Genomic DNA, 72,089 nt, shown 5'->3' with positions numbered 1-72,089 from the left:
TGCTGCTTTATGTGGCAAACATCACCTCAAAAATTTTAGACAGAAGAGCTATCAAAAGTTTGAAACCCATAAAGTAAATTGAATTTATTTGCTAGACAGTATCAAACAGTTTAGTTCTCAAAAGCCATTTGAACGATTCCACTCAAGCTTTGATTTTTATTAACACAATTAAAATGTCAAAATATACATATATCAATTCAGAATTAAAATACCAGTATTGAGTGATTATCAATAAATTATGAAACTTATAAAACATTTTAGCAGAATTTACTGCGGCGACACGATCTAGTCTCCAAATACATAAAAAACACAGTATAAAGTACATGTGTCAGATTTAAAAACTAAAATCTGAAAAGAGCCCTATTTGGTTTCGGGCTCCTCGAACCACTAAAATAACGTTTAAATTCGTGATAATTTACTCAACAGATAAAACAATCTTAAGTTTGGGTTTTTATTTTGCGCACCCTATTAAACGAGTTTCGAAACCCACAAAATTTGATACCTTGCACTTAATTTAAAATCATGAACTTAAAATTGACGCCAACAAAGAAATTCTCTACCACATCACTATACTTAAATTATAAAATTGTATATCTCATCACGAATTTCAAAATTGTTTCTTGTTCTAAGAAATTTGATTTTAATATATAAAAACACACTGAATTACATTTTTCTAATAAATCCTATTCACTACAGCTCATCAACCCCGATGATTAATCGGTCCCCGATTCCGGCAATCTGAGTGCACGATAAATAAATACAGTAAAATTTTATACCGTAGTTTACAGTTCTATTTATTTATTTTACAGTCCCAGAAAAGCATGTAAACCTTACGGAACCTTGTTTCGGAATTTTCTGTTTAGTGTCACGAAAATGTTTGCACTAAAAATCTTTAATAAAGCAAAAACATTGCAGTTTGAAAGCTTTCATTCCAAAAACCATTAAAAAGGTTTTGAAATCTTTTTTTTTTTTTTAAAAGTATTGTCTCTTAGAATAAAATAGTCCATAACGAAGCTTTAGCTGACTTCACACTATCGATAGGATGCATTAAAATTTCATGACAAGGTAGATTTTAAGCTGAGCATAACAAGACTTTGTGACCTTATAATGAGGTCATTATAAGGTTTCGTAAAATCTTAAATCTGTAGCGTATCTACCACTACAAAAAAAATTACAACTACAATTCACTAGTATATAAGACATGTTAACTCGACTCTATGTCGGGGTACCTTTTCATTGCTACTCAGTCTCATCTCGATCACACACAACGTTGGCTTGCATACACTCGACTGCTAACGGCAACACAGGAGCGACTACAACCGTGAAGTTAATACTCCTCTCACATTCAGCACTCAAAAAAATACGGTGATCTTAATACAGCTCTCCCGGCTTCGCACAAAACAGCAATGAATCAACTAGTGGCATCCATTCATCGAATTCTATCATAGCTATAATTCTAGTGAGGGAGTACTGTAGCGTATCTACCACTACAAAATTACAATTCACTAGTATATAAGACATGTTAACTCGACTCTATGTCGGGGTACCTTTTCATAGATGACGGTTGACATGGTCTGTAACTACTCTCCCCACAAATCTATAGATTTGAGATTATTTTCACCCTGATACTAGCTTTATTATAGGATTTTTTTTCACGCTTGAAAACCCTAAGTCTATCTGGATTTAAGGTTATCATATAATGGTTATATTAAGGTTTCAGAAGGTTTTGTTTTCCAAGGTTTTGGGTAATGTGCGTAGAATAGAGCAGATTGTCATAGATTTCGTTTTAAGGTTAGAAAGCTTACACGTAAACCGCATAAACCTTTTTAGGTTTACATTAAAAGGTTTTTGCTGAGTTAAAAAAAACTCACCTTATTTTGCTATATTGGAGTCAATTTTCCGTAAAAATTAAGTTAATTTCGTTAAATTTTACATTAAAAGCGCAGCTATATGCTGCCGAAAGATTTTACTATAGTTTGTATACCTAGAATAATTTAATCATGTTGGTATTAGTTTTTCTGCATAAGTTTAAATTATTCACTTATTTCACTTATAAGTATTAAAAATTTAATTTTTGTTTGTTATACACGCCCAAAGGTTTACTTTAGGTTTCCTTTTAGTTTTAGTTAAAGGTTTACATTAAGATCTATAAATCAACAGTCTGATGTATTATATATAATGTGTATGTACCAATTTGTGCATAAAACTGATTGTTAAGTACATAACCATTTAACGAATAGTTTGCCTGATTGCTAGTACTACAGTGATTTGAAAAGTGTTTTAGAAAGAATTAAGCCTAGTTTTAATCCCTTAATTTAGAAGAGAATTAAAACTCGATTGCCGAGTAGAATGAGAGGAAAATTCTTTTAACAAAATATTTTTCAGTAGGGTAATACCTAAATTTTATGCTGGTGACGACCAAAAACTATCTAGATCCTCGGGAGAATATTGGATCCTACAAAATTATTTTCCAGTCAATGAAAAATATACCGACAACGGAAATCGGACTACACTTTTCTCTTTGACGTTGAACAGCCAACCGAATTCCAAGTTTTACGACTATCGATATTAAATTCCGAAGCCTTATAATTGTGAACCGAATTCAGAAGAAAACGAAAATCCCAGATCAAGTATTGGGACAAACTAGCGGTGGAGAACTAACGGAACTAACTCGCACTTGTGTTACATATTGTGGTTGTTCATTTACGTCGAAATTAGAGCTGCACAATGGGCTATTGGCGACTGTCTGGGAAAAATCCCTGAGGATGATCCGAAGCCATGCCATCACAATTTTGATCCTCTGCAGAGGGGATAGCACCCCCGCTTCGGTAGTCCGACGACCTGCGATCAAAAGCCAGGATATACGTGTGGAGAATCTGCATCATTTCTTGAAATTTACTGCAGCTAGCTGAAAGTACACATTTTATTAAATTCCACCTCAGAGTATTATTTATCGAAGTAACGAAGCAATTTATGGCTTAAAGTTAAAAGTATTAAATTTAGGTAACTATTTAGGGTATTTATTGGTTTTTGGCGACTGATTCTTCAGAGTAGTCGCCAGTAAGAACACAGTTCCCTATAACCTAGGTTTAGGAATTTTTTTTTTAGGGGGGTCGCTATGTACTCTTAAAAATATCTTTTCAACATTTAACATAATATTCTTCAATTTAAATTTTTGCATTGGACATTTCCAAAATTAAGTTTAACACTCACAATATTTTATTCAATAATTATCGTTTTGCTCACAATTCGTGATGTTCTTTAGATGTTATCGATAATGGTCACGATATTATCGTATTCGATATGTATTGTTACCGTGAATCAGCACAATATTGCGTTTGATAGATATACTCTCTGAAGCCTGTGACCTGTGCATACCATAAACTGGCGTTTTTTCGTGTTGACGATCAACTTCATGGTATCTAAGTACCATATTTAGTCTATTTCTCTAATTTTTTCTTGTTTTATACACGCTCTTTTGCTTTACTTGTGCTTGGCACAATGAACCCAATCCTCAGACAAAACCGATGTAAAGTTGCCAACGCATGTGATTGTTTGGCAAGATTTTGCTAAGTGGTGAGAATTTTTGTAATTTGATAGACAGGCTAGACAAGAGATTGAATTTTGTATTAATTGGATATAGAATTTTGTAATTATCAAATGCCATTTTCCCCGTGTCTATTAAAGCTAAGCATTTCTTTCCCACTCTTTTTCATAGAGTGCTAACGAGTGTGCTGAACATCTGTCATTGAAAACATCCAAAATCCACGATGGTGAGAAAAGAGGTCTCATAAGATAATGTGGTGCGTCTACCACTACAGAAATACAATTTCAATTCCCTAGTATATAAGATATGCTAACTCGATTCCATTTTGGGGTACCTTTCCATAGATGAAGGTTGACATTGTCGATAACAACTCATCCTACATTGGTGACCCGGACGTGAAGTGAACATTCGTACCTTGACAGAAACTCCCACTTCGATCTGAACACGCCTACTTCGATGGAAGACACATATTGAACAGTTTATTTACTACTTGTGATTGAGTCATTATTTATCTCCTAACACCGTTGCTACTCAGACTCGATCACACACAATGAATAACTTACACACTTGATTGTTAAAGGCAGCACAGGAGCGACCACGACCGTGAACTTAATACAGCTCTTCCGGCTTCTCGTAAAACAGAAATGAATTCACTAGTGGTGTCCGTTTATCGAATTTTATCACAGATATAATTCTGATGGGGGGGGGGGAGTACTGTAGTGTGTTTACCACCTGAAAAATACAATTCCAATTCCCTAGTATATAAGACATGCTAACTCTATTCTATTTTGGTTTACTTTTCCATAGATGAAGGTTGACATTGTCGATAACTACTATCCCCACAATACCACTATATCGTGGTCGAAGCTTCATGGCAAATGCTGACTCAAGATTTAAAGTTTAGAACAAAGTAACCGGATCGCTAAACGATGATTTGAAAACAAATTAGCGAAGCATATTAAGGATCGAAGACACGCATATATTTTTAAAAATATCAGATTAAGAAACTAGCTTCATATCATTACTAAGCAGTTCTGATGAATAAGTTATTCCTTATTTTCTACGACTTTAAAAATATTATGATTATTAGTTTCTTTTTCCGCTGAAATTTTCGTACGATTATGAAGTTCGAGTCGATTAATTTTAGCATGCTACTCTTAGTATTCACCGAAAGGCAAAATTATCTTGTTCAGTAAATCATGGTAATTTGATTCTTGATATTATAAGAAAAACAACGAGATGTTTTTATACAATTTGAAAGCATTAAGATTCTAGGACCTTCTGTTCTTAAATAGCTGAAAATTTTTGAGCGCAACTACTAAAATTAGACACTTTTTCTCAAAACTACAAAGACACCTGGTCACCTAACTAAGAAAAAAGAGAATTCAGGTAGACCCAGAATAAACCATTAAGTTTCAAATAATGAAAATATTCTTCAAAACTAAAAGTACAAACAAAATACGGTAAGTTAACTTTCTGAATCTTAGGTTATCTATTACAGAATCTTTAGTATCCCTACCATAATTTAAGTTCATATATTTTTTAATTTTATTTTATAACCGTCGTTGAACAGCCGACTCAATTTTATGGGCTTACGACTACTAATGTTAGACTCCATAGTTTTGAACCCAATCAAGACGACAGAGTATTGGAAGAAATTTGCCTTCGTGGAGGACTTTTTGATAGAGCTAACCCGCATCTGCGTTACACGGAGAAGATCACGAGAACCTTCCATGATTAGCCTGACGGCAAGGGGGCTAACCCATGAGCCGTCAACCACAGAAGATGCTTCACGTCAGCACTGTGGTCGGTGCAAGCCGGATGCGGAATTCGTATAAACTAGGATTCGATCCCGGTTCGCCCGATTGGACGGCGAGCCCTCTATCCCCTGAGCCATCGCGGCTCGTTTTCATATACTGAAGTTCACCTCGATTTACTTTCTATTTTTTAAAAATATTTTACTAGTTAAGGAGGTAAAGATAATCCGTGGTATAGCTTTCTTTCAAAAGGAAACTTTCTTTCAAAAATTCATTAAAATAAGAATTAGAAATAAAATGCAACGTTCGCCATGCTTTGAAAATTGCAAGGTAGCATTTCGAATTCAAAATTTGCAAAACCTAACAATCTAGCAGGCTGATGCTAACGAATTTAACTATAGCTTAAGCATTTTTGGATAAAATTTGATTCATTTTTATCTTAAAGTTAGTAAGTTTTAAGAACTGCACATTACTTTGATTGCAGAAAATGCTATAAACCAAGCTTATAGTTTAAAAGGAAAATAACTTGAGCCCCGAAAATATTTTGTACAAACTACAACAAGGAATGATTACTTAATTTCTGAGAAATATTAATATCAAAATTTATATTTTCGGAAAATAAAACTGAAATTTTACAATTTTTGATCTTTGATACGGATAGCATTTACGGATAGCAATAACAGATCGAAATTCTCGTATATCGTGAATAATTTTCTCGTTCTAAAGAGATTTTAAAGTTTGTATGGCAAAGGCTTTATTTTTACATAAAGGGGTTAGAGTTAATTTGGCTCTAGTATAAAACTAAAAAATCTCTCAATCATAATTTAATTAATAGTTTATAACAGTATCTTAAAAATAAGGCTTGCAGTATTCAAGTTTCAAACATGAGAAAATACTCTAAGTAGTTTTTAGCAATATATTTTGCCACAATTTAAAAATTAGCGAAGTTTCTCTGTTATGTTAAAAAATAAATAATTCAATATTAATTTTTTAATTAATTTTTTAAAGTGACAGCAGAATTTTATTCCCTTAACATCTTAACTTTGAAATTTTTATATAATTATGCAGCTGTCAATAAAAATATCAACTACATGGTTTTGTAAGTCCAAAAGCTACAAAGTACAAAATAATTACTTGCACGATACGAACAGTTTTTGCAACTTAGATTATAAAATCTAAATTATAATGCACTCAAGTTTTCAAATACAATTTTCAAAATTAAAAATCTTCAAAGCTTAAATCAAAAGCGCGTGCTTTTAAAGCTGTAATAAATACAGCTGTTATAAATACAGCTGTACAATAAAGCTAAAAAATCAGCATCTGAACTAATAAAATTTTAACATTTTTATATTTATCTTTAATACTTAAAAAAAATTCTTCATGAAAGCATTTATCCAAGAAAAGTTTCAGATTTTAATAAAATTATATTCTCAAGTAATAAATATAAAATAAAGCATATGATGACACTAGCCAAAAGTAATCAACACTAGCCAAAAATAATAATCAAACTACGATTTTAACACCCATAGTTGGAAGACTAGTATATTTTTAGTTACAAAAGAAAATGAAATATATGAAATGAATCATACTTCTACAGGATTGAATTAATTAGTAGAGTATTGGACATCACATATAGAGCAAACTAAATTAAAATTCCCTGTTTTTCAGAATTTTAAAGAACAATATTTAAATTTTCTTATTAAAAAAAGACATCACATTCGAAGTTAAATTGTAAAATTTGAAGTTTTACTTACCTTTCGTCAACATCGAGAAAAGGAATAAAAATTGAAGAAAGTGGTAACTTTGAATCCAAGAGTGTTGAAAAAAAAAGTCAGCTTTGAAGCAAAGATGCTATAAAACACTAGCCGCCTTTACAGGTGGAGCAAACTCGTTATCCATGTCAACTTCGGTATTTATATACTTTTAAAAGATACCGATAACGATTATTTTAAGGAACGATTCTATATTTTATGTGTAAAAGGGGCCTCCCTGGCCGAGTCGAATCGTCCACCAAACGCTGTGCAAAGCTTGGAGGTAGTGGGTTCGAACTCAGCTGTTACTCTGGATGTATCTTCGTGCTGTCTTCTCGATATTGCGCAATCTGTTCCTCTATTTGACAAAGGTTTATCAGCCTAAAAAGCACACAAGCCTGCAAAATGCATGTAATGCCAATAAGCAATATTTTATGTATTTGGTCCTCAGTGGTCGAGAGGTATTCTGCCTTGCTCTCAAAAATGTGAAAGCTTAGGGAGGTAACAGTTTCGAATCTCGGTGCTTGCAATTTTCATTCTATAATATCTGTTAAATAGATTTACAAATTATTCTTTGTATTGAGCACATAACAGTAACCAAACATGCATAGCCGTTCATCTTCTAAACATTCTAAAGTACGGAGGACGAAACACCCTAAAATAGAGGCATTCTGTATCTATGATCGAAAAGACACGTTTTTCCAGTACACATCACTGGTTGCGGTCAGTGGGCTGGTGGGTGACCACTTTGATCAGCCTGCGTAGGGACGGATGGTGCGCGGTCCTCCTTGAATTTCTTTTATCGTAAAGAGCTTGAGTTCACGCTCATGTTGACGGGCTACCAAAGCAGGGGAGCCATCCCCTTCTGCAGAGGATCAAAGTTGCGATGGCATGTCTTCGGATCATTCTCAGGTATGTTACCCACACCGTCGCCAACAGCCCATTCTGCAGCTCTAGTGCGACGTAATAATGCTAAGCAAGTAAAAAGTTGTAGAATAAAACAGAAAAACTTCCTCTGAATAAACATAGCTTTTTTGTGATTAGGTTTTGAATTCTTAAATTATAGTGATAGTTGCCATCTTTAAAATATGGCCTCACTAGTTAAATAAGTTAAATATGACCAAAATTGTCTACACTTTAATGCTATTTTGCAATTTTTTCTACTTCAGTTTATCTCTGCTAATAGTTAAGCAAATCAAACGATTTTTGCTCCTTATTATGAAACACATTTAGTCAAAAATAATTCAATGCAAAAATTAAATTTTCAGTACCATTTAATTTAATGATTGTCTATAAATTTTAAATGTCACCCAGAATGAAAGCGGGATTAGAAAATAAGAATGAAAGCGCAGTTTTTGAGTAAAGAAGTTTTAAAAAAAATTGAATTTTTAAGTTTTAATCTGATTCTTAAGAATTCATAAGTTTTAATCTCATTTCCTTATAATTTATATAAATACAACTTTAAATCTGTCATTTAAAATTGTATTTATATAAATGATTAAAAAATGAGTATGATTTAAAATTTTAAATTTTGTTACCATTCTTAAATTCATTATTTAAAAATAATAATTGTAAAAACTTTTTTTAGCTTCAAAATATAGTTCGATAAACAACTTTCAGAATTGCGAGGAAAAAAATTTCCCTTAAATTACAAATATGCAAAAAGAGTAATTAATATTAAGGGATCTTAATGTTCAACCGCGCACCAGATTGAACTAGTGGGATTATAATTTACAATTTACGGTAACCCAATATTTTTTTAGAGTCACGAAAAGCGAATAGTTCAAAAACTCATAATGGCTTAAAAATGAAAAATGATATTTTTAGGCCTGAGTTTGTAACTTAAAAATATTTTCCGTACTTATTAGCTTTATTTTGTATCCATCATTGAACAGTCGACCCGATTTTGAGACTACCAATATTCAATTTTGTAGACTGAAAATTTTTGACCCAATCCAGAAGACTGTACGATCAAGTATTAGGAGAAATTCGATCCTTGTGGAAAACTTTTTTTGATGAAACTAACTCGCATTTGCGCTACATGATGATGAAAACCACGAAAATTTCCCAAGGTTAGTTTGACGGCAAGGGGACTCTAATCAATGATCTGCTTACCACGGATGATATTTTACATCTGCACTGTGGACTGCGCGAGCCGGGTGCGGAATTCGTATCGACCAGCCATACCTGAGATACGAACCTTGGTCACCTCATTGGGAGAGGAGCGCTCTATTCCCTGAGCCACCACGGTTCGCACTTATTTGTTAACGTGTTTAAAGCTAGATTCTGGAACCATTAAGATTGAATATTAGTACCTGACAGTTTTTAAGTCGCTCCTTTTCTATTTCGCGCACTGTATAATCTTTGTAAAAAATGGAATAAAACATTTTCTATGGATCGCAAACTTTAAAAAAAATTAATGTGAAATAAAAAGCAGTTTATTTGCTTGGTCACCGCACGACTTTTCGTGGCCACTGTGTAAACAATATCCCTCATAAATCCGGAGGTCCGCAGTACCCCGGCCCCCCTGACATGGAAGGCACACAGCCGTCACCCAGAAGTGTGTGCAATCCGGCACATTTAGTACCCAATCCTACAACCATACAGAGCTACTACTTTTTTTTATCCGTCGTTGAACAGCCGACCCAATTTTGGGTTTACGACTACTAATGTTCAACTCCGCAGCCTTGTAATTTTGAACCAATCCGGAAGACAAGGGAAATCCTGGATCAGTACCCCCAGATGTATGTTATGGGAACATGGAGGACTTTGAGACTCGACAGATTTAATGTGCATCAGTCACCATTTACTTCGGCCGGCTGGGACCGCGAACTCTTGGATATGGGTCCAGTGCCCTACCTACCAGGCTATTCCGGCCCTCTACTATTTTGTTTAGAAAATTTAAATGGTAGCACAGGTAAATGTTTGGGTCATTTCGAGTTTTATCAGACAAATAAACTGGGTTTAATTATCTTAATGGCTATGATGATTCTCTATACTTATTCACCTGGTAATAAGTTTTCCTTATTTGAAACTCTAAATGCAGTAATTCTAACAGTGACCACTTATGTGGGGGATAATACTAAAAATATATATAAAGGGCATCAATAATTTGCATTACAGGGTGGCTTCTAAATACTGCAACACTCAAAAAGAAAGGAATTAATTTTAAACGTTTGGTAAATTCACTATTCCTGTGATCACTTTCTGTAAGTGCAAACGTTTTTTGCTCAGAGCAAATCATTTAGAATAAATTTAAAGATGATATCGAAAAGATGGGTGGTTAAACAGCTTTCCGATAGTGTTAATTTCTGCAGGTAGAATCTTTACGTAATCTCTCGGGTTTAATAGAACATTTATGGAGAGATCTATGAATTGATTATTGGATTCTAATAGCTGTAAAGATCGACCCACGCTTTGTTCGCACAAAAAAGTACACTGAAAGAATTCGTGAAAAGATCAAAAGAAATCGACAGCGCTCTGCTAATAAAATGAGAAGAGAACGTATTATTAAATAGGGTTTTCCCCCTTATCGCAAAAGAAAGATTTGACAACTGCACAAAAATTAAAAAGGCTGCAAAGATGTAAGAAATTGCTGAACCGGCACTGTAACAAAAGTGTTGAGAGAATACTCTTTTCTGGTGAGAAAATATTTAGCTCAGAACAAAGTTATAATGCAAAAACAAAGTTCAGCATTATATTTAGCAACCTTCGATGAGATAAGGTGTAAGAACTGTGCAATGTTTTAAGAACAAGGCTGCAGTGTCAAATAACGAGAATTTCCTCAAACATTCATTGATAAAGGGGTAATGACTATTACATGAAGGAAGTAACGCATTTATTGCCATATGCGGGCAGATTATATCCCAAAATCAGTTGGATATTTCAGCAAGATTCCGCACAGTAAAACTGGGCCAAAACAAAACACTCCATATTAACATACAAAGGAAATATAAATAGATAAATTAGGGAGCCAAAAATGTGGCCCAATATTTAAGAGTGGATGAATATATTTCTCAAGGCGTGTACAATAGCTGAAAAAAAGAAATTTTTGCTCGTATACTGAATATATATGGCTCCTTAGCTCCCTTAATATATACCTATAATTTTCAAAATCTGTCAGATATTAGTATCAAAGTTCTCATTTGAATCAAAAGATTATTAAAGTCTCCACCAAATCATTACCTCAAAACCAACTATTAATAATAATTAGAAAGCAATGCCTATAACCGAAATAGACAATAGCATACATGAAATGTAGGCTATGCAGAGTTTTTTTTAACCCACCTCATACCATATTTTGCAACATCGTCGATTTTAACGACACCTGTGCTAACTATTATACACAGAATAACAGGGACTAAACAAAATATTTTATATATTTCTTAGCATGTCTATATGTTTTTCGAAATTTTGACACCTATCCTTCGACTTGGTATTAGTATCAAAGTTCCCATTTGAACCCAAAAATTATAAAAAAATATTAAAGTGTCCACTAAATGATCCCCTCAAAACCAGCTATTAATATTAATTAGAAAGCAATAGATAAGAATGCCTATAACAGAAGTAGACAATATACATCAAATGTAGGCTATACAGAACTTTTTAACCAGCCTCATACCGTATTTTATCATGTTTTAGAAATTTCTTACAATATAGTATAGTGTGTTTAATATTATCATTGTTATTCATTGGCTTGTTTGCTATCAGTATCTTTTTAAAGCAGTATTTCTGATTTGAACATATCAACATATTTTTTAGGTTATAAAATTATTCCACAGTAATGTTTCGTATGTAAAACAAAACTCACATGCTGATTTTAACATATTCTCCACAGACAAAAAGAATATATAGTTTCCTTATACTTTAAAAAAAATAAGTATTTCCAAAAATTGGAAACATCTTCAATGCTGGTAGGTCAGCCGACACACACTGATCTCATCAATGAAAGTTGGGGCATCATTTTAAGCAAGTGATCTGATTTTGAGAATGGAAAAAAGATAGCAAGGATCAAATTCTGAATTTACTCATGCAATCTCTTTTTCTTCTATCTACTAGATGTGCGCTCATCTTTCTTTCTAAACGATTCCGATTAGAAGATAATTCCTTTATTTTTATCATCGATATTTTTCGTACATGAGTTAGTGTCTTTTCCTGCTGTCGTGAGGAGCGCTCAATGATGAACTGAATACCATGAAGTTCAAAAGCAATGTGTAATGAGCGACTTTCATTCTTGTTGTAAATTCAATTTTCATACTTTTTTTTAAAAATATAACAATAAATCTGAATCCCCAAACTATAATAATATAATATTCCAAAACAATAAATCTGAAAAGAAAATCTATAGTGGCTTTGAAGCTGTTTTCAGAATTTCTTCCTTTCAACACTTTTGAAAAGAAATGTCACTAACTGCTTTTTTTTTCTTCTTTTTTTTTAAGATAAAATTAATTTCAGTTCAGGTATCGATCCTGTCACTTTGTTTCCAATGGCTAAGAAATGACAACTTAATGAAAAAGAACATCAATTGCCTTACAGCCATTTTCATGAAAATTCCACTAAGTAATATTTTAATTTTGCATCTCTTCCTGCTCGGGTACTTTATCAGAAAAAAAACATCTGTTTAGATGTTCGGATTTTTTTTTTGCAAAAAAAGAAAAAAAAACATAATAGTTTATTGTTTTATTATTTTAGGTTCAAGAGCTACTACAGGCCTCCGGTCGTGCATCTCTAGTCTATAATTTCTGAATCATGCAACCTTACACCTCGTGCGCTCCCCAGCGCACAGGGGGTAGCGGCGTCATTTACGCCACTGGGTGTTACTATTGCATAAAGACTATTAATTCAGTTTGACTGCTGTACCGGTCAACAGTCCTCCTCAATAGACGTGAAATATCCTCAGTGGTGGACGGATCATGGGTTAGAGTCCCCTTGCCGTCAGGCTAACAGTGGAAGGTTCTCGTGGTCTTCCTCTTCATGTGACGCAAATGCGAGTTAGCTCCATCAAAAAGTCCTTAAAGAAGGCAAATTTCTCCTATTACTCGATCCAGGTGTTCCCCTGTTTTCTGGATTGGGTTCAAAATGACAAGGCTACGGAGTTGAACATTAGTTGCCGTAAACCCATAAAATTGGGTCGGCTATTCAACGACGGTTATATATATATATATATATATATATATATATATATATATATATATATATATATATATATATATATATATATATATATATATATATATATATATATATATATATATATATATATATATATATATATATATATATATATAAAATAGTCCTCCACGGAGCCGCGATGGCTCAGGGGATAGAGCGTTCGCCTTCCAATGAGGCGAACCGGGTTCCGATCCCAGTCGATACGAAATCCGCACCCGGCTTGCACCGACCACAGCGCTGACGCGAAATATCCTCAGTGGTATACGAATCTTTTTCCTACATATTAATTTTCGTATAATTTATGTCAATCCTTTTTTTTTGTATTATTATATTTCTTAACCTTTATTTTGTAATTAAACCTTGTTCTTAATAGTAGAATTAAAACAGGTTTGGAAATTTGCGATACGAAATTTTATTTATAGGAATTGTTTATATTTTCTATATTAAATTTTCTACTATAAAACCCTCTTTGTTATCTGCATTTTTCCCACCTCATCTCTTAAGGTAGAGGTTAAGGAAAACTCACAGGACGGTGGTTTCCCGTCTCCCTTTTTTAAGTAGAGATAGGCAAGCCCTATCTTTAGCCCTGATGTGGAGCAGGCATCTAAGAATTCTCTTTTTTTATATATCCCTTTTTCGTATAATTTATGTAAATCTTTTTTTTTAATATTATTATTATATTCCTTAGTCTTTACTTTGTAATTAAACCTCGTTCTTAATAGTAGTATAATTAAACTAGTAATAGAGTTAGAGATACGAAATTTTATTTATATGATTTGTATATATTTTACTGAAACCCTCTGCCACCTCGTCTCTTAAGGTGAGAGGCTAAGGTAAACTCATAGGACGGTGTAAGATGGAGTTGCAGGCATCCTGACACTTTCTATCATGGTGCTTTTTTCGTGATTTAAAAGCCCCTTAAATGTGCTTATTTTGCTGGTTGTTTTTAAAAAAAATGCTTCATTTTCACCTTTTTGAAAATGAGATTTTTCTTTTCTTTAACATGTCTATTTTCGTCACGTATTATGCAAAAGCGTGGTTTTCATTATGTTCTATTCATTGTTCATTCGAACATAATACATTTCGACTTACCGTCGGCCCATAGCATATGGCAGCGCTAATAATTTTAAATGTTTGATGAAATACTTTGGGGGGTTCTGATGCGAGCATATACTAAGCTGGTGGGTTTGGATAGATTCTTGCACTCTCATGTGCAACCCTGCTGCATTTTGCAAGATATTCCTCCTTAACCTCAACTTATACTTTAAACAATTAAACTAACGAAAAGATATTTTTAATACTAAAGTTTCATAAAAATTTTATAAAATGTTATTATTATCAGTAGACAGCGGATTATATGCACTAAAAAACGGACAAAATATGCATGCAAATATGCACTAAGAAACTTATATATATGCTCTTAAAACTAGAAATATGCATTTAAAATAGAAATTAAAAGTTCAACTTATTTAAATACTACTACTTACTTTTTCCAACAAACACAGCTAAAACATTTTTTTGTTAAAAGGAAGAAAATCAAAATATTTCTTACTTGAATCTACACATTTCTGAAGAAAAAGCCTAAAACTGAAGTATGATAAATGAGAGAAGAAAAATCATCGCATTTTCCGGAAAGATTTTATTAAACTGAATAATTTTTGTTGCAATACACAACTAAGTGTTTTTCCAAATTTTCAAGGGTGTATTGATGTCGTCGGTCACCAAAGATCATTTTGAAAGCAGAAAATGACCTCTCCACGTCAACCGATGTTATTGGACAAAACTAGTACAATTTCGTACTCATTGGTTTTACTTTCTCTGGAAGTTCAGTTCCGTTTCCATTAAGAAAATAATTTATCTTCTTCACTGCTGCAAAACCCGAATTTTTGTTTTGAACGAAACACCATTTTTCCTTTACTTTCTTCCGAACTGAGTTTGGAAGAGCATTGATGCACTGTTGAATTTTTTCAATTTTGGATATGGCCTCAACCAGGGGAAGACCTCGTGTTTCGAGCTTTGTTGTTGCTCCACTTAAGAAAAGTGAGTGTCAATTATGGCTAAGTCCTTCTGCAAAGAGATATCCTGTAGTAATTCTTTTGTGACATAAACTGAAGAAGCACAGGAACTGTCAATTGCATCTACAACTGACTTTATTGAATCAAAATTATTAGCGTAAAAGCGTGCAGCTTCAATCCATGTACCCCACCTAGTTATCACTGGCTGTGCAGGTAAGGGCAAATCAGGATACATTTCTTTATACAATTTTATGCGCACAGGTTCCTTGAGAAAAACTTTCTTGATACTAGAAATTAAATCATTCACAGAGGAGAATACTTCTCGAACAGTCTCAGCCAGTCTGTGAACAGCATGAGCCAAACATGTAATATGAAGCATTCTGGGATAAAAAATTTCCAGTGCTGTTGCAGATTTGACCATATACGGAGCGGCATCACTGACAAAAATCAAAACATCTTCAGTACCATCTCTATCAGGCCATAATAATCTGATAGAATCATTGACAAACCTTGCTATGGTTGAATGATTGACTTTTTCAAGGGCTTTGCTTGCTAGAAGATGTGGTCAAATAGGAATATTATCCATTTTTCCACAAATAAAATGAGCAATATAGCGACCGCACTTATCTGTCGTCTCATCGACTTCAATCCATATAGGGCCATCTCCAATATCTCGTCGAATATCATTCAGTACTTCGTTATATATCGGTTGAAGGTAGTTCTTTCTTAAAGTCGATTCATCGGGAATGATCTGATTGGTACAATATTTTTTTAAAAACTGTCTTAAGTTTGGATTATTTAACTTTTTTAAAGGAATATTGCTGCTTACTAAGGCTTTGCATAAATCACTAGAAAAATCACTTTCCTTTTTAGCTGCTTGAACAGGAATAGTTAATAAACTTTGAATAAATCCTTTTGTATTCTGCTTTTTCTTCGCGGAGTGAGCATTAGTCTTTATATGTTGATCGATTTGGTAATTTTTTTCACAGGAAATGTGTTTTTGACAAATCACACAAAATACTATTTCCCCATCGGTCGTAAAGTCCTTCCCATAGTCCGAAATCCATGTTTTCATTAAATTTGATTTAGTCGACTTAATTTTTGGCATATTATAAAATTCAGCAGTCAAAAATCATGTTCGAAGCTTCACTAACTACGTATTCAACTGATGGATGTTGAAACTATCTATCTATCGGATGGACTATCGAAATATGTTAGAATAGCAGCTCTCTCCGAAAATTTATTCACTCCACCTTTTAACTAATCAATCACAGGAAAGGGAGGTCATTTTCTACCTACCACAGAAGCCTTATTTTCCCCACACAGATTGACAATTATTTATTCCAGGAAAAGACATCTCTACATAGAATATCTGACCATCCCTTTCTGAGGCTTCTATGACGAATGTCTGTTTGGGTGGGCCCTTTGTACCCCCCTTCCCGACACACACCTCATTTCTACAACTTTTTCACGTGATTGCAGTCACCCCCAGCAACATCAATCCAGCTGACCCTTTCAGGTGATAAAGGACGACAAAACAAAATTTAAAGCGTTCCTTATGCTAACATAAAAAGAATAGTGATATGGTTTTAGGAGGGAAAAGCCATCAAATGCTGAAAATATGCATTTATAAAAGCAAATATACCTTTTTATGCATTTATATGCACAAATGGCAAAAAGTGCTAAAATATGCAATTGCCTATGCACGTATGCAATTGCATATTATCCGCTGTCTAATTATCAGTAATAAAAACTGCTTTAAATAGAAAAAAACATACTTTTAAGATTGGGACAGTTTGTTTCTGTAACATTTGGAGAAGGGAATAGTGTTTAGCAAAATTTATCTAGTTTTTTCAAATCAAAATCATATAGGATAATCAAAGTAATTGTGCTTATTAACTTTTTGAAAACTTTCTTTATGTATTATTTTTAAAAAAAAAGTGTAAAGTATGAATTTTTGTTTAAGGTATGCAGGGGTCTGTTTAGAAGAAATTTGGGTCCGTTAACGGACCCTTCACAAAATATCTTTTCATAAAAACGGACCCTTCACAAAATATTTTAACTTAAAAACGGACCCTTCACAAAATGATTTTTCTTATAATTGGACCCTTCACAAATTTGTTTATCTTCATTATTATTTTGTTAATCGAATAAACCCTTTCCAGGGCAGATAACAAGAAAGATGGATGTAAACGAATTAAGTTTTGTCTTCGGCAGACGATTCTTCCATTATTCGTCCGAAATGAATATTCTGCGTTCAGCAGTATAGGCTAAATACCAAATATTTGTATGTTGCATCTCTAATTTAGAAGCAGCAATTGTTGTTTATTTTTAAAAATTTAAATTTTTTTATTATAATTTTACAGTGCAGAGCATAATCTTGTATATCTTTACAATTTAAAAACTCCTTGAAAAAGTTTTTTTTTTGCAATAACGGACCCTATTTTCACAAATTCATAAAAGCGGACCCTGGTTGAAAGAATGTGAGTAATTTTTTCACAATTTCACGAAAAACGGACCTTTCACAAAATGTCTGGACAGACCCCTGGTATGCATTTCTGAAACTTTTACTGCTGAAACTTTAATTACTGCTTAGGGAGGAAGAGAATTTATCTGACCACCGGAATTTTAATTTATCATTTCTTCAAAATGTGAACATTTCTGTTTATCAATTAAAAAACTTATAAGGGAAAATTTACTAAGGCTTTGCATAAATCACTAGAAAAATCACTTTCCTTTTTAGCTGCTTGAACAGGAATAGTTAATAAACTTTGAATAAATCCTTTTCAATTTTAATCCTTTTCAAATTTAAACATTTTCAATTTTAAACATAGTAATGTCGATTTAAAACCAGAAGAATTAAACTGGAACAAGAACACATTTCACTTAAGATTGCTTTAATTTTATTTTACTTTCACTTATTGCTATTTTTTCTTATTAACAGGGAAAAAAAAGTCATACCCAGGCAATTTTCATCATAAGAACTCTCTTGCTTCTGCTTCATTTAACACTTTGCCAAATATCACTGACTCCAAAGAGTTGCATAGTTTTACTAACATCAACTTCAATGGAGTCAATTATTTAGCTTTTCTGATGACTCAAAGGATTCACACTCTTATCATAAAGAAAATACGCTCTAGGACCCAAAACATTTAAAGTAATTTGAAGTCAAAGAGCAAGCTGTGAGATATATTTAAGAACTTAAAATAAATAACCATCAGAACAAATTAATAATAAAAACCCTTGCCAAAAAAATATGTAGAAATGCAATTGCAAGAAGAAATATTAAAAGAGCAAGAAAAAAGGAGCAGGGGCAGTTGCAAAATTATAAGTTTGCAAGGAGAGAATATTTTAATAATTGGATTCATATTATAAAGAAATCTTATATTATAAGAAACTTCATTTCTAGGCACTAAATTGGTTTATGTAAAGATTTTTATGTTACCTTTTCTAATGGAAATGGATATTTAGCAACACATACACATAATAAATCATTTAGGAATAATAATTCTATCCAACACAGGGATGGAAAATAGTACTTTCATGCTTAGAACATTTAAAGTAATCTGGAAAAAAACTTCATCATGTTTAACAACTCACATTATTATGAAATTGAATCTCAAGATTAACTGTACTATAAAAAAAAATTTGAGAACGGAAATTTAAATATAGTTACTTAAATAAATAATTTATAAAAAAAAATTAATGCCGAAATGAATAAAAAAGCTAACATATCCAGAAGAAAATAGTTCATGACAATAATCCTATAGCAAGAAAACATTAAAGTCAAAAAACTAATATTTGCAAGTTTTTACAATGTTGCTTTTTTTCTTCAAATCAACAGAAAAAAAAGTAAAATAAAAAGTATACCCTTCAAAGCTTTCAATATCAGAACATTCTGACTTCTTTTTCATTAACTAATGACTAAATATCACCAACTCCAAAGAGTTGCATAGTCTACTAATATCAACTTCAATGGAGTTAGTTATTTAGCCAAATACACACATGGTGTCGCATAGATGATACTTCATACACTTATCAAGACGAATTATACAGCATGAAACATTTAAACTAATCTGATATAAAAATGTGATTACGTGCATTAACTAAACCCAAGAGAAAGATGGAAAAATATATATATATATGTATTAGTATATATATTTTTATAAACTGAAAAGGTAATAGCTGTGTGAGCAACCTATAATAAATAAAATGAAGTAACAAAAAAAGTACTGCCCACTACTTTTAAGTATAGTATAGTAAAAGTACTAATTGAAGAAATGTTTCTATGCAAAAATTAGAGAAAATATTCCAAGAAAAGAAAACTAAGAATAAAACCAAGTGCTAAATTTGAAAGAAGAGATCAAGAACACTAGATTAAGTTCTTAGTAAAAGATCTCATGGCACAAATAAGAACAAAGAATAGAAACTTAAGAGTGAACAATGCATATACCATTATATTAAGATAGCTGCAAATCCAAATGCATTATGAACATCTCATATTACAAACAGAAATACATTAGTTTCAAAATAACAACTCAACAACTACAGGTTCTAAAGAAAACTTTCAGGAGCAAGGAAAACAGCAGGTTAGATTTTTTAGAGATCATTTTAATTAAATTAAGATTAGACTGAATTATACAAATATCACCATCAATGAAAGTCATACAAAATATAAAAACAATTTGCAAATTCTAGCACAAGGAAATATAAATTAAGAAAAAAAATTTAATAAATTCAGGCAGATGAATTTTTTCATAACAAGCTAGGAAAACTGTAGGTCCAAATATAACAATTATATAACTATATAACAGTTTCTTCTTTATCTCGAGACCACAAGCTATAAATTTAAATTAACTAATACCTTAAACATGGAATTTATAATAGGCAGAAAAATATGAAATATAAAAGTTCCAGACAAATGCTAAAAAGAAATTATAGAAGCAAAGAGAACTTCAGGTCAACAGATTATACTACATTTTCTTCTTCGTCTGTAGAGAATACCAGCTGTAAATTAAAATTAATAAATAATTGAAACATAAAAATTTAAGAAAAGTAAAAAATACTAAACATAAAAATTCTGGACAAATATCAGAAAAATAATCAAAAACCCACATAGAAATTTTTTCTTCACCTTCAAAGACCACACAAGCTATAAAATTAAAATCAATAAGTACTTCAAACATGAAAATATAAATGGCAAAAAAAAAAGTTCCAGGCACATTATTCTCTATTTACAATATTTTCCGTATGTTAGAAGCACAATGAACATGAAAAGAATAAAATTTATATGTGTGAATAAAATTATGAGTGAATAATTAAGTTTGAGAAAGCGTTTGGTTTTGAATAATAAATTAAGAATAAGACTTAGATAATGAAATAACAAAAAGATTAAAGCTTTTTATGCTGCAGCCCACTTCCCTGAAAAATTTTTATTACCATCCAAAAATTTATAAAAGATTATTCTCTATTTATAATACTTTCCCTATGTTAGAAGCACAATTCACAAGAAAAGAATAAAATTTATTATCTTAATATACAATCAATATATAAAAATAAGAATTATAAAAAACACACTATTGTAAAAATGACAAAAAAATTATCACACAATTAGCTGCACATAAATCTTTGTAGGCCTACTTTTCAATTAAATGAATTTCTCAAAAAAAGATTTTTATAGATTATATTTACTTTGTCAGTTCAAAGTCATTTGTTTATTTTTCTTGATAATAAACTTTTTACCAATAAATACCATTTTTAATCTATAGAACTTCAAATTTTTTCACTTAAAATTATAAATTTTCCCATGCACTTAAAAATGCAAACATTCAAAAACATTAAATATAAAATTAGAAAAAAAAATCAATCTAAAATTAGAAACTATAAAAAGGAGAGATTAGAGATTATAAAAAAGAGAGAACAGGTTGTATAACAAGTATGCTGTAGCAACACTACAGTAGTGTGAAAAAACCAAGGTCAAATATTAAATAATACATTCCCAAAACATTTATAATAAGTTGAAAAGCTTAGAGCTCAGAGTAGATTTTTCAGAAAAATACTGCATAAAGTAACAAAAAATATTAATAAACTAACAAATTTTATTAAAATATCTTTTAGATTTGAAACTAATAATATTATACAAACTATAATAAATCTTAAATAAAATATTTTTATCTTTTAAAATTTTTTATTGTAAAAAATGCCTTTACAATTTAGGAAATTTTCTGCAAAATTCATGACATATCTACATTTTTGGGGGAATGACATAAATATTATTAAAATATCTAAAGCAGAATAGTTATATAAATGTAAAAAGCAAACTGGAATTGTAAATAGAAAATAATAATTAGAGAAGATGAAAAATATGGTTAAATAAACAATAAAATAATAACAATAAGACCCAGTTTAAAATCTGGAAAATACGGTAGAATCTTAACTTTCCAGATTAAATTGAAATAATACAAAAATTTACATTATATACAATTATATTTACATTAACAAACATTGAGTGGCCACTTTAATCAGGTTTTAAATTTCCCTGATTTTTTCAGGTTTTCCAGGTAAACATACTAAAATTTCCAGGTCAGCATGTTTTTTTCTCATAAAGTGTAGGATAGGTACAAGAAAAGTGTCAATATTATAAAATATTTTATTTAAAATGTTATTCTTTAAATATATCATCATGAAAAATAATCAGACTAAATTGATTTTAACAACTTAGTAAAATATTAGTTTTTTATTCTTTAATGTTTGGATAAATTTTTAAAAAATTAAGACTGATGTGGAGAAAATATCTTTAGCTAGTAGAATATAGTGTTTTTATTGAATAAAAAATGTTTTAATGTAATACACTAAGTAGTTTTTTCACAAAGTGTACCAAATGTCAAGTAAAAAGCGACAAAAAAAAAGAAATCTTGAATAAGTATTGTTTAATAAGCAAAATAATATAAATATATTTTCCTTAGGCAAAAGAAAAAGATTCTAGGCGTCCAAAAGCGTCATACACACTTATGACTTTTATTGAAATAAGGCTTTTTTCATTAATTAAAATGAATATTTCAGAATGGGTATTTAAATATAAGATGTATAATCTTTTTTTAGCAAAACTTCATGGAATATTTTAAAAATAAAGTAAAAGTTTGTTTTTAGGAAATCAATAAAAAAATAACAAAAATTTTACTTTACAATCATTGTGCACTTAAATGTTTTTAGATTTTAGAATTAAAATTATTGTCTATTACTTTAATTTTTTTATTTAATTATTTTCATTTAATTTAATGTATTTGTAATTTAGTATCAAACTTATGTTAGCAAAATTATATTTTAATTTTTGCTGGCTAATTCCATAATATTTTCTTCTATCATTTAAAAATGGCTCATAGTCATAATTATACAACAGATATTTGAAAGATGATTATTTGTCATCATAAGAGGTAAATCAGTAATGAATATTGTCCCATTCCATTGTGCAATATGTGATAAAATGCTTAAAAGATGTACTTCATATCAACGTGATCTGAGATTAAAATTATAAAATTTGTGAAAAAATTCATAAATTCCCATATGAAAGTTGTAAAATCTCTGCAAAATTTTATAAAAATATTCTGCTTAAATTTCATTTTCGATGTGGCTTTACTTTGCAAAATCAATGATAAATAGATCCTAATATAGTAATGTTTTATCGGCTAATGGAAACAAATTTAACACATTGGGTTTTGATGTGCATTATGAAGCAGAAAAAATGAGGAACTTTATCCAAAGAACTCAGTTGGAACAGTTAAGCATGGTGGTGGTGTCTTTGTATGTTGATGCATATCAACATAAGGAATAGTTATTTATAGTAAATAGTTATTTATTGATGGCATAGTGAATCAAACTATTTATTTAAATATTTTAAAACAGATTTACAATTATCAGCCAAAAATTTGGATTGGAATCTTTGTTTTATATTAAAATTGCTATCATAAGCACACATCTCTCATCATTTGTGTCCAATGTCTCAATAATTGACCACAAGCTTTCAACGCACCACCTCAATTGCCAAACTTAAACCAAATAAAGCATATTTGAAAAGAACTAGGTGCATGATAACATGACATTAAAAGAAAAAACTAACTATAATTAATAATGGTAAAAAAAAGCAACTTCATGTGCGGGGCCCTGCACATGAATAAAAACTTTTTAGATTTTATGTTTATACATCATTGAACACACTTTTTATACATTTCTCAGTCTTTGCCAGATTTTTAAGGTAAAAGGAGAAACAGTTTCAGAAATATCTCTAGATTGCAAACAACATTTACAAGCGTTCAACATTGTAATTACTACACATTTTGTATTTTGAATCAAAAATCAAATATTTACCATATAGTTGCTACTGAAAAGAACTTTTTTATAATTAAAATATCAGAAGCTAAAATGAAATTAAGAAAATGAGAATTAATGCAACAATTGAAACGATCTATCTTCAAACATTGCTGTTAGTGATTGCAAGAAAATGTGTGATTGATCGGCTTTGCTGAGAAAAAATAATTCACCGATTTCATTGGATGAGAGTACAAAAGCAAGTGCAATCTAAAATCTTTTGCTACTAAGTTATAACCATGGAATTTTTGGAGAATTTTATTAGGTAAAAAATATTAAAACATTTTGTCAAAATAAAAACTACCCAAAAGCATTGGAACAAACTAGAACAATAAATGAATTCGGCCCACAGACTAGAAGAAAAAAGGAAACCTACTTTTTATACTTAGAAGCAAATATCCTAACCTCTTCTTCCAAAATCTTTGACCATTCTAAAATGTACAGTTCCATTGTCTCCAATGAGGTCAAAGGTTTATTCATTCATTTAGCAACACTGTCTAAAAGAGTGAGTTTATAATGGATGGTAAAATAATTTAAATTAGTAAAATTAAAAATATATATATAAGAGAAAATTCCCTGAATTTTCCAGTATAAAAAAAGTTCCTGATAATTCCAGGCTTTCCAGGTGGGTAGTTCCCCTGACTAAGTTTTTAGTTGGGTTTTGCTAACTATATCTTACTGAGTGATGTTCTGTCTTGAAATCTAGTAGCACAATTTACACTTGACATTTTGATTAAACATACGCTTCACTTTTTAAATTTTCAGAATATCCAGAAATTCTATAAATTAAAATTATAATAAAATCGCAACTCTAAGTAAGCAATTATAAATTATTTTTATTTAAAAAAATCAGGTGATTTAAATTATGTCAACTCTGATGAAGAATAATAAAGTGTCAGAAATATGACTGAAAAAGGAAACGCAAAGCAAAACTTGCAAATGAAACTGCACCTCTGAAGAATTGAAATTTATTCAGTTAAAACATATGGCTTCATAAAAAGATATTAAAGCAGCTGACAAAAAATGTTTTGTTTTTAACAATTAAAGTCTCGTACGAAATTATAAAACAATTTATCATAAAATATCAAAGAGAATGAGAAATAAAAGTGGATACAAAGAAAAACCTAACAACTAAATACTCTTAGGGCAGAATTTTAATACTTTTAAGGCACCTCAGAATTTAACTAACAGCATTCCAGAAATGCTTAAGAATAATGGAAGAATCTTGTAGAATACACCTAATCAAAATGAGATCAAAATCACAAAATTGGCAATTTCATAAACTGTAAAAGATGCTATATTGGAAATCCAGTATCATTTGAAATTTATATTTATTAATATTTCTCCTTTTTTAAAATTTACATGATTTCAAATAAGGCACAATTTTTTCTAACAGAATTTTAGGAAGATTTATTAATAAAATTATTTTTAGAATGAAGACAGAATGCTCTTACAAAAAAGAAAAGTTTCTCTGTTCTGTCATAATAAGAGTTATGATTGATTTGAAATTGAAAATTTAACTTACAAATTACAATGCATGATATTTGACTTAAATAATGAAAAGTTAGTCAGTTTATCAGTTTTTTAAAAAAATATTGATTTAAATATCATATACCACTATGCTTATATATGAAAATTCGCTTTTTTATTGATGATTTTCAAAATCTGTTCTCTGTTTAAACCAAAGTTTTTAAAATTTTGTCAGTCAGTTTTAAATTTAGATCAGTTTAAATTGATTGCCAAAACAAAAAATTCCTAAAAAAAGAATGGATGTGTTATTTATTTGTTCAAAACGATGACATAATAACAGAGATGACGTAATAGAGAGAGTACATAAATAACAGAGATAATAATAAAAAGCAAGACAAGATCTTAAAAAGTAAAAATTAAATACTCCAATATTGTCCACAAGCATTTTATTCAGAACAATGGGCCCTAAAGAACTCTTTGCTATGTTGCTATTGCAAAACAGCTGCCACTGTAAAATATATTCAAAAGTTAGTAAGAATATAAAGAAACTATATCTATACAAAAATCTATCAAATCTACTATATCTATACAGAAATCTATACAAAAAAATTCAATAATGCTTTTAAAAGAAAAATTATATTCTTAACAATCAACGCCTATCTATTCTTAGAAGCTGTGATGGGACAAGATATATTTTTCAAAATATATATATGTAAAATTTTTAGTTTGAACTTTTATTTTTATCCAAACTAGTTTAGGTTTCATTACAAATAATTATTAATTATTATTATTTTAAAAGTGTCTCACTGTCTCACTAGCGTTTTTTAAATAAGTTTTGTCAATATGGGTCCTCGAATTATTAACTGAAAAAATAGAGAATAAAAAAATTATAGGCATTCAAAATAATAAATGTTTGACTAACAAATTGTTTTTTTTTAAATTTTTTGTAAGTATTTAATTTCTTGTAATTATCATTATCATTTAAATGATCATTTGAATCAAGTTTTAGTAGGATAAGATAGTTTTTCTTTACAGGAAAAATGTTACCTAAATAATATATTGTGAAAAACTGTGACTGGAGGGTCGTTTTTTGGACAAAAGTGTTCAAGTATATTGAGTAATAGTGTTGATATGGATAGCAATATAATCAATCGTCAGTTTATTTAATACAAAAATAGAAGAAAAAAGTTTGTCATGCAAAATATACCTTAAAATATAAGTAAGTTACAAAAGAATATTAAAGATTTAAAAGGTATCAAAAATAAACTGAAATATATAAAAACTGAAATATAAAAAAAATGTTGCTTTAAATCAGTAAAAAGTAAGCAACTACTTATTGGTTATGACAAATAATAATATCATTTAAAGAAAGGTAATTCAGCTGAGAGTATCTCATTAAAAGATTGAAAAATATACATATATAAAAATAACCTTTAACAGAAAGTAGGTAGTGGATTGACAAAAATTTGAAATTTTATATAGTTAAAAAATTGCAAATTTTTACAATTTAAAAATCTTTCTTTTCTTGCTTTAAAAAAAAAGTTCATTTAAGCAAAAACTGCTAATGTGTTGATATTACACATTACAAAAAATGAATAATATTTATTGGAAAACAACTATAATAATTTTTATTCTCTTTTAAGATTTATAACAATAGCTGGTTGGTAAGTTTACATGGTGAATATGAAGTATTACGAGATTTCTAAATGACACATATCTTTATATTCTGTAAGATAAAATAAAAATTATTTTGGGTTTTGAACAATTTTTAATGCTATTGGTCAAGCTGCTAGTGATGTATATTGAGTGATGTATAAACTGCTAATGATGTATATGAAAAAATAAGCTTTTGTTTAAAAAAGAAAATAAAACAAGTTTTTAAATACAAAAAATAAATTTTTAAATGAAAATAAATAAAAAGGTCAGTAAAAAAAGAATCATAATTATGAATCATTTTTAAAAACTACCTTCATTCGATTCTACCTTCAGATGATGAGCTCTCATAATCATATTTCTGAAACAAAAAAATTATCAGAAAGCACTTGAGATGGTAAGATAGACCTATATAGCACTTTAATCTTTATATATGTATAGTATCTTTATATTTGTACAATTAATATGCTTCAAATCATTATGTATTACAAAAAAATATAACATTAAAAAATATCATAAGTTGCTCTATCCACAAGATAGAGGATATAAGTATGTAAATTTAAATTTCCTTAAATATGGTTGAAATTTAGCACGTTAACTGTAAAGTGCATACTGTTCCATATTTTAATGATATTTTTGTCATCAACTTGTTTATTTCAATTTATAAAGAGACACTATATCAGTGTGAAAAATCTTTAAGTTTCATGGACTTATGTAACTGAGGAAATTATTCAGCAAATCTCTGAACTTATATAAATAATCTTACAGCTATGCAGAAAAGTGTTTATTAATCTTCGTTATTAAAGGTAAATTTATTTAACTTTACTCTTATAGTTACACCCACAACAAAAAGTTACATTTATACCTCAACAGAAAAATGTTAATTAAGTATGACTGTAAATTATGAAATTTTGTATTCAGAAATAGTTGATTAAGATACAGTGAATTACTGACACACAAAAAAATAATTCAATATTTTAATAATAGTTATTAAGTATTGTGGGAGTGACATGTTTTGGTTGCAGGACTCTTGTTAATACATTTTTCTTATGTAGAAGAATAAATAGAAATGAATGATCATAAAATCATTGGAAAAATATGGAAGAAAATCCTGTAAGTAGGCAGAATATTTACAAGAAGAGAGGGAAAGGGACAAAAACAAGAAGAAAAGCAAAACTATGATACAGTGAATGACCGAAATCGAGAGAATGTCGACTTTTATCTGTGGATATCAACAATCACATAGTCACTTTGGAGAATGTCCGAAATATTTTTCTATATCCAATTTGATATTAATTTATTCTTTGATATTATTATATTTATTCAATATTATAATGTCTGCTAAGGAACGATTAGTAGAAACATCAGTATTCAGATATCAGGCAAAAGTATAACAGACAGTGGCACTTAACTAGATCTAGTATGTATTTGGAACATTTACCAACTATGTGATTGTCAATATTCACCGGTGAAAGTCAGCAGTCACCGATTTCGGTAATTCACAGTAACATATTTATATATGTATACACATAAACAGTTGACCCAAGATTAAAAAACAATTCCATTGACAAAAACAGAATGAAAAGCAAAGTATATTGATATCATTACCTTCTTATATTATAACTATATCATTCATTAATATATTAATTAAAAAGATCTGGTTTGCAAATGTTAGTGTACATCATTGTATCATTGGTAATACTAGACGCACAGACAACGAAAACTTTGAATATTTCTTACACAAGCAAAAAAAAAAGTAACTAATTTAATTTTTTTAAAGAATAACTATATAACTATTTAAATATTGCTACCTAACATGAAAAATACAGCTCACTCAGTTTTTATGATTCAATTAAGTCAGTTAAATATGATTATGTCATTTAAATATTGCACCTGCAAAATGAGGAAATCATTTTTCAAAAAATAAATAAAACATCGAGCATCATGCAGACATGCATATGTAAGTGGTCCACATTAAAATCCATAAAAATTTAAGCCAATACTCTAAGACATTGTAGCCGAGGGCTAATTTAGTTGTAATTGGTACTCCCACATCTTTGCGATAAAAACAGGTTAATTAAGTCATGCATGAAAATATTTCACAAAAATAAGATAACTCATTCAGCAACAAAACAATTTCTCCATGCAGTTTCTAATAAATAGGATTAAAAGTACATTTTTAATTGATATAATTTTAAAAAACCCTATTTCTTTTGCAAAAAAAAAAAGCAAAATGATGCATAATTAAAGCAGGGTTGCCAACTTTCCACAGTTTTGGAAAAATTTCTTATAGTGGTAGCAAACTTTATGTTTTAATGTAAGATTCTTTGTTCATGTAAATTTAATTTAAAATTATTTTTAACTTCACTACATATGAATAATTCAAAAGTTAATATGAAAAGCCATTTTGTTCCAATTTTTTATGGCAAGACATGCAATATTAAGCAATGTTGGCAAAATTAAGATTCTGAAACTTTCTATTTTTAACTGTCTGACACTCAATAAAATATATTTCAAAAACATAAAGGTTGGTAGCCTGACTAAAGAATATAATTTAACTGAAAATTGCTGAATACACATTAAAACTTTTTTTTTCAAGTTAGATGCTATGATTGATTTTATTTATACCCAAAACTGCCTAACTAGCTGTTTCCAACAGTTAACTAATTTCTCCTAAAGAACTAATTTTTAGTTGAATGAATTTAAGTATTACAGAAATATTATTATTTCTTTTTTCTTTTTTTTAATATTTCACAAATCCATTCAGTGTTCATAAGGTCTAATAGACATGTACTTTTAGAATTCTTATCAAAGTAAAATTAAAATATGTATACAACACAAACTGGGGTTGCAAATTGATATTTAAATGAATAAAAAATGCTATCAAATCTGAGAAACTACACAAAGGAAGGTGTGAGTAATAAACACCATAACAGGTCTAATTTGAGGTTGAAATTTGCAGGTTTATTTATAACAATCATCTTTCAACTCCTTTGAGATTCCTTCCGTAATCAAACCAGTTTTGCTGTTTATTACAAAAATTAAAAGAAAGAAAAATTAAAAAGAGAAAGATTACTAAAGTGCCTTAAGTTCCTGAGACCCATACTTAAGTATATTAAGAAATAATTAATAAAGATACATTGAAAGTTTTTTTACGGATAAAAGCTATATTTATTAACTTCTAATCAACATAGTAAAAACACATATTTAAAAAATATAACTTCACACCAACTTAATAAATAATTTATTGAATGTATTACATAAATTTTACAGTTAGATAAAATAAAGTAGTGAATTAATCTTAAGTAAAACAAATTAGCATCAGTTAAGGCAAGTTAAAAATCTTTTTAATATGAAAAATTAAACACAACTATTTAAAACACTAAAACAAATAATATTCTTAACAACACTTTCCAGTTAGTGGAACTGACCTTAAAATATTTATATGAATTGCTAAAAATATTTGTAGCAGGTAATGTGTATTTCACATTAATTATGTAGTATACAAAACATGTTCTAATTCTGTAATATTGGGAGAAATTTTTTTTTATCACAGAATTAAAAACTTGGAACTTAGAGAAAAAAAATGACAAGTTAAAGGGTAAAAAGAAAATCATTTAGTTCTCAGATTTATCAAGAATCTAACTAGTTTTTATAATTACTATTGTTTAAATCTATGTTGAAAATTGAATGATAAAAATGTAAATGATAAAAATGCAAATAAAAATGTATAGTAAAAAATCGGTATAAGAGAGAGTTTAGCACTGCCTAGATTAGGCAGAAAGAAAAGATTCAGAAACAATCTTATGAAAAGGACTTGGAATATTGTGTTCATTGTGTTATGAAAAGGTGGTGGAATTTTAGTCGAAATTCTCTGTTTTGTTTTACATCCTACGTCTTCATACTAAAAAATGGAAATATTTCTGAATAATTTATTTTAATTAAAATTAAGTTATTTAAAAACAAGTATTAGTTTCAGAAATTAAAGAATAAATAGGTAATTTTAGTTTCAAGCATTTTTGACCCTTTTTTAAAGATAAAGAAAATCTGACACATTGTTATACTTAAAAAAAAAGAGAGATAATTCTTGTAAAATCATTCAAGCAAAACTAAGCATAATTAAGGATCTAGATTAAATTAGCGAGTAATCAAAATGATCAAGAACCAAATTGGAGTACACAGTTTAAATAACATAAGTTATGTTAGTACTGTCGCCTATAAAGCCAATAAAGTAAAAAATGATTGCACCAATGCTCAAAATCATAACTGAAAAGCTGAACATGGCAGTTTCTAAGCTTGGAAATCTTATTAAAAGTATAATATTTGTATAGAAGAAGCCTATACTCAAACCTTCAACATGTTGAGCTAATCAAAACAAGAAATGATCCTGCTAAAAATATTTTATGTTTAATTTCTATTATCGATTAAATCTCAGGTTCCACCCTAAGATTTTGATAGTTTCACCCAGTTTTCACAAACTTTATTTTTTGAACCTATACATAAAGACTACGTGAAAGGTTTCATCCAGTTGGCCCATGTCATAAAATAGTAAAACATTGCAAAAGGAGCAGATTTAAATCAAATTATTAAAATATTCAATTTGAACTATGTTTAATTGTTTTCAATTAAACAAACATCAATGTGTATCATTAAATGAATATATAAAATGATTATAGTAATTTCCTTTGATGATTGTAAAAAGGGTTAATAAAAAGAACAATTTTCTTAATCAATTGATTTTTATTAAAAAGGCATATGTAAAAACTTCTCTTCTTGAAAAAACAAACCATAAATTATGTTAAGAAACACAAAGATAAATTATAAGATAATGATAATATAATGATAAATAAATAAATGAAAAATAAGCCATTGTTGTCAATCCTTTTGTGCTTAATAATTAATAGGAAAAAATTTACATAGCTTTACATTACATAAGAATTAATATATATTCTGAAAATTTTCAATACACACAAATGTAGTTTAGGACAACAATACAACATGTAAATGGTGAAAACTTAAAAGAAACAAGGCAAAATGATGAAACAAGAAAGAGGATAAACTACAATAAAAAATTAAAGGAAGCGATTTATGGTAAGCGGGAAATTTTAGAAGCCAAATCATGTGCATGTGTAAAGAAAACTAAATGCTAAAACATTGAAAATTGCCTGTAAGTATCAGTCATCATTTTTTTTGAATAAACAGCATTTTATCTCATAAAAATAAAAATACTTTCGGAAATGTAACATCTAAAATTGCAACACCACTGGTCTTTTTGGAGGTTAATATTACTGCAGTAATTAAAAAAATTTTTTAAGTCACAAGAAGAAAACATTAACATTGTAAGTAAAAAGTATAAGTGGTTATTTTACTATGATAAAAGCTATACAGATAAAATTTTTAATTTAGAAAAATGATTGGTATTCTCACATAAAAAAAATTCTGTAATTACCTAGAATCGTTTGATGACACTAGTTATATTTTCAACTCACAGCTAATCTACTTTCCTTTGCTGAAGCAGAATATAGATTTCTTATGGCTTTGAACTTCTCTCCTTAGAGGAAGAAACGTCTCTGAAATAATAATAATTTTTAATTATATAAGCATGTTTTAACAAAACAAATACATTACAAAATAAATCTCTCATTACAAAATAAATCTTTAATAAGTGAAACAATAAAAGATTCATGCTACTTCAACTTTTAATTACTGAAAATGAAATGCTATTTGACATTGAAATAAAAATTGGTATCACATAATTGAAGTTGCCTCAAGCTTATGGAACAAACAGGGTTGCCATAGAACGAAAATGAACAAAATAGTTGCTTTGAATGAAAATGAGCTTTAATGTTAATGAGCATGAAAATAGTTGCCGAAAACGTTCTGTTAAAGTGCAGGGTTATAATGAAAACAGCAAAAAATGGAAAAAAGTCCTTCTCAGTTCTCAAAGTATCGAAAAAATGACAAAATTGACTTGTATGATTATAATTTAAAAAAAAAAGCATATAAAAATTCAAAAATAAAATAAACTTAGAAAAATACATTTCTAAAGAATATTCTGCCGAATATTTGTCTGATCATTCAACCAACTGAATTTTTCACAGAAGGGCCAAATACTCGTTACATCCCTAATTTAAATGCAATGTTATTGCAACTTGAGAAATTCATAAAATGGCGGAAAACGTGAATTTTTAAGCTGCTCACTGTTTGTAAATTAGATTTCAATTTTTTGTTGCCTAAGTGATCTTTTACGATAAAAAAAGAAAATTTTTTACGATATTAAAAAATCTAATAATTAATAAAATGAAATAATAAAGTACATTACAAAATAAGCATTGAATTTTATTTTCCTATACTATCACAGTTTTGCTTTTATTTTAGGCTTTTGTTTAAAACCTATAAATTTTCTACAATTAAAATATTTAATTTGAATTTATATGACTTAATTATGATAAATTTTTTCCTACTTTCATTCTGTGGGCATAGCAGTTTTTTTTATTTATTAGAATTTACAAGGCGTATCCAGAAAGTAAGTTTCCCTATTTTTTTTTTAAAAAAAAAAGAACTCATACTTTCAGGAGCATATTTTTTGGCAACAAGTACAGCAATGTTTCAGCTATTTTCAAAATAGCAACATAGAATTGAGTAATTTGTCGTATCATGGGTTCAACTTTTGTATACATCTGTCGTAGAACTCTGCCGCCTGTGAATGGAACCACGTTGTGAAACAGTAAACGCTGACCGTTACTGTGAAACACTGCGGAAATTGCGACGTGCCATTCAAAACAAGAGGCGTGGAATGCTTACTGCATGTGTTGTGCTCCTCCATGACAATGCTCTTTCACATACAGCTCGACGCACAGCAGCTGTTTTGACGAAATTTGGCTCAGAGTTGTTTGATCATCCACCCTACAGCCCTGATCTTGCTCCCAGCAATTTTCATGTTTTCTTGCACCTCAAGAAATTCCTGTCCTCCGGTGAGCTTTTTGGCAACGACGAAGAGCTGAAGACGTCTGTCACACGCTGGTTCCATTTACAGGCGGCAGAGTTCTACGACAGAGGGATACAAAAGTTGATCCCACGATACGACAAGTGTCTCATTCTGGTGGTGGCTATGTTGAAAAATAGCTGAAATATTGCTGTACTTGTTGCCAATAAATATGTTCCTGAAAGTATGAGTTCTTTTTTTTAAAGAAAATTGAAAAACTTACTTTCTGGATGCGCCTCGTAATTCTAAAATGAATTTTCGTATTGCATGATGTGATAAAAAAAAACTTTTCTTCAATGTTTATTTATTTTGATAAATCTATTGTTCATATGAAAAAAATAGCAATTTCTTTTTCGCAAAAAAAAAAAATTATAAGTTTTTTTACTTTTGAATGAATTCTAAAAATGGAACACCTCTAATTTTTTACAAATATATTACTAAGTTTATTGATAAAAAAAATAGAACGCTGATGTTTAAATAAACATTACTATATTTGTCATTAACATGTCTCAATACATGTGCGGCCCTTCGTTATCCAACCTGCTGTGCAAGTGGCCCTTCACTCAAAAAGGTTGTGCACCCCTAATATAAACGTAAGTGTTCTAGCACTAAATTTTTATTTAAAAAAATTAGTATCTTTGCAGAAAATTAAATACTTTTAATGTACTAGAATTCATTCAAAAAAACACACTTATTCTAAGAAATTTTCCTTTTTATCAATAATTGAGAAAAGTTATTACTCAAATTCAAAATTCATGCACTGTAATATCGTAATAAAAATTGTTTTTTTTTTTTTTTAAATTGTGCAGAATTTCGTAACAAAAACAGTTGAAAAGGCGATCGAGAAACGAAATAGACTTACGATAGAATCTGTTCAAATTGAGCGCATTAAAAAGTGATGACTCAAATTTGAAATCTAAAATTTGTCATTTTTTACCTATTTATTAAATTTTTTTAATTTCATTTCACATTTTTTTATTTTTTAAGAAAAGAAATTCAGTGTTTTCAGAAGATTTCGCGGGCTGCAGGTTTTCTACTCAATTTAAGCTAAAAAAAATTGCTAGGAAAAAAAGTTTCCTTTTCCTGAAAATAGTTGCTTTTTTAGCCTTTTTAGGCAAAAAAAGTTGCCATAGTCGTCTCATGCTGAAAATAGTTGCATTTTAGTCGCCAGTGGCAACCCTGAACAAAGAACTAAGATGCAATCACTGCTAGTTGTTAACTTATTTTAAATAAAAAAATTGCATGACAGTTGGCAAGAAGCTATTAGTAATTGTTAATTGTTTTTTTTTTTTTGTGAAGGTGGTGCTTCATTTCATATTTTTTCATTTTGTAATGAAACATTTCTGTTCAATTATTTTTTGCAAACAGGTATTAAAAGTGCTCTTAGAGTTAAGATAAAACTTTTGTTTTTCATTTTCTTTAAACCAATAAGCTTTTAATAAATTTTGTTTCTCATCATGAAATAACTTTTAACCTAATTGTTAATTTGCTCCAGATATTGTTAGGGATCAATTAATCTGAATGGTTATAATAATAACAGGATAGGGTAGTAAAAGTCTAAAAAAATAACTCCTACAAACTTGTTATTTAGAAACTTTTCTACTTATAATTTCCCAGGTTATTAAAAGAGGTATTTTATAAAAAAGGTAATTACATTTATATGATTTTACTTTTCTACTAGTTTTGCTATAGTGTACAGCACTTCCTTCTAAAGAAGATTAATTTTCTCGAATAGCTGCTTTTTTGGCACTAATATATGTAAAAAACATGACAGTCAGAGGGGCACTTACTAGAAAAGATCCTTGTGTGGTGATCCCTTAAAACAAAAAATTCTCATTAAGCTACAAAGGGATAAAACCAATGAACAGTAAAAATATGAATAGTAACTTATTTCTTTTTAGATACTCTCAAAAATGTAAAACCAGAAGACAAAAATTTTTACTCCTTGTGATGAATGATGTAAATAGTTTAGAAAAATATCATTATTAAGATAATTCATTGTGACAAAAATATTTATGATAAACATAAAAAGCATAAGATAAAATGCGACAAACTTCGTATTGCATTTGTAAAATATATTCTTTAGTTGGAACAATAACTGTTTACATAAAATGCTGTAAAAAAAAATTAGTCTTGACAATTTTTTATTAGTTACAGTCCAGGCCACATAGCCACCCCCGGGCAAACATCTACATGTTTTTTTTTTAAAAATTTGCAAGTTTAAAACTTATTTTTTCTAACTTACGTATTGAGTTGAAGTAAGACTTTATTTAGAACACTTGCGTGGAAGAATTGTTTTAAGCTTGTAGCTTACTTGTCTGCAAAGTCTATTTTAGTTTTTGAAATTCAAATTATATAGAGAGTTAGATGAAAACATGAAAAAAGTGCTTAGTAACTAATTTAAAAAAAGGCAGAAATGGGAGTAAACAAATACTTGTGTATGAAAAGCTAATTTTATATCATTACATTCAATCATTTTTTTTTTTTTTTAAGCTGTGACGAAGTTTTTTATTTTATGGTTTTAGTCACCTTTTACAGACATGAAAAAATGTATTGCTTATTACTTTAAAGGTTTAAAAAATTATGTTTAATTATTACAAATCAAATTTATTGCACATGACATCTTCGCTGCGCAAGCGTGAGCTTATAACGATAGGAGCAGTTTTTCTGTGGATTCTGTCTCGAGAAGCTAGTCTAAATAGGCTATGGTCTGAATTTTAGCAATCTTTCTGTTGTTTATGTTTAAGTCATGTTATTAATTTTAAAAAATACCATTATTTAAATAATACAGATTTGAAAAAAATATTTTAATCTTTAAAAATCTTTATCTTCTTTCGAATACGCTAGTGCAAATTTTTTTTTTAATAATATAATATATTCGAGTTGAACTGTAAGAAAATGTATTGACAGTTTCAGTAGTAACTCTATTTAATGTATAAAAATATAGTTTTTATTTTTGATATTAACAAATTAATATACAAAGTTTGAGGTACCTTTTGATTGATGATGGTTGGCCTGATCGATAACTCCGCCCCCCACATTGGTGACCTCCGGACGTGATTTAAACACGCAGTAACGCCTACTTCGATGGATAGTCCACATTGAAAGTTTACTTGCTATTTGTGACTGCATCATCACCCTCCTGCGCTGTTGCTACTCAGTCTCGTCTCAAACATACAACGTCATACACTCTCAACGCCTGCATACACTCAACTGCTAATGGCAACGCAGGAGCGACTACTACTGTGAAGTTAATATACCTCTCGCATTCATTCAGCACTCAAAATTCCGGTGACCGCTCTCCCAGTCTGTCACAAGTACAGCAACTAGTGGTATCTATACAACCAATTCTATCCCTGATAAAATTCTGCTGGGGGAGTAATGTGGCGTAACTACAACTACGAATATTAAGCATCGATTCACTAGTATATAAGACATGCTAACTTGATTCAATCCTGAGGTACCTTTTGATAGATGACGGTTGGCATGGTCGATAACTCCGCCCCCCACAAATTGTTTATATCGATTCTTTGATTCAATTGCCCAATTATTCGTTACCAAAGTGTACATATTATTGGAAACTTTAATTTTGCTTGCTCAATTAGCTACTTCTTACCTTAAAATAGAAAGAGCATTGCTATTTCTTTTGATTTTCTGTTATTACCCTGCTCTTTACATGTAATCCTGATTATTGAATTTTTAAGCATGTTCCACAATTCCATAAGCAGTACTTTTTTCTATGAAACTGATTATAACTCTTATACCAAAAGATATTTTAATATTAAAAAGAGGCACTGATAAACTCTGTTTTCACAATTTTTGTAAAATTTAAGAAGTAGACAATGAATTTTTTTTTTATATGAATTACTAGTGTGCAATAAATTGTTCTGCATGAAATTACTAGCAGTTATATTGGATAACTATTAAATGTGCTCCTGAACTGGTTGTCTGAGTTAACATTCTTTATGGCTGTACTCAAGGGGTGGGAAGTTAGGGTTCGATCAAAATTTCTCCTGAAAAATGTTTTTGTTAATTAGTTTTTTGAAAAAAAATTTGGGTTATACTAATTATTTTCATAGTTTGAACTTTTCTTTTTATAATCAATTGAAATAACCATTGATGATATGAAACATAACTTTCAAGACTTATAAAAAGGTATAGTAACAACTTGAAACACATAGGTGTATTTATTTATTGCAGATAATGAATAAAAAGTGTATTTAAAATTATTTTACTTTAATAAGGCAACTTAAATCTCTTACATTTTTCATTAATCATGAAATGTTAAAAACATTTTTAGACTTTCAATCTTACCATATAATATAGAATCTGTTGCAAGAATTATGTTTTAACTATATTAAAGCACTGGCAATATTAAATCTATGTAAAAAAGTAAGTTTTGACTCTTGCCTAATTATAACGTTTTGTAACATTTAAATTCAAGGTTAACACAGATCATTATCCTAAAAAAATAATAACAAGTAGATTTGTTGAGTTATGTACACTTATTCAATAAAGATCTAAGTCTGTGTCAAGGCTTTTCAAATGAAGGTATTTTTATTTTTTTAAATAATATGGCTTGTAATTTTCTTATCATTCTTTCTATTCATTTTTACTTTAAGATGATATTTCAATAAAAAAAAAATTTGCACAATCAAGAAATATTTATGCTCCTTACATAAGCTTTCTTTCTTGTACATTGTACAGTTTTGTACATTTTTTAGAAAGTAATCTCTCATGTATCATTTAAAAGTATGTTTAACACTTAAAATTTTTCGATTTCAGTTTTGAGCTGCTCTTCTTAATAATACTATTTCTGATGCTATAAAATTGACCCTCCTTTTTATACTCCAAGCATTCTCTGATGTTGAGCAGAGGTAAATTTTTATATATATTTGTTTAAAATAGGGAAAATATTTAATATTGTTTTGCCTTGTATTGTGATTTATCTTAAACTAAAAATATAAAAGGATATATAAATACGAGTTTTTTTACCAATATCTTAGTTTTCTTTTAATTATCTTTTGCAATTTTATATTTATCATTTCTATGTAATTTGCAAATGATATTTTATTTTGTTATTAAAATAGTCTTGCTCTGCTAATAATCTGCTTCAAAATGAAAAAAAAAGAGAGATTTTTAAGCTTTTTTTTTTATAATTTTCTTCTTTTGTTTATAATTTTCTTCTTTTGCTTATAATTTTCTTCTTTTGTTTATAATTTTCTTCTTTTGTTTATAATTCTTTCTATTTTATTGAGATTTTTATTTACATTGATTGACTATTTTCATGAAGATCTAACCTGGTTTTAAATTAATATGTTAAGTGTACTAAAATGAAACAACTATTAAAAATTAATACAAAATTTTAAAATGTTTAAAGTTTCTGTAATTATGATTGGAATTTTATAATATTGTTTTATAATGGAAATTAGTATTCCTATTATATTGACAAAAATTTAGCTGTAAATTATTTATTTTTTAATATGAAGCTCATTAATTAATTTTTCCTTATTTGTGTATGGATCATATTCCTAATATTATTGTCTTCATTATTCAAATTCAAAACATGAAAAGTAGCTGTTGTAGTTTTTTATGATATTTCTACGTTATGTAACAAAATATTTATATTTATTCATTATTCCTAATTTCTTCTTAAACTGGCATAATATTTATATATGATTAATGAAATTATGTAATGTGTATAATATACTATTTATACCTAAATTTTTTTTTCTGGTGATATTCAATAATAAGCTTTTACAGGGTTAATAGTTGCGTAACTTTTCTTAAAAGTATATTTTACTGTAATATAATATGAATATAACACTATTTAGCCCATAATAAATCAAATTATATATTATTGTTGATATATATTAATGTTTTAAGTTTACAATTAATTCATTGCATGGGCAAATATACTTACTTACTTACTTATCCTCTACGTGCCTTAGGCACTTAAGGCCTCTAGCATATCCCTCCAACGCCTCCTGTCTTTAGCAATAGATCTTGCTTCCTCCCAGCCAGATATTCCACATTCTTTTAATTCGCCCAAAAACATGCGCTGGATGGTAAGTCTGGGTCTTCCTCTTGTTCTCTTACCATCAGGGGCCCATGTAAGCGCAACAGATGAAATTTTTTCTTTGGGCATTCTAAGGATATGTCCGAGCAGCTCCATCTTCGTTTTTTAATTTCATCTTCGATTGTTTTTATTTTAGCTTTCTTTAATAGATTTTGATTTGATACTTTGTAAGGCCAGAGAATTTTAAAAATAAATCTTAAACATTTGTTTTGAAAGGTTTCTAATTTTTGTATTTCGATCTTAGTCTGTTTCCAGGTCTCTGCGCCATATAATAGTACTGCTCTAACAATAGCTTTGTAAACAACTATTTTTGTCTTTATTTCAATATTTGACTCTCTCCAAAATTTATGTAATCCCTTAAAACATGTTCTTGCTTTGATTATTCTCTGTCTAATATCTTCACTACTTCCACCTTTTTTATCTACAATAGAACCTAAATAGCTAAATGACTCTATGTCATCTATTTCGTGATTTTCGATTTTAATTTTGTCATTTTTCTTTTGATTTATTCTCATTACTTTAGTTTTCTTCTTGTTCATGAATAAACCTACACTATTTGAATATTTGTTGAATTTGTCTGTTTTAAGTTGAAGGTCTGTACATTTGGATGAAATAAGTACGATGTCATCAGCAAAATCAAGGTCTTCTAAAGTAGTTGTGAAATTCCACCTTATTCCTCTTTTTTCATCTTTCAAGCTGTTTCGCATAATCCAGTCTATCACCAGTATAAATAAAAATCCCGATAAAACACATCCCTGTCTCACGTCAGTTTTTACTAAAAAGAATTCAGTTAATTCTCCATTTACTTCTATACATGCTTTGCTGTTATCATACATATCTTTGATTATGTTAATATATTTTTCTGGTATATTATAAAGTGATAAAATTTCCCATAATTTCTCTCTCTTAACTGAATCAAAGGCTTTACTGAAATCAATAAAGTTTAAATATAAAGAGGTGTTAAATTCTAAGCTTTGCTCAATGATATTTCTAAGTGTGAAGATTTGCTGCATTGTTCCACTTCCACTGCGGAAGCCTGCCTGTTCTTCTCTTAAAATTCCATAAATTTCATGTTTTAGTCTATTCAAAATTATTCTTCCAAATATTTTTCCCGGTATGGAAAGTAGGCTAATGCCCCTCCAATTTTCGCATTTTGTTAGATCGCCTTTCTTGGGAATTTTCACTATTACTGCTTCTTTCCATTGTTCTGGTATTCTTTCATTTCTCCAGATTTCATTGAAGAGCTTTTGCAACTGTCTTGTAGCGGTTTCAAAATCTGCCTTAAGCATCTCTGCCACGATTCCGTCTCTCCCTGCAGCCTTCTTTGGTTTTGTGGCCCTCAGGGCACTCTGTACCTCATCCAGCGAGATATCTTCCAAAGAAAAATCTACAGTAGATGCTACATTTAATGTAACATTTGGGAGTTGCTCAGAATTTTCAACATGGTGTGCGTTAAGCGTATCTTCAAAATATTTTCTCCATCTTTCTTCGATCCTCTTATCCGTAGTAAGTAACTTATTGTTTTTGTCTCGTACTGCACATTGCGAATTTCGTTTATTTCCTTTTATTTGTTTCACTTTCTGATAGAAAGTACTTATTTGTCCTTTTTGCGCTGCATCTTGAGCCTCAGTGGCAAGGTCTGTGAAATATTTCCTTTTGTCCTTTCTGTCTGACTTTTTTACTTCTCTATCAATTTGACTATACTGCTGTCTATACCGATTAAATAATCTTTCAGACTTTGTAGTTTCCATCTGTATTTTCTTTTTCCTTCTGCTTTCAATTAGTATTAATGTTTCTCCCGTAATCCATTCTTTGCTTTTCTTTCCTTTCTTTTTACCCAACACTTTTTCTGCTACGTCGCAATAAATGTTTTTGATATGTTCCCAAGTCTCTTCAACTTTTTCTTTTACCTCATTTTCTAATTGCTTAGTGTTGCCATGATTTTCTTCTTCCTTTAACAGCTCAAATCTGTTTTTCAACTCGATTGAAAATTCTTGTCTGCACTCTTTGGCTTTTAACTTAGCAATGTCATAGCTTATTCTTTTATGTCCCGTCTTCTTTGGCGATTTTCTTAATTTTAGTTTTAATATTGCAAGAATCAAGTAGTGATCTGATCCAACGTCGGCAAATATGGTTATCAATTAAGTTGTTATTAGATATAGTCAAACCTAGATCCATCATTTCTGCAACTTTCCTTTCCTCACATATATTGTATTGTTTTAACAGTTCCATCACAAATTTTATTCGTATAATATTTAAAGTACCCGTTCAGAGGATTTTTGAAACTAGCAAATTCCTTCGTTTATTGTTCAAAATTTCTGCCAACATTTAACCATAATGTTGAAATTAATTTGTTTTGAGAAGTAGAACAGTATCTCTTGAATGGTGATGCTAATAATGAAAAAAAATGTGGATTATGTTACAGTTTGAGTAAAACACCTCAAGCAACAGGTTTGATGTTTATGCATCAGTTGATAAATATATTGAAATTTGTGATATAGTTGAATCAAAAAGTAGTCGTAGAAGTGCAATATAATACCAATGAAGAGTGAACACAAACAATTAGAGCAAATATTTGCAGAAGGCCTGAAAATCTTTAAACCAATCAGGAGATTTTTGTATTCACAGGAATTTTCAGACATGTGTAACAGCTACAATCTGTAACAGCTGTTGAATATTTATTGTTTTCTCCGAGAGACAAGAAAACCAAAATTTCCAAATATTATAAATATGTTAATGCATTTATTTATCCTTTACTTTGCACCGTAAATATTTTTGCATAAATATTTTGAATAATTTTTTCAATTAAATGTTTTAAATGTATTACAAATGTATTAATTTTCATACATTTCCAAAATATTTTAGGTTAACTCTCATTCGTCGTTTTCTGCACCTTTGATTTGTAATGAATAGTCCCTTATAAAAAGGATTAAATTGTAGATCGTTTGAATTGTAGCTTATAAAAACGAACTATAATAAACAAATTAAAAAATTTTCTTATAAATTATAACTTAATAACCGAGGTTTCTAAAAACGTTAAACTGCCACCTCATTGTGTATTTTAAGAAAAACTTGATTCTATTTTATTCTTAAAACTAGGGGTGCACAATGATTTTTATCCAAACATTAGTGTTCTAAGCACCAGATATTTTTACAAGTAAACTTAATAACATATTAGCAGAAAATTAAATACTTTTAATTATTTGAATTTATTTAAAACTAAAAACACTGATATATTTTTAAAAAAAACTTTTTCCATTTTTCACAATAATTAATTTATTAATATATATATATATATAAATATTGCGAGACGTTATATATATTCTAACCAAAAGGAAGCTTGCAGAATGAAAGTGCAAAAACAAAAAGAAACAAATACGTATTTTATAGAGTAATATGAATTTAAATTAAATAATTTAATAAAAGAAATTTTTAATACGATTAGAAGTTCCCACGAGCGGCATGTGGCCAGCAGGACATAGGTTGTGCACCCCTTCTTAAAACTCATATCTTGACTAATATTTTTTAATATGTGAACCATGTTTGAGGGGGGGAAAACTAAAATCAAAACAAACTTTAAGGCTTCTGCTTATAGGTTTTTATTGTTTTTACACTTTTACTTAAATCATGATTGTAATAAAAGTTTTCCTATACTTGTTACTCTATAATATATAAAATGCAGAACAGAATTTTTTCTAAAAGAGGTTTAAATTTCATTATTTTAATGTTAATTCACTAGTTAGTTTTTCTACAGATAGCTGAATATATCAACAAGTTATATAAAAACCTTTTAACCTAATTTCTTTTCTATACAAAGTGTTTTTTTCCTTGTAACCATTTTTTTATGTTAAGAAATTGTCTCCATGCATTTTTTTTATGTAGTTTTTAGTTCATAGTAATTGTAGTTCATAGTTATCAGAAATAGAATGCTAATTTTGTGTATTTTTCACTGTCCTTAATTGTTTTCTTTTCATTTAGTGACAGAAACGTAAGGAGTGGAACCCACAGCCGCTACTCCATCATCATTTTTGCATACTTGCTGTTTCAGCTATGTGAGAAGTAATACTTTTTTTTTCTTCTGCTAAACGAAATATGCTGTCAGTAATGAGAAAGTTTCTTTGTATTTCTTTTAATCTTTAATCAACATTATTATTTTTATACAAAAAATAGTATTAAAAATGTTACATTCAATCTTTTGTTTCTGAAACGGAAAGTATGACTGATTCATGAGAAAGTTTCACATTTATTAGCAATAAATATGAATTATGAATTTTTTTTTGAATAGAAAATATTGTGTTAAAATTAATTTTGATTTTCGTGAAGTACTCTTTGACACACTCTTTAAATTTGTTTGATGAAATAACTAGTTTTTTTCTTAATTCAGTATTTTTTATTATTTGTTGGATAAATTCTTTCAAAATAAATTTTGATCATGCTGAAATGTCTATTAGTGGACCCTTTTAAACATTAATATCTGTATAATTTTAAATAATATTCATTTTCATTAACTTATTACTTATTAACTAAATTTTATTTTACCTGTTGAAAAAATTTGCATATTTCACTTTAATTGTTTTTTACTAAGGAAAATTATTAACCTTATTGATTTATTATTTCTAACCTTTTTTAACATCTTAAAAATAGGACTATTAAAAAAACAGTTCTTTCTTTTTCTGCATTTCTACAGCCTGTTGCAGGCCAAGACTTAAGTTTCTTTCATTGGGAATGATCTACTGTTACAGTTTTTCAATGGTTGATCCCAATTTTATCTGCCATTTTCTCAACTATATCAAGCCACCTCATGATTGGTATACCTGTTTGCCATTTTTTTCTTTGGGTTTAAATCATTGTATCTGTAGATATGTCCGAGTCATCTTAATTGATATACCTTTTTAGTTTTCACAATATTTGGTTATTACTCTCCGGACATAATTTTTTGACAGCGCCAAATATTTTCTTTTCTCTTAGAACTTGTTTTCCTTTGTTTTGTTCATGGTCCAGAATGCGCTTTCACACATAATTATTTGGTTTACTGAAGTTTTATATTGATAAGTCTTTAATTTATTCTTAAGAGTTTTAATTTAAAGTGATTTCTTAATCCATATTAACATTTGTTTGCTATATTTAATCAATTATTCTAATATTTAAACTGTTATACTGAGTCTTTAATAACTTTTTCCAATGACATGGAATCTCACTATTATAGATATTTGTATAGGTTTTTACTTTGCATAGTTTTCCTTTGCATTTAACTCTATTAAGAGTCATCTTTGTAAGATTTCTCAAGTTTCATGGATATTTCTAAATCGAGTAGTGCACAATATAATTTTGTTCTTTCTATGCCATCATATGCTGTCTTAAAGTCAAAAAATATATGGTATATATAAATATTAATTTCTTTTGTTTTTTCCTCAGATTTGCATGATTGTGTGGATCTGGTCTTGATCTTTCTCTTTTTAATCCACATTGATAATTTTCAGTGGCTTATGCAATATATGGTAATAGCCTTTTACATTAAAATGTTTGGTAGGATTTAAAATGCTTTATTTAAAGGGGTGATTGCTCTTCAGTTGTTAGACTCTTAATTTTTTTTTTTTAATGTCTTGGGCGCATGGCCCCATACTCCCGTTCAATGGGAATTTGTTTCAATGTCTTGACACAGAATTTAATTGTTTGTGTTCTATAAACAAACATAATTTTTAGTTTTTTACTCTCCAATGATAATGGAAGAGCAGTAACTGTTATGGTACCAGAATGACATATGAAAGTAAAAACCGCTTAAATATTAAATTTATCTTTTTACTATAAAACAATTTATTTTTAAAGACAATTAATTTTTTTTTATAAAACACTTGAATCACATTCATTATTTCAAATGTGTCATATATCATATCCTAGATTTAATTTGACGTGTTCACCATGGTTGTGCAACAAATTTTGCATAAAATTTTATTTTTAAGAAATTCTTGTTTGTCTAACTCTTAATGAGGGTAAAATATTCCTACCAGATCTAAAATTAAAACTGGCTTATTGTTCCTCATTATTATTTTCTGCATAATAAATCCTGGCTATCATAGATTATCATATATCGCATCTCAATGTTGCAACTTTCATCACATTGGTTTTGAAATAAGTGGAAAGAATTTTATGGGTTTCTTTTGGTGCAAATTGAATTGTTTGCTCATGGAAATGCACTGTTCTGTTATTGCATATGGAAAACAATTCTGATACCTGAGCACATTCATGTATAATATACATAGATCTTTCTCTTTTGTTACACTAAATTCCTTCTTTCTCTATCCATGTTTATAGCAACTATTGTAATCAATAACAGAGCTACATAGTCAGTTTCTAATGGTTTACAATTTGTAATTAATAGAGGATTTAAGTATATTTTCATGTCAAGACAATTAACTTATTTTATGACCAAAGAATCTTTTAAGCCATATATAAAAACTAATGCTTTAAAGTTGCTTTTAAATTACATTTGCAGTTTTCTAATGAAATGAAATCAATATTATTTATTCTGTTAGTCTTTACATTATTTAATCAATTATTCTTTTACTCAAAAGAAAAAAAAATGATTGAGACTATCATAAAAAGTGCCGGCCAGGTGGCCGAGCGGTTAGCGTGCCTGACTGCGGAGCCAATGGCTGCGGGTTCGAATCCCGCTCTGGGCATGGATGTTTCTCTCTGTGCTGTCCTCTGTTGTGTGTGATGTGTGAATGTGGCCCACCCTATGAACGGGTTTGTGGCAGTGTGGCGTGGGTAATGTTGCTCGCCTCCGTGACTTAGGTTCACAGGTGCCCACTGGGTAACGCTAAATGAGCAACACTTCCGGCATCTTCCGAGGCGAAGAACGAGAGTTCAAGTGCCTGCCGTTATTAAAAAAAAAAAAAAAAAAAAAAAAAAAAATCATAAAAAGTTACTTAAAAAGATTTACTTTACAAGAACTAAACAATAAAAAATATATGTATTTATTTCTTTTAAAAATAATTTTGATTTTATTCTAATTTCATTGCAAATAATATCATGTTAGTTCTATGCAAGGAATTATATTTAGTTGTTTTTATTAATTTGCTTATTGTTATTGTGTTGAACTTAAAATTTGATTATAAATATCTTTCCTCTTTACTTTGATTTGTTACCTACTTGAAGGATGCTATGATTTATATACTTTTTGCTGTAATTGCTTAAAAATAACAAGTAATCAATTTTTTTAAAATTAGACTTTAAAAGCTCCAAACATCCTCTTTGCTATATTCTATGAATTCAAGCTTTGTTATGTGTGCTTTGGGCACAGTAAAAAATCTGATGCACAATTCATAAAGACCACTAAGGTCTATTTGAAATTTTTAGTTATAAATTATTGACTAATTGAAATAAAATGATATAACTGAAATGTGTGCATGCCTTGGACATAATGTTCTGACCGGGCACACAATCCGTAAAGGCTTATTTGAAGTTTTGTTCTATAAATTATTGAATTATAGTTGAAATATTATATTACCACAACACCAGACCATATAGTGAGGAACAGCAAAATGACAAGTTCCTTATAAAAACCAAACTGGTCACCTATGTTAATTACAGATATTTCTGATACATTGATTTTAGTGTTTTGATTAAAAATATGTATTATATAAATATTTTATTCAATTTTTTTTAAATATTACTTCTCAAATTTTATTTTTCTTCAAAATTATTTTCTTTAAAAAAAATCATTAATTTATGATAATAAATTTGTAACTCTCTAATAACCACAGTTTTATCCCTATCATTAAAAGAAAGAAAGAATTAGTGGCACAGTAGAGAGAAGTTTGTAAGTTACAAGACATGGAAAAATAATATTTTGAGTTGACATAGTTATGTTATAGAAACATATAATGTGTTTTTTTTCCTTTAAGAAATAGTATTAAAATTTTGATCAATGATAAAATAAAAGCAAGATGGGAACAGCACTGTTGTGCAATACAAGTATTTTTACTTTTAATCTGATTTGGGTTCAAAATTCTTGAATCTATAGTCAAAAATTTATAATGTTTCACTTATACAGAATGAATAATGAAATCATAAAATTATTCATTCCTATGTGATTTAATATGTGGGTGTTAATGCTCAATCTGCTAATATTAATTGTAACAGAGGATAACAAAAAATAAACTAGGGGAGCGCTTTTCTAATGACTTATACAAATGTGAAAAATTTATTAGAAACTGCAATAAACATTTCTAGCAAACTTAACATTAACAACCAAGTTTTCACAATAAATAATTAACATGTTTAGTGCTTAGTTGGAAATTTACTTTAATTATCTGACTCTAAGTTTGGGGATAGGAAACAGAAGTGAAACTTTACTCAATGAAATGTAATACCTTTTAAATATGCAATTGAAAGAAAAGTATGAAAACTTTTTTAATGAGGAAAAGAGATTAAATAAAATCAAAAGGCACTAATTAAAACACTTTGAAAAGGTGTGAATGAAAAAAGCCCATTTTCCCCTCATAAAAATTCACATATCATTAAAATATAATTAAGAAATTCATGTGCTTTTACATTCTTACAATGAATTCTTTGTTATATGGTCTATAAGTGAAAAACATTATTGTATGACCCCTACTAAATACAAATTACATAATTATAAAAACAAAATTTTTCATTTAATGAAACTTCAAGCCTCAGATTTCTTTTTCCTTCATATTACTTGAAAAATTCCTTGTGTTAACTTATTAGAACTGGATCCTTAATTATATATTGAGTGTATGTAAAATTATTGAATCTAAGTTTACAAAACATGCAACTCTTCCAGCTGAATTTTGCATAATGTCTTGATTTCAGTTAGCCTTAAAAAATTGAAAAATAGCTTTGAAAAATCTCTCAAAAAGCCTATATAATGTGGCCTAAAAATATAAATTCTGTAATTCAAGAAATGTTACAAATATATAGAAAATGTAATACTTATAATTTTAGTTTTATTTACTAAGTATTATTGCTTTAGTTCTTTAAAATCTATTTTTATTTTTAAACTAAAAGGGGCATTTAGGTAAATCCTCTCACAAAATTGTATTTGCTTATTTTTCAGCAAATACAAGAAGCTTTTAAAATTATGTCAATATATCTAAGTTTTAATTTAAGTAAAATATTGTGTGAATGAATAACCTCTTTTTTTAAAATTATTTTATTTACTGACTATATTAAAATCGAGTTATCACCTTAATCATGTCTAACATTCTTTACTGTCACTATTTGTGGTATTTACTTAATGTTACATAATGTCAATGTAATATCTTTATGATCAGCGATGTTAAAATTTTCATTATTGTTATTGTATTTTTTTTCAAAATCTAGTTTAAGTTGAATTAAAATATTACATATTAAAATATCACAACTTTAGTAGATTGCTATAATATTAAATTAAATTGTTTTATATTTTATTAACTGTAAATATGAATTTTATATACCTTTTTTTGCATTATATATTGCATCATAATGCGTTCTCTAACTAACAGTTACAAATTTGTCATTATTGTATAGCATCATCACTTAATCACTAAGTGATGCAAAACAAAATTTTTGCCATAACATTATGTTAAAAATGTTTATACTAGCTTTATATCTTCTGACAAACCTTCTTTACTAATTAATGAAACTAAATTATTTTAAAATAATTTAGGTATCTAAAGGTAAAGTACTGGTAGAAGTATTTGGAATTAATCTGCATTATTTTTATAATTATTTAAATATCTATTTAATGTTAGTTAAGACACAATTAGATATTTTTATTTTAAAATCAACTCTATCTAGGGTTTTATTATGTTAAGATAAATACAGTTTCTTAAATATACAAGTTCTTTTTACCTATGTTTTTGTCAGACATAGTTTCTAGAACTGTTTAACTTTGCTATTTAATGTATGCAATAATGTAAGATTTTAACTTGAGTTTGATGTTCAATCAATAGCAATAGTTAGATGCTCTATCAATTCAAAAACTGCATTCTGCCTTAGTGTGAATTACACATCCAAATCTTATGACTTTTAAAGTTTAAAAGTAAGACCTTTAGATTTTTATTTAAATATTTCATGAAAAATCTTATTTTAAGGCAACAAATAAGTTTAATTGAATTTTAGTCAAGCTATTTGAGAGAAAAAATTTATAGTACATATCCGTATTTTACTGAGAAAATTATTTTTGTGAATTATTTTCATTTCATGGATGATTGTTCCCCCATATAAATAATCTTACACCCTGGTTACAAGTTCATTTATTTCAACCCATTGTTGTTCATAATTGAATTTTTTTTTTGTATGGCCTTAAGCTTTCAAAATATTCAGGTATTGCCAATTTTTTGATCATTTAAAATTGATATTATTGTTACCATATTATTTAGGAGCTAATTTCAAACCAATCAAAATTATAATCAAAATTTAAGTTGATTTCTATGCTGTGACCTATCACTATACTGTCTCAAAACCTGGTGAGCATTTTTGGTTTACGATGTAATTTTTTACACATACTGTAGCTCATTTGTAAACTGATTGTTACAACTGCATTTTGCACTTTCCCATTTTTATACTTACTCAGGTATCACAACACCAGAATACTGCATTGATCTCTCTTCCTTTTTCTTGTTATCTATTTATTATTACTTTTTTGGGGCAGATATTACTTATAACATTGATGACTGATTTTTCCCTATTTTGAATATGTAATAGTTAAATTTGTCTCGGTATGGCCAATTCAGATTATTATGCATTAAATTTCATCATAAACCAAGTGTCAAGTGGTTTTGGGGACTATCTTGTTTAATACAGTATAGTTAACTGTTTTTAGTTCTCCATTTCAATTTATGATCATTTTTTTGATCAGTATTACAGTTTTAAAAAGTTAACATGTAAAATAACTATATATTTTAGCTAATCTTTCTCGGAATATTTTTACAATTTGCTTTAATTTGTACAAATTAATTTGTTTAATTTTTGATGAAACATAATAATTTTTTTAAGCTTCATGATAAAATCCACCTGTCTTAATTTATATTATCTGAAATTTACAACAATGTATGAGTGATCAAACAAACTGAGGTATAATTATGAAGGATGGTGACAAGCCCACACACAGTTGCTGATTGATGGTTAAAAGCTTGTATGGGATTGAAAGGCAAAAATTGTGTGTAATGCTTACCAGACTGAAACCATTATGCTGTTGGTCACAAAATTAAGGGACCTCCACCAACCATTGACCCACCATGAGTTGTTTCAGAAATGCTTTGATTTAACAATAAAGTGAAGGACATTTATTGTTGGATTTTGAAGTATTATTTTAGCTTTTGATTTCTTCCTTAATTTGATGTATCTGTTTATCTTAATTTCAATCATTGATTCTACAAAAGGAAAAAAAATGTTTATTATCATTCAAAAATATTTTAAAGCTCATATTAATTTTTTTTTCATTTTCAGTACTGTTATAAAGGCTCATTGGGGTAGAACTGTAAGGAAACTGTCATATAAGATTGAAAAAATGTCATAAGGAGTTTTGAAATTTAAGTTTACAAAGAAAAGTTTTTAAAATAAAGTTTACATTTATAGTATGATATACTTTTTATATGTTTGTGTTTTAAATAAACTGTGTGTGTGATATAATGTAATAAAAATAAAATGTGAAATTAATTACTCTTCAAGTTTATTTTTTTTTACAATGTTTGAAAAAATTATTAAAAAAAATGTTTTTTTCCCTTTGCATGTGGATATTTAATATGGTATTCTGTACTTATAATACTTTATAATTTTATAATGTTGTGTTAACTTTCATGTTAACCTTTGTATATTGGTATAAACTCTGTACGTTAAATTATAATTTATAAGATATATGTGTTCATATCTGAAATTGCGTGTGCATGTGATTTATAAATAAAAAATTTTCTTCCTTCCTTATATTGCTATTTTTTCCCATATCAGTTTTCATAATTTTTCTTTTCAGAATTTCTACCACACACTAGTACTTTTTTCTCACGCATTTTTTGTTGCATTAATTAATTAATGGGTAGTAAAACTAATAACAAAAAAAAAATTCCTTATCAAGCAATTTGAATACGATTTGCAGAATTCAAATATTAAATTATACTGGCACTTATATATTTCACTTATCATAACATCATTCAAAACTATTCATATAGATAATATTTTATTAATGTCTAAGCTTCATTTTTTGACATTAAGAGTGCCATTGTGTCAAAATAAATGAGAGTTCCTAAGAATAAAATTGAATTAGTTATCAAAGTTTTGAGATGGTCACCCTCCCGAAAATTGACCACCCTCAACGATGCATCAGTTCAGTTATCTGGTTTTTTTTTTTTCATTATATTTAACATTTTTATCATTTTTTTGTAAATTTCTCTATACATTAAATTAAAACATCCTTTTTTAAATAAGCATATTTTTAAATATGTGTATTTATAATTGAATACTTTATTTTTTATGGCTTTAATAGTTTATTTTTGAAACAGATATGTGATTATTTTTCAGTAATTTTTAGCAGTCTTCAATTTTGTGTGTGTGTGTAATTGTGCATTTCAAATTATGCTGACAAACGCACATATTTTTCCTAAATCATTATTTTTCATTCTAATTGTGTTACATGTCTGTAGAAATTTAACGTCTGTTTGCAATACATGCCCAAAGGTTTCCTTTAGGATTACATTAAGATCTATAAATGAACAGTCTGATGCATTATATATAATTTGTGTATGTTCCAAATTGTGCTTAAAACTGATTGTTAACACTAAACAAACCGGTCAAATGACAGTTTAAGAACTTTTGCATCGAAAATGCGCTTAATATCTTATCATTTTTGCACATTTGACTTCATGACTTTTTCTAAAAATTGCGTACAGTTAATATTCTATTATTATTTTTGCATTTTGTTTGTTTCGAATAATACTTTTAGTATACGTATTTCTGCATCAACCGGTCAATTCTCCCATATCGTGAATAGTTTTCATGTTCTACAGAGATTTTAAAATTTTTATGACAAAAAGTTTTATTTTTACATAAGGGGTTTGAGTTTATTTAGCTCTAGTGTAAAACTGGAAAAATCAATCAACCATAATTTAAATAACAGTTTAAAACAGTATTTTAATAAAGCTTACAGTATTCAAGTGTAATGATGGTGTAAAAATTTTAAATGAATGAAAGCGTGATTAGAAAATTGGAATGAAAACGCAGTTTTTGAGTAAAGAAGTTTAAAAAAAAAATTGAATTTTTAAGTTTTAATCTGATTCAAAAGAATTCTTAGGTTTTATTCTAATTTTTTTTATCATTTATTTAATTACAACTCTAAATCAGACATTAAAAGTTGTATTTATATAAATGATAAAAAAAAATGAGTATGACTTAAAATGTTAAATTTTATTACTATTCTTAAATTTATAATTTAAAAATTATAAATATAAAAACTTTTTTTAGCTTCAAATTATAATTCGAAGAACAACTTTCATAATTGTGTGGAAGAAAATTTTCCATTAAATTACAAATATGCAAAAAGAGAAATTAATATTAAGGGCAATAAATGTTCAACCACGCACTAGATTGAACTAGTGGGATTATCGTTTCCAATTTACGATTAACCCCATATTTTTTAATGTAAAGGAAAGCGAATCGTTCGAAAAATAATGGGAAATACGCTTTTTTGCCCGAATTTGTAACTTGAAAATATTTTCTGTATTTATTAGTTTTATTTTATATCCATCATTAAACAGCCGACCCGATTTTGAGTTTACGACTACCAGTGTTCAACTCTGTAGACTAAAAATGTTTCACCCAATTCAGAAGAATCCAGGATCAAGTATTAGGAGAAATGTGGAGGACTTTATTTTATGATACCAACTCGCATTTGCCTTACATGGAGGGGGAAACCACGAAAATTTCCCTTGGTTAGTCTCACTGCAAGGGGACTCTATTCAATGATCTGCCTACCACTGAGGATATTTTACGTCAGCACTGGGGTCAGTGCGAGGCGGGTGCGGAATTTGTATCGAGTGAAAGTAAAGCATCGAGCACAACAAGATCTTTCTTCCCTTTTAATATTTTTCCTCCGATTGCAATTAAAATACATTTTTTTTGTTTGAATTATTTTATACTTTAAATGACAGATAGTTTATGCCATTATGTTAATTTTAAATTAAACAGCAGTGTTTCCGACAGAATGTTTTTTATCAGTCAATTTTGTAACATATTTGCATAAAATTAAATTCTTTTGAACAAATTTATTCGAAGCCGAAGAATAACAAAAAACTTACTTTGCAAAATAATATTTCTTTTACACAGAAAAATTGATTTGAAAAAAATAGTATAACGATTTTAAAACGTGATGGTTTTTTATTTTTTTTTTAAATCACATCACGTAATGCAAAAGTGCATTTTAAAATGACTGAATTAAAATGCTCTTGAATTAAAGTAAAAAATAGATGAATATTTTGTAGAGATGAGGAATTAAATATTTTAATTCGCGAAATTAAATTGTTTTCATTGCGGTGGTTGCATTTTGTTTTCAAAAATGTTTCTTTCATTTAATGACGTAGAAATTTATCACATGTAAAAAAAAAGTATTTGTCTTACGAAAATAAAGTTTCAAAGTTGAAAAAAAATATTTTTTTTTTCTGAAACAACCAATTTAATTTTATTTTCACGAATGTCTAAATTTCAGAATGGACGAAACATATTATTCCCCAGCTTACTTTAATTTCAGAGGAAAGTAAAATCTTATCACTTCTACGTGGAAATTTTTTTCTCTCAATTATGTTTGTTAATTAAACTTGACATTATTTGTTTTAATGTATGTCTAAATTTCAGAAAGAGCGTAACACATCATTCGCCCTTAAACTAAATTTCAAAAGAAAGTTTTCTTTTCGAAAAATAGCTTCTAAATTGAAATAAAAAGTTTTTTATTTTTTAAATAACCAATTTATTTTCACAAATGTCTAAAGTTCGGAAGGAGCTAAGCAAATTATTCGCCCTTTCAATTAAAATTCAGATTAAAATAAAGTTTTCAATTTTAAAAATAACTTCAAAGTTGATTATTTTTTTAAATTATCAGTTTAACTTGACATTATTTTCATGAATGTCTAAATTTCAGATGAGGCGAAGCACGTTATTTGCTTCCTTACTTTAATTTCGGATGCAAATGAAGTTTTCTACTTAAAAAATCTCAATGGAAACAAAGCTTTTTTTTTCTCTATTTCTAATTTTAGAAGGGGCGAAATACATCACAACCACTTGACATCACAACATCGTAACCACTTGAGCAAAATGGGTCAAATATTTTCCAAAATATCAAATTTTGGAAAAATTCGTATTTTTAAAATTAAAAGAATTATTCGATACATTTCGTTCAAAAAGATTCCAACTTTCAGACTGCCCTCCTGACCAATATATTCTGACCATAATTCCTAGATTGCAGCTACTCCTTATATTTGAACGATATTTATCCAAATGCGAAAAAGTGGAATGTTTATTCGGAGAAAATATGTTTTCTTGTCTAATTTCGTAACTTAAGAAAATTGCTAAAAGTCTATTAATATTATAAGAAAAGACTTTTTATTCGGCTTTTCATCACGGAAACTGCGGTTTTTTAAAGGGTATATGGAGCCCAATTAAAATTCCAAAGATAAATTTAAAAATATATATACATATAGAATAAACAAAAACTTTTTTGATAAAAAATTGGCATTATATTGAAGATTGAATTATATATATTTTTATTAATATATTTTTACGCTGCTTATATATATTTTTACACTGCAGATGCCATAAAGGATATAAAATCATAAGAAAACAAATTTTTCCTAGAGCTGCGTTTCCCAATTTTTTCCGACTACGGAACTTTTAAGTGATTGATGTGGCGGAGCACCGATTTAAAAAACAAAAAAATAGCTTTGAAGTGAAGAATTGATTTTTGTTATCGTTCAAACAATAATAATTTTAAAATTATGCATAAACTAAAAATGAATAAAATAAGCTGAATTTCAGGAAAAAACAAACAAATAATACAAACATTGAAAATGGCTATTAGAGAAACACTTTTCTTTACCATTAAAAATTATTATTATTTTTTTTTTAGTGTTAAAAGTTTATTGGAAAATATTATTGTGTTTATTATAAAAAAAAACGAAAAAAAGAAACGATTGCAGGAGACTGAGGTGGTATGATTATTATTTGATTAAAAAAACTTCATTGCTTTAAAATTATACTGATTTGAAATAACAGTAGACATGTTTCACTCACTCAAAATTGGCGCTCATTTTCAAGACTTGCCAGACGTAAATGATACGAAACAAAGGCGATTTGAATTATAAAACGTTATGGGTCTGACGTAAAATGGAAAAATAAAGGTGAGAAACAAAACTAAAAGCTATTTTTAATTTCGAGTTATTTCTTAAAACTACAATTTTCTCATTTACATTTTGATTGAATAATTCAGTGGAAATAATTAAAATATTAAATAAATAATGATTCGATATAAATATAATATTAGGTTTCTAAAATTGTTACTACTTTAATTAAATTTTATTTTATAACCGTCGTTGAATAGCCGACCTATTTGTACCTCACTTCTAATGTTCAACTCCGTAGCCTTGTAATTTTGAACCCAATCCAGAAGACAAGTGAACTCCTGGATCAGGTATTGGGAGAAATTTGCCTTCATAGAGGACTTTTCTATGGAACTAACCCCCATTTGCGTTACTTGGAGAGGAAAACCTCCCACAGTTAGCCTGACCTGCAAGGGGAGTCTAACCCATGACCCGTCTACCATTGAGGATATTTTACGTCAGCAAGCAGAATGTTGAATTCGTATCGACCAGCCATTGATGGGATTCGAACCCGGTTCTCCCATTGGAAGGCTCTATCCCCTGACGAATCAAGACGCAGTTTAATTGAATTGTCTTAACTCTCGGCCTTCCACGGAACACGTCTTTTTTACGACGAATTTTTGACTCAAATTATAAGGAATAATCACAATTTTAACAATACGGTCCAACAATTTTGTTAATTTGAGACCTTGAGCCGCTAACTGTTAATTTTATTCTTTGCATCCCTTTTTCATTGCATCGAATTAGAATATATTTTCGAAGAATTAAAAAGTAGTTTTAGTTATTTACTAAATTTAATACTAATTTAAAAATTTTTGTTTTGTGAGATAAAAAAAAAATTATATTTCAATTTTCACGTATCGTTTTTTATTGGAAGATGATTCTTTCTTTGTTCAAAGCCTTTTTAAATAATTTTAGAAAAATATTTTACTATATATCAATTACTTTTGAAATTAAGTACATTCGAATTGGATTATTTTTTTTCATTACCTTGTGTGGAAAATGTAATTATTTCCGCATCTGCATTGCTTAAAACTACCGATAGTTCAAATATTAATAGTCTTTCAGTGCTTATTATTTTTTTTTTAATTTTACGCAATGTTTTATATTATATTTCAAATGCATCGTTCAATTAAAATTCCTATGATCGGTGGTCGTAGTGCGGTATAAAAATAAATTAGTGGTCAAGTAAAGAGTTACCGCAACAGCCCGTCATGGGGAATAAGACTGCACAATTTCGTGACCATCAACGTCAAGATTGTGGCAATGTGGTAGACACTGCGCCCCCTTTACTTTACACACTAACTGATACCTATCGATCTGAAGCTGAGTGGGCTTCAAACCGCCTCTGGGAATCGAACCTTAGCTCTTGTCAATGACTGCCTTAGCCGGTGAGCCATCACGGTTCAAAACAGTGTTAGGAGAATTCCTATAATTTCCACCAATTTTAGCTGTTATGAACCAATTCACTCCAAATTTGTTCAAACGTTAGGAGACACTCCAGCCGGACCTAACTGTCAACTTTAAAATTACTTCCGAGCACCGATTGGGGAGCTTTCCATAGCAATAGTACATATTATACAAGGCCGGGATGGCTTGGTATGTTGGGCGCTGGACTCACTTTTATGAAAACGGGAGTTCGAATCCAGCTGGCCGAAGACTCCCCGTGTAGTAAAATGGTGACTGTTGCACGTTAAATCTGTTGGATCACGAAGTACTCCACGTTCTCATAAAAAATCAAAACCGCTGGGGGTACTCAATTGGAGATTGATGGTTCTCCGGTTCAGGTCAAAATTATGATCTGTGGTTGTATGAATGGTTCCGCCCTATAAACGGGTGTGGCAGAAGTCAAACTCTTGGCCGTAGATGGCGCCACTGGAAAACAAGAACGATCCTACCCTCTCTGCCTATATGGCTGACTACAACAACAATGCATAAAATATTTATCTAAAAATTCTAATGGATAAATATTTTTATAATAGTTGTGCATTGAGATAAAATTGACAACCTCTCCCAGATCGAACTTTTCTATAGAAGTATTTTAAACAAAACGCTCTAGCGGAAAAGACCGATTTTTCTACCGATTATGATTATTGACTCCCAAAATAAAGGGGATTGCTGGAAAATCGAGACCCAAAGTTTGGTGAGGTCGAAAGTTTGATCTCCTTATTGTTAATTTTGCGTATTTCGTCCTAAAACGTTTTAAGAAAATAACATAAAATTTAATTAATAGTATGAAAAGAAAGACAAGTGTACATCGAATGTTCTTCAGCCACCTGAAAATGGCGTCAAATGATTTCAGTCGGCACTGATTATCTGGCATATGTGATGAAAACAATCGATTTTGCAGCAAAAAGCATTTTCATTTTTCGTTGATGCTGTTGTCGTAGGCAAATGGTGTGATTGTTATAGTTTTTCAGTGGCGCCATCTATGGCCAAGAATTTGACTTCGTCCACACCCATACGTCCCACCCGTTTACAGGGTGAATTCATTCTTCAACACATCGTAATTTTCACCTGAGCCAGAGAACGATCAATCTCCAATTCAGTACCCTCAGAGGTATAATTTTTTATGGGAACATGGAGGACCTTGCGACTCGATAGATTTAACTTGCACCAGTCACCATTTACAACACAGGGAGTCTTCGGATGGCTACATTCGAACTCCGGTTTACATGAACGTGGGTCCAGCATCCTGCCAACCAGGTTCCTTTACCGTTACAACACCGGTACTGTAAAAAAATGCATGGAAATTTTCTGCAAAAATTGCAGTAATTTTTTACAATGTGCTAGTTGCAAACTCAAAAAAACTTTTTGAAACACTTAATACATTAAATAATTCATTGATTCCAGAAATAAGAAGCACACTCTCATCAAGTTCTACCACTGGAAAAGAGATAATGGAAGTTATGGCCAAAACTCACTTTCCAGGAGCCATTGATATGGATAGCAATGAAGGACATCATTTCATTGGATCTGTAAAAAGAATACAAAGAAATCAATGGACCTATGCTAAGAACGTTATCAATCAAAACAATGTCAGGTGGGCTATCTCCACCTTCAAACCACTTAAAAGCCCTGGACCTGATGGAATCATTCCTGTAATGATCCAAAAGGCAGGAGATCCTATCATCCCTGTGTTAACCAGAATTTACAGAGCCAGTCTGGCACTGGGACATATTCCAAAGCTATGGCAAAAGACCAGGATTGTTTACATTCCTAAACCTGGCAAAAGTAACTATGACCAGGCTAAGTCTTTCAGACCAATTAGCTTATCTTCATTCTTTCTTAAAATTATGGAGAAAATTATTGATAGGCATATTAGGGATTACCTGGGTAGCAATAACCCCTTGCATAATCTACAGTTTGCCTACCAACCTGGTAAATCTACAGAGACAGCCTTACACAAGCTAGTATCTAAGATTGAAGACACCCTGGAGAGAAAGGAAATTGCATTGGCCACCTTCCTAGATATTCAGGGTGCTTTTGATAATACCTCTCACCCATCCATCCTTAATGCCTTAAGGGAAACAGGGATAGACCAAACTTTATGTTTATGGATTAAGTCCCTACTTATGGATAGAGCCATTCAAATGAATATCTTCAACGAGACATTAGAAAAGAAAACAACCAGAGGCTGTCCACAAGGAGGTGTACTATCACCATTACTTTGGAATCTGGTTGTAAATAGCCTAATCAAACATCTAAATAATACAGGCTACTATACCCAGGGATATGCGGATGACATTGTCATACTCATCCTTGGCAAAGATTTTCACATAACTTGCCAACTTATGCAAAACGCTCTAAGTTATGTAAGCAAATGGTGCAGGGAGAGGAATCTGGACATAAATCCACAGAAGACCAATCTAGTACCATTCACTCGTAAAATAAAAAGGGAAGGCTTTTTTATCCCAAAACTTTTTAACGTTGAAATCAATATTGCCTCTGAGGTGAAATTTTTAGGCTTAATTCTTGACCAAAACCTCACCTGGAATAAACATGTTGATTACAAAATCAATCAAGCAAAAAAATGCATAATGATGTGCAGACGCATGCTTGGTAAAAACTGGGGATTACAACCAAAAATGATGTTTTGGATGTACACAGCAATTGTCAGGCCTGCTTTCACATATGCTTCAGTGATATGGTGGTGTAAAGTGGAACAGAAAACTGTGAAGGATAAGCTGGGAAGTCTGCAAAGACTGGCCTGCTTGTGTATCACAGGTGCAATGTCCACGGCCCCTACCAGAGCACTTGAGACAATTCTGGACCTGACTCCTTTAGATATCTTCATGTGCAGCTCTGCCAGAATGACTGCATATAGAATGAAATTGCAATATCAATGGTATGACAAGCCCTCTTCTGGAGGTCATACCAGTATTACTAAGAAAATATACCATCCAACTCTCCTTATGCCTTCTGACTGCATGGAGAGAAAGTACGTGTTTGAAAGGCCATTTGAAGTAGTTTTTCCTACCAGAGAAGAATGGGATAACAACACGATCGATACAAAGAATGATGATCTAATCTGGTATACCGATGGATCAAAGAAAGGTAACCTCTCAGGACTGGGTGTCTGTGGCTTGTCACCAAGATTCAACCTTTTTGAAGGTCTTGGGGAGTATGCTACTGTCTTTCAGGCGGAGGTACTTGCTATTATAAACTGTCTGTAGATAAATATTAAGAAAGGCTACCATGGTAAGCGGATTCTTATTTTCAGCGACAGTCAAGCAGCCTTGATGGCTCTTTACTCATTTCAAGTAAAATCAAAAATTGTTCTGGAATGCAAGAATCTCCTAATAGAACTGGCAAAAAGGAATAAAATCATTCTTATTTGGGTACCAGGGCATATGGGAATTGATGGTAATGAAAGAGCTGATGAACTCGCAAAACAGGGATCCTCTTTCAATCCAATAGGAACGGAACCCTTCTGTGGAATCAATATGAAGACTACAAAGAAGGCCGTCCTAAAATGGGAAAAACAGGAGATGAACAAAGTTTGGCGCAATTCTCCTGGACAAAAACATGCTAAAAGCATGATCAGCAGCCCTTCTGCAAAAATTGCTTCTGAAATTCTTAGGCTCCCAAGATTGAAGATTCAAACAATTGTAGGCTTCATCACTGGGCATTATCATTTCAGGAAACATCTACATAGATTGGGACTTTTCGAACAAGAACCAATATGTCGGAAATGCCGTGAAGCGGTAGAATCAGCACATCACATCCTATACGAATGTGATGCCCTCGCCCTTACGCGCCTCACTACCTTAGGCAATCCATATCCTAAAGAGCTTCACCTTAATTCCATTAAGGGACTGTCAGACTATATTAATAAAGTAGGCGACCCGAGACAATGGAACTAGGAAAAATTGGGCTTGGAGTATGGTACAAAATGCAACATGTGCAGAGGTGCCACATATCTGACAAGCTCAAGCAAGAAGAAGAAGAAGAAGAAGTTCTAAAAATCTTACTATTTTTACGAAAGAACACACACCTATAAAGTTGTTAAAACCAGTGTAAAGGTTTCATTACTTAAAAAGAAGCTCATTTGAGAACATTTAATTATATTTTGAATTCATTCAAGCTTATTATTAAACTGAAGCTCGTATGAATGCAATAAGTAATCTGTAAGTGTAAATTGAATGTTTTGTATAAAATGTGTGTTTTTTTCCCTCTTAAGTTTCATAAATTCAATTTTTAACCTGTCAGGTTACAGCACCGGTACTGTAAAAAAATGCATGGAAATTTTCTGCAAAAATTGCAGTAATTTTTTACAATGTGCTAGTTGCAAACTCAAAAAAACTTTCTGAAACACTTAATACATTAAATAATTCATTGATTCCAGAAATAAGAAGCACACTCTCATCAAGTTCTAAAAATCTTACTATTTTTACGAAAGAACACACACCTATAAAGTTGTTAAAACCAGTGTAAAGGTTTCATTACTTAAAAAGAAGCTCATTTGAGAACATTTAATTATATTTTGAATTCATTCAAGCTTATTATTAAACTGAAGCTCGTATGAATGCAATAAGTAATCTGTAAGTGTAAATTGAATGTTTTGTATAAAATGTGTTTTTTTTTCCCTCTTAAGTTTCATAAATTCAATTTTTAACCTGTCAGGTTATATATTTCCTAAATCGTTGGTCTAACTGAGAAAGTTTTCGTGATTTTCTTCTCTTTGTAACAAGGTAGAAGGTGGTTTTACTGAAATAGTTTCTCATTGATAAGAAATTGCACCATCAGAAAGGTTCCTAATTTTACATTAAAATCGAAATACAGGATTTATCATTAAAATCCAAAATCTTCTTTTTAGTTTTCTATTCAACGTTGGTATTATAAAAAACAATCAATTCTACTTTTTAATTTTTAGAATATCGTTTTAAATGACAATTTATTTTATTTCACGTTAAATTTATTTCATGTTAGATTTAAAATGTCTTTAACTCCAGATTTTTAGTTTATCCGGTGATTCTTTTAAAAATTTCATTTTTAGTGCTCTATTTTTTTTAAAAAAAAAAGATAAAATTGATGAATCCCAAAAATATTCCTTATTTTTATTTCTTTACTTTTTGCTTTAGCAGAATATTTTTTTCAATAGAAATAAAATTTTATTCACCCATTTCATTCTTTATTGTATTAAATATTTATTTTCAGCAGTACATTATTGTAGATTTATAGTTTCTCCCTAACCCAGGAGTAGAATTATATCTAATGTTCGACTACAAAATTCATTGCAAATGTTGTATATGGATTATGAGATCGGGTGAACCATGGAGGGTTTTCTTCATAGTTATGCTGATTACTGCCATTGCATGTCTTCCAATGGAAACAGCTTGTGATAATAACTTTTCTTTTCTTCGTTGTGATTAAAATTAGAAAGTGTTAAACATTGGTTGCCACGAAGTTATGGTCTGTTATCAACGCCGATGAGAAGGAAGTTCCCTGTTGGACTCGGTGAAAGCATGTTGAATTTGAAGAAGAGCTCATATAAATCTTGATAGGCTAAATTTAGCTTTACCTATTGAAACGCAGAGCGATAAGCAGAGAGCTCTCCTCACTTTACTATACTCAATACTCAACGCCGATGATAAAATAAGCATAGCATTTTTACATACAGTTCAGTTAAATTCTAACAATTAATAATCATTGCAATGTTCTATATTTTAATAAATAAAAACTTTATTATTATTTTTTTTTATTAAAAGTGTAAGTTTGATTGAAACCAGGGGGAAATAAACAGAATTCTATCATCGTTGTTACGTGTAAATTTATAACAAAATCTATGCATTATTTTTTTTAATATTAAATAAGAGTAAAACTTGCTCAGGCGCTAATTTTCCTGAAATTGGCGTAATTTTTTTAGTTTTTGGTAACCCTTTAAGATGACGTTGAATCCCGTTCAAAACAAACTAATTCAATTTTGAATGCGAAGTAAGTGACCTTAAAATTCAAATTAATGTTTATATTTTATCCTATATATTTAATAGATTCCTATATTACTTGGTTTAAAAAAATTTCACATTGAATCAACAAAAGGATAATAGTCATCTAAAATATTCAATTACCAAATATTACATATTAATTTAATTAGATAAATTAACACTATGATTTAAAGTGTAGTGGGCGTGCTTAAATTAGTGGAAGTGGACATCGGAATTTTCATATCGTGATATATATTCTGAAAAATATCACTGTTTAACAATACATTACGTTATTTTTCTAATTTATCAAGTTATTTTTCTAATTTAACTTATTTATTATATTGATAACACAATATTCAAACTTCATATCCTCATTTTTGAAAATTTAATTTCTCAAATTATCGGACTTCACTATCCGCGAAAAAATCTTCAGCAATTAACTTCAAATTTAGAGTGTTTGTATAAAATTGTATTCTTTCATGGGTGTTTGCATTTAATTTTATTTCATGGAGCTCATATCATTTCATCTAAAATTTTGGTACGTTTGTAGAAATTGGGTTTTTCTTTAAAATCAAATATACAATAATCTGACAAAAACAGATACATTTAGAAAAGTCCTATTTATAGTTCTGAATATTTTTAATGTAAAGATTACAATATTTAAATTATGAAATTGTTCATGGATTATGAATATACAGAAGTGTAATAAAATTATGAGTGCAAAAGGAAAAATAATTGTTCTAAAAGTTTAGAAAATTTCTGATAGAAAAATAATCTACATCCTTACATTTGGGAATTTTATTTTAACTTGAAGAATTTGATGAGAGATACTTATAAATGCATATATTTTTATTTACCTTAATCATTATATTATGATTGATTTTTTTAAAATTTTTATTTATATGATCAATAGACTTTTACATAACTTATTTCCTATAAACTTCCGAAATATTAAATAAACTATGAATTATTTATTGAATATAAATATAGCTGGATTAAAATCGTTAACATTATCTCTCAGAACTTTATAGCACATTTTTTAAGTACTGCTGATCTAAAAAATACCTCACCCAAATGAAGTGGCTTAGCAAAATATGTGTCAAAAGTTATGTTTTTGATACACTTTTATTAAACATAATTTTCATACTTTTTTCATTGATTATGTGTTAATATACGTCAAAATAAGGGACAAATATATTTACCGGTGTCTTTTTCTGTGTTAAAGGTTAAATCTTCCAAACACAGCTGACTTCCGGTTTATTTATTTATTTATTTATTTGAAATTTGCAGTAATTTAGAGATCTAAACGAAACAGTTATTCCTCATAGAAATTTCTTTAATTTACAAAATCAGTTATTGATTAATTTTTTAATATGAATGAAAAAATATTAAACTACTAATTTTGGATTTTATACTTTAATGCAAATATAATATGATATTTTAACATATTTTTAGTATATATTAGACTATTTTTTATAAATAAAAAACATCAAAATATATACACCTGAAAAAAATCTATATAAAGGGGATCCCATGTGCGTCAAAAGGTTACACCCCCGTGACAATGAAATTTATTAACATTCCTTTTTTTATGAAGAGAAAATTGTAATTATTTTCTAATACGATTAAAAAAAAAAGGAAACAACTTGAATAACTTTTGATAGAATGATTGGGTTTTCGCTTTACTGGAAGTCAATTTGAGAGTCTAATCTTAAATATATTAATTAATTAGGACTTTGTAAGTAAAAATGACATACTTTGTAAGTAAAAATGACAAAGTTCCGAATTTGAGCATAATGAGTCATTATAGTTTTCAAAAAAGAAAAGTTTATAAGTACTATATCATATTTGAAATTCTTTGATAGATTTCGTTCAAATTTTGTATTTTGCGTCTGGGTTTGATAGTGCAGGTTTTCTGATTTCGCAACTAAAAATAAAAATAGTGCAAATCAATTTTTCACTTAAGGTTATGCCCTGGAATCATTAAGATTGTGCTCGAGTAGATGAAACTCGGATTATCGAATCAAAAGTTACTAAAAGTGTGCCTTTCACAATTTCGAAAGAGCAATTTTGTGTTAATTTTTTTCGTGTGATCATTTTTTTTACGGCCGTTGTATACGTTGAAAACTAAATTATTAGAAAACAAAAGTAAAACAACTACAATTAAGAAAAAGCAAAGACAACAGATATTATTTAAATAAAGTAATTTTAGATACTAGAAAATATGATTTAGTGACGGACTTAGGCCAAACAAAGGAAATCATAATTAAAAAGTTGAAAACAAAATATTCAGAGAAAAAGGTGAAATTATTGATGACGAGTTTTCCCCAAAAACTCTGCTACAGCTAAGCAACATATTACAAACGTATACAAGTGTTTTAAAATATTTTGATTTCTGTAATGAACTAAGAGTTTTAAATACATTTAATATGAACTGAAAAATATTGAATTAAAAACAAATTATTGTGAGGAATTTGCAAAGCATTGGGTTTTTAGCTGTGCACATTCATTAAAATTTTTTTAATTCATTCTTTTTTATATGTACATCCCATCAGCCTTGGTTAAAGCTAAATTTAAATATTTCAACTTTTAAGCAAAAGAGAAAACTACCGACGCTTTTCTATGGCACTGCCCAAATAGTATATTGCCGCGACGACTCAGGGGATAGAGCCTTCCAATGAACCGGGGTTCGATCCCGACGATGGCTGGTGGAAGCGAATTCCGGCTTGCCCTGACCGCAGTGCTGACGCGAAATATCCTCTGTGGTAGACGGGTCATGGGTTAGAGTCTCCTTGCGTCAGGTTAACCGTGGGAGGTTCTCGACGTCTTCCTCTCCATGTAACGCAAATGTGGAATAGTTCCATCAAAAAGTCCTCCATTTGGAGAAGGAAAAATGTTTCACGATGTTACTGTTTACACAATTTTACTGTTTTTAATGTTTCGGTTCTATATTTTTTTATAAGTTTTCTATATAATACTAATATTTTCTATATAAGTTTCGTATACAAAATAATAGAAGAAATATTTATTAAATTAATTTTTTCTAAAAGGACTGCAGAATTTTTAGTTCAAAAAAAAAATCTGTCCAATGAATAAAAATTTGGATTTTTTTTAAAATATCGAAATTATTTGGTGGTTCTAGTTATATCTAATTTACGTAATATTTACACTGCTTTTCTGACCATTAAACCTTAACGGTTGATTTTTATAAATGTTCAGTGTCAATATTATGCAAACACTCAATCCAATTTTCGACATTGGAAAACCAATTTTTTTTCAATGTTGAAATTATAATTTGTAGATTTTTTTTGTTTACATTTCTGAAAAATTGCATCGCCTGAAAAAAATACTACTGACTGAGCGAATTTGATTATTAAAAATAAGAGAAAGGAAGAATGAGTCAAACAAATTTTTATTAAGCATTCATAATAACATCGAAATTGAATTTACTTCCCTGTGTTTCCTTACACTGCAAAATAATGCTTTTAGTTTTGTTTGTAGAAACAGCTGGTTCCAATAAATTTTAAGATCTGATGAGTTAGCCTGTAATTTGGCGTTGCCAGTGGTTAGCAAATTTTGATGTATTAAGTGAAGCTAAGTCTTGTTGAAAAATTAAATCGCCCTCTTCAGATGATGAAATAATGTTGTACTCGAGAGCCGTGATGGCTCAGGGGATAGAGCGTTTGTCCTCCTATCAGAGGAACCGGGTTCGAATCTCAGCAATTATTGGTCGATATGAATTCCGCATCTGGCTTGCACCGACCACAGTGCTGACGTAAATCATCCTCAATGGTAGACGGATTATGCATTAGAGTCCTCTTGTCACTAGGCTAACCGCGGAAGGTTTTCATGGTTTTCTTCTCCTAGTAACGCAAATGCGGATAGGTTCCATCTATAAGTCCTCCACGAAGGCATATTTCTCCCAATACTTGATCCAGGAGTTTCCTTGTCTTCCGGATTGGGTTCAAAATTACAAGACTGAACAGTGGTAGTCATAAACCCAAGAATTGGGTCAGCTGCTCAACGACGATTATAATATAAAATAAAATGTTATGCTCGAAACTGTATATATCTGAACTAATCTTTTCTTTAAGGACCCTTCCATTTGCACACTGCAAATTTTATCGAACGTTTTAGGTACACATTATCAATTACTTAATATCTCAAAACTCAATTACTTTTATTACTATAAGACACACGGAACAAACTTTCCTAATACTCCTAAAACAAGCTTTTATTTTACTGTCATTTTTGAAAACGGGAACTTAAATTGTTTGCCAAAATATGGTTAAGAAACATAAATGCAAAAATCGTTCCCACTCAACAATTTCAACAAGTTTAAGTTTCACCATCGACTAAGTTATGGCGAAATTGCATTACTACCGTGACTAACAATTTCACCAGGTTTTAATCCAAATGAAAATTTAGTGAAAAATTTACAAGAAGTTGCTCTTATTAAGCTGTGGAAAACTCGGCTAATTTGGAAAAAAAATTGTGCAAAAACTTGTTTATTCAATGCAAGATCTGCAGTGCGATTCTCAAAGACTCGAAATACTTTCTCCATTTATAAATGAATTTCAGCGTTTATAACGAAATATTATAATATTTTACGTCACATAAAATTCTATTCTAATATTTAATTTTTTTTTATAAAAATAAATTGTGTAATAATTTATGCTTTATTTAGATTTTTTTTTTCAAAATATTGTAAAGTATGTAAGTTTGTCTTTCTAAATTTGAAATTAAGTATAAAACAATATAAGAATCCATCTAACGTCAAAGTTTTCAATTATTCTAATATTTTGAAACAGAGTTGTTGTTAGCTTGAGTGTAGTGTCAGAGTATCTCCCAAAGACTTTCAAAAAATTGTTTCTTCAAATTATTTCCTTAACCCCAAGTAATATATTATAGTATAATGCAAAATTAATAATTTTAGATAGCTCATATATAATTTGCAGAAGCAATTCTATGATTGTCACTTTTAAGTATCTTAAAAACCATTTAATAAATTTTATTTAAAAAAATTGTTGAACAAAATTTATATACTGTTACTTTATAATTGCAGTTAATGATTATTTAGTCTAATTTATGCCCAATGCAACTCTTTTTAATTATAATGATTTTTGTAAACATATGTTTAATACTTTTTAAAGAAACTCTTTCGAGTTAACGATTTTTTAATATTTTTTTTCCTTTGTTTCATAGCAAAACAGCACGTTTTGAAATCGCGATCTACATCCTCATTTGTTAAAAGCATAAATTTTACGATAAAATTTGATGGATACAAGTTACGTTGAATATCATATTTTTTAACCAATATATACCATTTTATGCAAAATGTCCTTTTTTACATTAATAATTATTTTTATATACAGCGTAAGATTTTAACCTGTTTCAGCATTCTAAACTGTTTCATTTAAGTTTTTAAAAAAAATTTAAAAATTAAAATCCGGACTTCGAAGACCGCACCAAACGCATAAAAATATTGAGAGGGACAGATTCTTACGAATGGGATTCTTTAAGATTTTAAGAGCATCTAACGCTTAAAATTTGATGGATTAATTATGTTATGCATTGTTGCGTTATATAATAATGTTACGATGATCTGATTTCTTTTCGGATAAAAGTTAAAACGAAATAAATATATAAAAACTGTTTTTATGATTTCGGTACTCTGAATAAAGGGATCTCGAATTACAAGCCTAAACTAATTTATTTTATTATTTTTTTCATTGTTATTGCATTTTGTGACCATTATAATTGAATAAGATTTCCCACTATTTTTCCACGACAGGAACAATTCTAAAAGGTAAAATGAAATAAAATTTAACTAAAAATAATTTCTAATTAATTAAAATCGATAATTCAGAAGATAATTCAGAAATGATAATTCAGAAGAAACCTAAATTTGAAAGATGAAATTTAAAAAATATCTTCGCAGTTGTAATTTTATAATTTTTTTTGTCAATTTTCTAATAAAACTGTAGTATTTCTCTATAGCGGAATATTAGTGGTTAGGTTTAAAGACATTCTTAAAGAATCAAATTTACTGTATTTTGTGAACATTTTTTTAAAGCCTTTGGAACCAAATTGCAATTTCTTTATTTGTTTTTTTTTTAATACTCTATTATTGTTATAAACTTGAGTCCTTCTAAATGAGAGACTATACATTGACTATAAATACTGACTTTTTAAGCGAAAGTGAAGTATTTTTAGTGAAATGAAATTGAATTTCTGAAAAGTCTAATAAAACTGAAATCACATTTAAATATGAAAACGTCGATAACTATTATGGCTCACTCCTATAAAAACGACTTGGTACGCCTATGGATGCTGCAGTTATGCTAGTGATGATCTAGAAATGATTGAAAACCGATCCTCTGTTGAGATTTTAATACTCTTGCTAGTCAGAAAGCAGTTAGGATTCCGATTGCATTATTCCATCCTCAAGAGCAAGAAAGTAATTTAATGGAAACGCGTTGAAAATCAAATTATGCTGCAAACGCTCTTTATAAGCTGCCCATTTATTGCAACATTTAAAATAATATTGCGAACTTTAGAGCTATCCGTAAAAACTGTAACCATTTATGAGTTTAAAAATTTTATGACTATTTTAAAAAAGGTGCAATGGGAATAAAATTTGATTTGAATGTTTTTTTCTTCCTTTTACAGAAAAAACTGTCATGACTAGTATTGGTGATAAGAGAAAAAGGGTAAGTTTTGGTACAATTTTATCATAATATTAAATTCCATTTTCGTTCTAAAAACTGAATTTTACTTAATATTCAAATAATTTATCTTCAGATTTTAATTGCTTTTAATGGTTTTTAAAATAACGCAGAAAGATTGAAAGGTGTCTGTTAGAAAAAAAAATAGACTTTTTTCTTAATATAATTTATAAAAGACCTAATGAATCTAGTGAAATTACGGATGAAGTTAAATCCGTGTGCAAAATTTAATATCTAGTGCAAAATATCGCTAAAGAAACGTCTAAATAAGGCAGAATAAACTAAAGTAAATTAAGCATGAAGGAGACCGAAATCCTCAACTTTAGAGACCCTATTTTTCCAGAACTCTCTTCCCGTGTTTTGATAATTTATCCAAAAAGTAGTCTATTTCATTGTATCTGATTCCTCAACACAAATAACACAACAAATTAACACAAATAAATAAACACAAATTTATTGGCATATTTGAGATCAACCCTTTAAACCTCTAAGTTCGGCTTTTTACTTGTTGAAAATACGATTAAGTTGTTCATAATAAAATATTTCTTTCAGACTTTTTTGCATGGATTACTAAATTCTTGCATATTAATGCAAGAATTTAGTAATTGGAGAAAAGTACTTCATTTTGAATTTATGAGGTTCTCATGAACAACTTGCATCCTGAAAGAACTGTCCATTTCTATGATTTTTGGGTCTTTTTTGAAAAAAATCTTAAATCAAACAAATATCAACCTACCAGTTGACATACCCTTATATATGAGGTTCTAAGTTTGATAGAAAATCTGTTTGACTGTTTTTATTTTTTATAACTCTAAGAATTTATTTTCCGTGCTTATGTTAATTTATTATTTTCTACTCACAGGAAGATGAAGGGGACGAAGGCTCTGGTGGAAGCAGCGAATCCAAGTAAGTAAACTTTTTCTCCACTTAATTGTCTCGACACTAAATGTAGTCCTTCATTACATGCACCAATGCACAAAAATTATTGTTTTGCAATTTTAAATGAAAAATTTTTCTGCAAAGGTGAATTGCGGCATAAAATCCTTATTTTTTCTGTAATTTTTTTTGATGGATCTAATATCATAGTTTAAATGGTCCTTAATTCAACTTGCTGCTTTGGATATATTTGGGTTTTCGATAGTCATAGTTTATAAAATGGTCGAAAGTTTGGGCTTCTTAATGTTTATTTAACTTCCAACGTATTTCCCCATATTTCCAAACTTTTTAAAGTAAATCAAAACAGTTGTACACACAATAATAAACTTCATTTTTCCAAAGATAATCCCATGTAAAAAATTCCTTATTATTATTATTTTTTCGTAATGGTTGAAAGATTTTTGAGCTTTGAGGCATAAATTTTTTTACACTGTTTTAAACTGTGCAATGTAAATTTAAAAATAATCAAATAGTATTTTTGCGGAATGAACATTTAAAAACTTTATTTATCATATTTTATGACTTAGAAACTATTCGACCCATTGTGTTTAAAATTCATCATTTAAAATCGCAGTATTTACAATGATTTTTATCAATCTGATATTCCTAAATTCCTTAATATATCATCTTAATACCTTCCCTCATTTAGTTTTTAAATTGATTTTATACCAACTAGTATAAAGAGTTTTAATTGTATTTTTACATGTTTAGTCTAAAGATGTTTAGGTAATTTAACAATCTTTACCAGCAATGTCTATGCATATAAGTAAGTGTGCATACATGAGTACAAATAACTACACAATGTTTATTTTATTAAAAATTAATGGCAGAAATTTTGTGTG

General features: G+C 29.2%; 1 protein-coding gene and 3 long non-coding RNA genes across 13 annotated transcripts; 2 read left to right on the top strand and 2 right to left on the bottom strand.

Moving 5' to 3' along the window:
• Positions 1–2,395: 2,395 nt before the first annotated feature.
• On the bottom strand, positions 2,396–7,404 carry LOC147802007 (uncharacterized). Its single transcript, XR_015430569.1, has 2 exons — positions 7,059–7,404; positions 2,396–2,908 (listed from the first exon to the last, which is right to left on the bottom strand). It is a non-coding gene; the product is annotated as an uncharacterized LOC147802007 (long non-coding RNA).
• Positions 7,405–25,084: 17,680 nt separating this feature from the next.
• LOC147802006 (uncharacterized) lies at positions 25,085–33,067 on the bottom strand. Its single transcript, XR_015430588.1, has 3 exons — positions 32,178–33,067; positions 27,043–27,089; positions 25,085–25,583 (listed from the first exon to the last, which is right to left on the bottom strand). It is a non-coding gene; the product is annotated as an uncharacterized LOC147802006 (long non-coding RNA).
• Positions 33,068–36,098: 3,031 nt separating this feature from the next.
• On the top strand, positions 36,099–51,719 carry LOC147802005 (uncharacterized). Of its 10 annotated transcripts, none has more exons than XR_015430584.1 (4): positions 36,099–36,151; positions 38,499–38,590; positions 43,771–43,851; positions 51,250–51,719. It is a non-coding gene; the product is annotated as an uncharacterized LOC147802005 (long non-coding RNA). The 10 variants fall into 10 exon arrangements; XR_015430579.1 differs by having other exon boundaries at positions 36,128–36,421; XR_015430580.1 differs by having other exon boundaries at positions 36,131–37,868.
• A 9,179-nt stretch (positions 51,720–60,898) lies between these two features.
• Positions 60,899–61,522, top strand: LOC147802004 (uncharacterized). The gene has a single exon (XM_087154549.1). It carries the CDS (start codon positions 60,899–60,901, stop codon positions 61,520–61,522), a length of 624 nt encoding a protein of 207 aa, XP_087010675.1.
• Positions 61,523–72,089: the final 10,567 nt, after the last annotated feature.

The sequence above is a fragment of the Parasteatoda tepidariorum genome, chromosome 11, assembly GCF_982258835.1.
Source record: "Parasteatoda tepidariorum strain Cologne lab strain chromosome 11, Ptep-v5.0, whole genome shotgun sequence".
In the NCBI taxonomy this organism is placed as follows: domain Eukaryota; kingdom Metazoa; phylum Arthropoda; class Arachnida; order Araneae; family Theridiidae; genus Parasteatoda; species Parasteatoda tepidariorum.
This window is presented reverse-complemented; position numbering and strand designations above follow the sequence as displayed.

Coding starts and splice junctions, on each gene's coding strand:
- LOC147802004 (XM_087154549.1), top strand. CDS start 60,899: ATGGCTCTTTACTCATTTCAAGTAAAATCAAAAATTGTTCTGGAATGC.